The sequence below is a fragment of the Capricornis sumatraensis genome, chromosome 20, assembly GCF_032405125.1.
Source record: "Capricornis sumatraensis isolate serow.1 chromosome 20, serow.2, whole genome shotgun sequence".
In the NCBI taxonomy this organism is placed as follows: domain Eukaryota; kingdom Metazoa; phylum Chordata; class Mammalia; order Artiodactyla; family Bovidae; genus Capricornis; species Capricornis sumatraensis.
The window spans coordinates 54,733,817-54,804,881 of NC_091088.1; the positions used below are offsets into that span (position 1 = coordinate 54,733,817).

Below are 71,065 nucleotides of genomic sequence, written 5' to 3' on the forward strand. Positions count from 1 at the left end.
GAATTGTAAAGATTAAATGACAGTACACAAAAAGTGCTTAGTACGCTGCCTTACGTGCAAACTCAGGGGAGCAAGTCTCTCCTCCTTCCTACTTAGGGGAGGAACCACTATGCCCAAGAGACCCTCGACCCCATCCTGACAAAACAGAGACCCAGAAAGTGTGGGCATGGCATGGGGCACAGCATGCACAATACTCAGAACATCTCAGTCCATTTCAGGTCCTGGAGCTCTTAGAAAAATGGACTGTACCCACTCCTCAGAAAAACACACGTTCACATACTTAAAAAAAAAAAAAAAGTTTTGGTTTTTAAACAGACCCCCAGTTTAAAACTTCTCTTCTGCCACAGCCTTCCCCATCTCCAAAGTGGCACCCCACCCTTCCAGTTACACACACCAAAACCCTGAATTGTCCTTGACCCCTCTCATGCCCACATGCAAACTATCAGCTCTATCTCCAAAACATATCCTAAAGGGTGACAATTTGTCAACCAGGCCAACTGCCGCCACCCTGGTCCAAGCCACATCATCTCCAAGTAGATGACAGCAACAACTTCTTACTGCTCTGTCTGCTTCCACTCTTGTTCCTCTAAAATCTTTCACACGGAGCAAGAAGCTGCTGCTAACTCGCTTCGGTTGTGTCGGACAATGTGTGACCCCATAGACTGCAGCCCACCAGGCTCCTCTGTCCCTGGGATTCTCCAGGCAAGAACATTGGAGTGGGTTGCCATTTCCTTCTCCAATGCACGCATGCTAAGTCGCTTCAGTCATGTCCGGCTTTTTGCAACCCCATAGACGGCAGCTCACCAGGCTTCTTTGTCCACAGGGTCCTCCAGGCAAGAATACTGGAGTGGGTTGCCATTTCCTTCTCAAGAGCAAAAAGGATCCGTTTAAATGTCTCAGTCAAGTCTGACTGACGTCATATCCTTGCTTGAAATCTTCCAAAGACTTCCTCGCACAACCAGACTAAAATCCTTGCTGAAGGACTTCCCTGGTGGTCCAGTGGTTAAGAATCCACCGCCCAATGCAGAGGACATGAGTTCGAGTCTGGGAAGATCCCACATGCTGAGGGGCAACTAAACCAGCGTTTAGAGAAAGTCTGAACAACAGTGAAGACCCATGCTCTGACGCATCCAATTCTTTGCGATCTCATGGACTGTAGCCCGCCAGGCTTCTCTGTCCATGGAATTTTCTCACCAAGAATACTGGAGTGGGTTGCCATTTCCTACTCCAGGGAATCTTCCCGACCCAGGGATCAAACCCATCTCTTGAGTCTCCTGCATTGTAGGCATTCTTTACCACTGAGCCACCTGGGAAGTCCCAGTGGAGACCCAGCACAGCCTAAAATAAATAAATAAATAAAAAATCCTTGCTAAAGAGCTGATTCCTAACAACTTCTACAACTTCTTATCCTAAGACAGTGAGGGCAGGGTTGGGAAGAAGGTGTAGCCTCCATTCCTGGGACCATCAGACCACGGGATGCCTGTGGGCTTGCCAGGGTCTCAGGTGGGAGACACACCGCCTGACACTTCATCAGAAGATCCCCAAACACTGAAGAGAAAGGGAACCTGGGAGGGGGCGTGGAGCCACAAATTCCACTACCCCTGACCAGATGACCCCATTTCTCCACAGGCCGAAGGGGAAGGTGGAAGAAAAAAGAAAACCTGTACTAAGAAACAGACCCTTTCTGTCATGATGGAATATTTCCCCAACTCCAGGGGAGCAAGCTGTGGAGAGGAGGAGGGAATCAGCCTGATTTATAAGAGCTGAGACATCTGGGGAAAAGGACCCTAATTTTGTTCCCCTTGATGAGAATGGTAAAGATGACAATTAGAACCATTATACTATTATACGTCAAGCACTGTGCTATACGAGGTATAACAGACAAAATGTAACTATGTGAAAATTTAAGGTGTACAACCTGTCCAGCTAATACACATATATTGCAAAAGGATTATCACCATGTGCTATTTTTTAACAGGCTCTCACTAAATTTGAACTGGGCGCCATTTTATTGATGAAATAACTAAGGCTCAGAGGTAAAGCGACTTGCCCAAGGTCACACAGTGAATTAAGCATAGTTAGGACTGAAATTTTGAACTGAGGCCTTTCTGCTGTCAAAGCAGGGACTCTCCGCATTCCACTAGGAGGGAGGTGCGGAGGCTTCATCAGAATCTCCAGTAAAATCGGAATGAATTAAACCACTCACGCCCTGTGATTACCTCCCTCCCCCATCCGACAATCCTATACTCGGTGTGTGAAGTTTCACCTCGCTTCTCACCGCAGTTGAGGATCACTAGGCTCCGAATCTCCACTCCATGCTTAGGGATCCGCCCCCCTCGGGAGAGTGGAGAGCGGGAAAGTGGGCCACAGACTATCAAGCCAGAATCCTCATCTATGCGACTCTCTCCGAGAAGCGAGGTTTGAACTCAAGGGTACTGTAGCTACGGCAGCGACAGGGGAGGATACGGGGATCCAGCCCAAGATCAGGGACTCCCCGCCTCGCGATGAGGCCAAATCTCCAAATCCCACGCCCAGAGATCCAAGACCCTCGATGTCTGGATCTAGGTTCTGGGCAGCACCCTAGACTGCCGCCCGCGGCCCAATATCCAAGACCCCTATTGACAGCCTCAATGAAACGAATTCCAGTTCAGGACATCCCCAATTTTACGCCCAAGACCCTCGACTCACGACCGTCACCTCTGACGAGTCAGTCACAAACCTCTAGACCGGGAACCCGAACCCTAGGCTCAGGTTCGCTCCTAGGGCGGAACCAAGCCCTCTCATCCCCACGAGAGGCCGGAACAGGACCCTTCCTCACAAGAGACCCGATCCGGGGCTCAGAAATCCTGCCCGCCAGGCCAAGACCCCGCCCCTCTGTTCCCTCCTGGCACCCCGCTCCCCGCCGAGTCCCAGCCCTCACCCAGACCCCAACCCCGGGCTGCACCTGGTTTCATAGCTAGCGCAGAACTGCGCGGCTCAGGAATCGGTGGCTTCCCGGGCTCCACGCGACTGAGGCTGACGCACGTGGAAAGGAGCGCAGGCGCGCGGCGACGTACACTGGGTGACGCAACCACGCAGCCTCGCCCCTCGGAGCCGCAGCCCCGCCCCGACCCCAGCGCGCCCGCTATGGGCGGGAATTTTTGAGCTTGTCAGGGCACCGCCCCCTCGAGCGCCCTAGGCGCTACCGTGACCTGTGCAGAGATCGTTACACTAAACACGCTTCCAGCTTCTCTTTCACAGGTGCGAGCACCCCAGTGATTAGGAAGCGAAAATATAGTCCCTAAGTCGGGTCCGACTCTGCCATCCCATTGACTGCAGCCCGCCAGGCTCCTCTGTCTGTGGGATTCTCCAGGCAAGAATACTGGAATGGGTTGCTGTTCCCTTCTCCAGAGGATCTTTACGAACCAGGGATGGAACCCTGGTCTCCCGCATTGCAGACAGATTATTTACCGTCTGAGCCACCAGGAAACCTCAGTAATCAGGGCTCATCCTCAGATTTTCGCAGGCACTGTGCCCTCTGCTTTTCTTCTCTATTCCCAGTTAGCTCCCTAAAATCCCCTCTACACTCAAAAGCCTTCCCTGATCCATTCCCATCCCCAAGAACAAGGGCCAACTCTGGACTCCATTCATCCATTGGAAGAGCATTTGCTGTGTGCCTGAATGTACCAGGCACTCTGTTCTAGGCACGGGAATGCAGCAGGGAACAAGACATATGAATTCTGGAGCTCATCTTCCAATGAGGGGAACAGACACCAAACAAGTTAGTAGAAACATGCTGAATGGTAGAAGGCCACAGTGCTTTGGAGAATAAGTGCTTTGGAGACTGGTGTTGGGAAGAGAGGTGAAATTTCTTACAGGGTGGTCAAGGAATGTATCCAGTGACTTTTGAGCAAAAAGCTAAAGGAAGTGAGTGAGGCATGCTCCTGTCTGGGGGAAGAGAGTTCCAGGCAGGTAGGATTGCATGTGCAAAGGCCCTGAGGCAGGAAGGGGAAGGAGAGTTGCAGAAACACTGAAGAATGTGTTTCATGCAGAGTGAGTAGGGGAGAGTGGGAAGAGATGAGGGCAGGGAGGTTAACAGGTAAATTGTATGGGGCCTTGGGGTGAGAACTTAAACTTTTATCGAGTGAGATGGAGGCTTCTGAACAGAGAAGGGATGTGATCTGACCTGGGTCACTCTGGCTGACTGTGGGAAACGAGTGAGAGATAAAGGTGGGAGCAGGAAAACCAAGGCGGGGCCTGCTGCAGTGGGTCAGGGAGGAGACAGGAAGGACCAGATCAGGATGCAGGCGGAGGAAGGAACACGGATAAGATTCTGTATTAACACTGAGAATTTTGCACTTTGTAATTTTATAATTTGAATATCCATCCTCATATTGATTCCACAAAGCAAAACATGTGCTACTATGAGAAATTAGTAACAACCTCCAGGAGAATCCACTGGTCTGTTCTGTGCATTGTTGTATCACTTTGTATCCAGAACAGATACAGAGTGGGTACTCCCTAAATGTTTGTTGAAGGAATGAATGAACCTGTGCTGTCTTGAGTTCTCTGTGCAGGGTGTTCCAAAAACACTCCTGAAAATTTGTTTACATATTAAGATGGAAATTCTGTGGAGTCTATGCTGCATTTCCAGGAACTGTGTAATATTTCAAATGGTTCCAGTTCAGGGTAGTGTTACCTACTACATGGATCTTACTTTGCCTTCTTTGCCTTACTTTGCCTTTTAATTGGAATTTGCCTTCCAATTAAAAATAATTTTTTTTCTAAAGGGTGAAAATCCAGGACATCCCTGGTGGGTCCAGTGGTTAAGATTCCATGCTTCCAATGCACGGGGTGTGGGCTCCATCCCTGGTTGGGGAAATAAGATCCCACAGGCCTCGAAGCACAGCCACAAAGGGGAAAGAAGATGACAATCCTCAGAGCACAGTGCAGGCTGTATTCTGGAATCCTGGCACCATCTCCTGGCTCTGAGATACTGCACCTGCCAACTTGCTCTGCAGACCTGAAATGGGTACTACCAGTGAGTAACTGGGCTTCCCTGCTGGCTCAGATGGTTAAAGAATCTGTCTGCAATGGGTTGGGAAGCCATAGAGAAAGGAATAGCTATCCACTTCAGTATTCTTGCCTGGAGAATCCCATGGACAGAGGAGCTTGTTGACGTCCAAATTCAGGTGGATGATCCTGTGATTGTTCTGGCCTCTGGATCTCTTGACTTCCTCTCCTCTATCAATCTCATCCTCCGCCCAACCCTTCCTTCCCACACCCAGACTTAGTGCAGGGGACACAATGGTGACTGTGGCAGTGCCGAGGTCCCAGGCTGTTGGGAGAGAAAGGCCCACCCCCAGACAGTGACAACCCCAAAATTGCAGCCCCTGCAGAATCTCAGTTCCATGCATCTCACTGTCTGCCCATCACCTCCTGTCTCTCCAGTTCACTCCCTCTGAAACTGTTGCTTCAAGGACCCTTCAGCCCCATGGAGCTGACCTCCTTCTCCCTGCCCCTCACCTCACCTCCTCATGATCACACCACTCTTACCACCCAGCCCAATCCCCCATCCACTGTTATCTCCTCTCCGTTCCTCATGCCCTCAAACTTCTAACTTTACCTTTTGCACCCAATTGAGTCCACTCTCCACCTCCTTCACACTTGCACACTGGCAGCTGAATGTGGATGGAGAAAAACCCACACCCACTCTAACACATGACCCCAAGCAGTCCCTAATGTGGCCCAGCCATCCTACCACAGGCCCCTAATTAAATCATTCTCCCATTTCCTTTTCTTTTTTTCTTAGTAGTATCGGTAATGTGCTCATTTTTAAATGCTTAAGGCATAATTTACATATCATAAAATCCACCTCTTTGGGGACTTTCCTTGTGGTCCAGTGGTTAAGAATCCCTCTTCCAATGTAGGGGACTCAGGTTCGATCTCTGGTCAGGAAATTAAGATCCCACAGGTCGAGGGGCAACAAAGCCCGCCCACCACAACTAGAGAGAAGCCTGTGTACCACAACAATAAAAGACCCACGTGTGACAACTAAGACCAGACATAGAAACAAACAAATAAATAAATATATTTTTTAAAGATCAATTTGTTTAAAAAAAACCACCTATTTTATGTGTACAGGTCAACACATTATAGAACACATTTGAGTAGATTTATAGTTTATACCCTCATCACCACAATTCAGTTTTAGAACAGCTCAGTCATCCCATTTCATATAGATAAGATTATACAATAGGAAGAATTCTGTGTCCGGTTTTCGTCACTTAGCATCACGTCCCAAACGGTTGCATGTATCACTAGTTGGTTCCTTTTCATTGCTGAATTCACTGTACGGCTAGACCACACTTTGTTCGTCTGTCTACCTGTTGATGAGCTTTCCAGATGTTTCCAGTATGGAGGTTGTTATGAATAATGCTGCTATGAAATATTCACTTACAAGTACTTGTGTGGACAGATAATTTATTTTCTTTTTTTTTTTTGAGAAGAGTTCCAGGAGTCAAATGGCTGAGTCATGTGATCAGAGTATGTTTACCTACAAACACACTGTTTCCCAAAGCAGCTAGACCGATTTTCTCTTCTGTTTTTTCAGCTGGGGTGGGTCTGTTGTTGCTGTACATGGGCTCTCTCTAGTTGCGGTGATCAGGGGATACTCTTCATTAACTTGTGTGGGCTTCTCATTGTGGTGGCTTCTCTTGTTGCAGAGCAGGGGCTCTAGAGTGCAGGCTCAGTAGTTGTGATGCAGGGGCTTAGGCGTTCCGTGGCACGAGGAATCTTCCCGGACCAAGGATTGAACCTGTGTGGCCTGCATCAGCAGGCAGATTCTTAACCACTGGTCCACCAGGAAGTCTTGGACCCCTTTTCTTGAAGGATCATTTTACACTCTCTCATCAGACCTCAAAACTTTTTCTTCCTTGTTCTTAACTGATGACTTTGTTTCCCATTTGAATGAGAACATACAAGGAATCACAAGAGAATTTCAGTATCCTCTAACCCATATCTACCAGTCAGTGGCACCTGTTAACTTCCTTTGCTATAAAAGAAATCTGTTTTTGTGTTCATACACTTCACTGCTGACACCAGATATATTTCCACAACAAGCAATTCTCCAGTTCTCTGCAGACTCCAACTGCTGCCCTACAATTTAATTTCGTTCGGACACTAACTACACGGAGTTGCAGCAGACCCCACAGGTTAAGGACAGAGAGTAATGCAGGAAATCCACTTTAAGTGAGGTGGTTGTGGAAGGGCTCTGTAAGGTAGTAACAGGTAAGTGGACATCTGAAGGATGAGAAGCATCTAGTCAGTGATGAGTGGAGGGAATAGCTCTTTCACAAAGGAATGAAGTAAAAAATTTGGCATGTTCAATACCCTGAAAGAGAAGGTTCCCAAATCATAATGACAGTGATAGGAGATGAGTCAGAAGAGGTTGGCAGAGGACTTCCCTGGTGGTCCAGTGGCTAAGACTTCATGCCCCCAGTGCAGGGGGTTCAGGTTCCACTCCCTGGTGAGGGAACTAGATCCACGTGCCACAACTAAAGATCCTGCATGCCACAAGTAAGACCTGGTGCAGCCAAATAAACGTCGTTCAGTCACAAAGTTGTGCCCGACTCTTTGCGACCCCGTGGACTGCAGCACGCCAGGCTTCCCTGGCCTCCACTATCTCCTGGGGTTTGCTCAAACTCATGTCCATTGAGTCGATGATGCCATCCAACCGGCTCATCTTCTGTTGCCCTCTTCTCCTCTTGCCCTCAATCTTTCCCAGCATCAGGGTCTTGGCTTCAGAGTCAGCTCTTCGCATCAGGTGGCCAAAGTATTGGGGCTTCAATTTCAGCATCAATCCTTCCAATGAATATTCAGGGTTCACTTCCTTTAGAATTGACTGGTTTGATCTTGCTGTCCAAGGAACTCTCAAGAGTCTTCTCCACTACCACAGTTCAAAGGCATCAGTTCTTTGGTGCTCAGCCTTCTTTGTGGTCCAACTCTCTTTATTTATAAATAAATGAGTACTTTTTTAAAATAAGAGGTTGGCAGGGGCCTTTTAGGTGAAGGAATTTGATTTTATTACAAGATCAATTTATAGCCAGTGGTGCTCTTTATAGGTAAGGAAGCGTCCTCTAGTGGTTGTGAGTATGAATTACAGGCAGGGAGGAGCAGATGGCAGGCATGATGATGCCAGCTGAACCAGGTGGTGACAGTGGGCATGATAAGAAAGGCAGGCAGATTTCAGTTATGTTTCGATACAATCCAAAAAGCTGTTTTGTTGAACAGGGTGGAGGGCAAAGATGAGGGAAGAATCAAGAATAATTCCCCATGTTCTGACTGAGGTTTGGCATAGTCACTGAGGTCGGGGAGGCCAGTATAGGCAGGGCAGGAGAGAGTTAGGACAGAAGAGAGACTTCAGTTTTTGATGCGTAGATTGGACGAACACCTTAAGTCCTCACTCCAACTCTGTGAGGTAGGGACTATCCTTAGCTCTACTTTAAGTATGATGCTTTTGGCCGAACGCTTGTGTCCTTTCAAGATTCCTGTGTCGGAAGCTAACCTCCAGTGTGATGGTATTTGGAGATGGAGATTTTGTGGGGGGTGATACGTCATAAGGGTAGAGCCCTCATGCATGAGATTACTGCCTTTATAAAAGAAGCCCAGAGAACTCCCTTGCCCTTCCACCAAGTGAGGACACATGAGAAGATGGTCATCTATGAACCAGAAAGCAGGCTCTCACCAGATACCAAATCTGTTGACGCCTTGATCTTGGACTTCCCAGGCCCTAGTGAAAGTGGAAGTGTTAGTCGCTCAGCTGTGTCTGACTCTTCGCCACCCCGTGGACCTTAGCTCTTCAGGCTCCTCTGTCCATGGAATTCTCTGGGCACTACTGCAGTGGGTTGCCATTCCCTTCTCCAGGGGACCTTCCCCACCCAGGAATTGAACCCGGGTCTCCCACACTGCAGGTACATTCTTTATCATTTGAGCCACCAGGAATCCCAGGCTCTAGAACTGTGAGAAATTTAAATGTTTGTTGTTCATAAACCACCCACATTTTATGATATTTTGTTATAGCAACCCGAGTGGACTAAAACATATGAAGAAACTGAGTGGCAGAGAAACTACCGTGCCTGGATTATAAATGACAAAGTTAGAAGCTGTTGATATTTTCCTTTTCTACTTCTTCCCTCCGTCCAACTTCATTTTCTCATCCACCCATTCTTCTAATCGTCCAACTGCCCATTTCCCCATTTCCCCACCTACATCTTTCCCAATCTATCGATCTGTCTCCATCCATCCGTCCCCTCACCTGCCAGGAAATATTCATCATATGCCAGGTTCCCCAGGCATCTGACACCTGATGTGCAGAAGGAGGGGCTTCCCAGGTGGCTCCGTGGTGAAGAACTCACCTGCTAATGCAGGAGATGTAACAGACTCAGGTCTGATCCCTGAGTCGGGAAGATCCCCTGGAGGAGGGAATGGCAACCCACTCCAGTATTCTTGCCTGAAGAATCCCATGGACAGAGGAGCCTGGCAGGCTACAGTCCACAGGGTCCCAAAGAGTAGGACATGACTGAAGCTACTGAGCAAGCAAGCATGTACAGGAAGGAAGGTCATGGATAAGAAGACATGAGACAGACACACTGGTGTGCAACTTAATAGATATTTATTGAATGCTTTTCCGGTTGGCCTCAGTGGCTCAACAAAGGGGTAGAGCAGAGGGGCACAGACAATGACAGAGTGCGCCTCTCAGCCTCCAGAGGCTTCAGGTCCTGCAGCCTTCCTTCCTGGTGGATGGCTGATCAGTCCTGGCTGTGAGACACAGACTCTTAGCACACTTTGTAGATGGAGCACCCACCCTGACTTCCCCCTCCCCGTGAGGACGCAGGTGCCTCGGCTCCGAGAAGCCTGGCCTCCGAGCTGTATCCCTTACCATGGGGAGAAGTCCGGTGCTTTCCAATTCTCCAACGTTGTCTCCTGGGAGTTAGGCCAATCGTTGCTCCAGTCCGCATCAAAGTTGCCACAGGCCCCACACAGCTTCCCAGCATGGTCGTCGCTGACCACCACAGCCAGCTGCCCATTGGTGCCAAGCTGCACCTGAACCCCCTCCTTCTGCTGGACTAGCACAGAGCCGTCAGGGTTCTGACTCACGGACACAGATGTTAACACCTCAGCTGGGAGGTCCACTTGGAGACCATTCACCTGGTGGTTTTGGTGGGGGGAAAGGTGGATGAAACACAGAGGTGAGGCTGGAACTACAGAGAAGCTGGGGTGTTACTGCAAAGGCGACCCCAAGGAAGACAATGAGTCCAAGGAGCAAAAGCAGAGAGGCAGATGCTGAAAGAGATGAAGGCCCGGATGGATGCACCAAATGGAGAGATGGACACCTAAGGTAATCAGAGATGTGGATGAATGGATAGAAGCATGGAGAGTGGATGGATGAAGAGATGGATCGATGTGTAAGTAGGTGTGCACACAACATCCCAAAGGCACCTGAGGCTGGGGGGAGGCACTTGCACCAGAGAGATGAACGAGTCAAACCCCAGCATCATCCTGTCTAATTCTAGTTTTCAAAATAAAAAGAACCCTTGAGCATGTCCTGTTAAGTTACTGGCTCTCTAACAAGGCAACTTCATCCCTTATTTTTGCCACGCTGATGTCTGAAGACAAGTCATGACCTAGCCAGTGTAATAATCATGTGAGAAAATGACCGTTTGTCCATCACAGGCTGTGGGCTCAGTAACCTTGGTAACCTGACGAGTTTTTTCTTTTAAATACCTGTTGTCTGTCTTCTCTGGTGAGTTAACCCTTGTAAAGTTAGATTCCTTTTTTCAAAATGCTGTTGTATGTGACGCTTTCTCTGTCAGATGACTGCAGAGTCAGGTAGATAAGAAAGATAGGTAGACAGATCTGAAGAGGTGGATGGATGGACGGATGGGTGAATCAATGGAAGGAAGGAATGGAGGGGGAAGGAAGGGAGGCAAAAAGGAAGGACAGGTGGAAGGAGGAGAGGAGGCGGAGGGATGGGGGCAGTGAAGGACAGCTGGAGAGGCGGGCGGGGAGTCTCAGCAGGCTGCAAGCTTCGATGGCGTAAGAAGTGGGACTGAGTTATCTGTGTTCCCCAGCACATGACCTGGCGCAGAGGGAATGAGGATGAGTGTAGTCACAAAACCAGACTCTTCCTGGGGCCAGGCCCTGATCTGGGTACTGGTGACGAAGTGACAACCAAGGGGAACAGGATCCCTGCCCACCTGAGGATCATATGCCAGTGAGGGAGCATGTCAACAAACACGAAGAAATAATGGATGACTTCAGAGAGTGACTAGCACCGGAAGGGGATAAAACAGAGTAACCGCACAGAGGCTGGGCTGAAGAGGGAGAGCTTCTGTAGGGAGTTGGAAAAGGTCTCTCTGTAGAAGTGGAGAGACTGGAACTGAGATCTGAAGGATGAGAAGGAGCTGAGGCTTAGGAAATCTGGAAGGACAACACTGCGGCAGAAGGGACAGCAAATGCAGAGGCCTGGCGGTGGGAACAATTGTGGTCCACTGTGTGAACAGCATAAAGGCCAGCCTGGCCTATTAGCAGCACAGCCCCTGAGCTCAGGAGGGAACTGGAGGACATGAGGTTGGCGAGGCCAGTGGAGTCTGATTGCATAAAGTCTTGCAGGCCATGGAAGGGAGGTGGCTTGAGTTTGAAATGTTGCTCTGAGAAGTCGCTGCAGAGTTTTAAGCAGCAGAATGGCCCGATCTGATTCACATTTCTAGAGCATCTGTCTGCTGTGTAGAGAATTGTTTCTGGACAGATGAGCAAAGGAAGGTCGTGAGTAGGGGTCTGCAGTAATCTCACTCCTGGGCATATATCCAGAGAAAAAACACAGGTCAAAAAGACACCTGTACCCCAGTGTTCATTCACTGAAGCACCACTTACAATAGCCAGGACATGGAAGCAACCTAAATTCCATCAACAGACGAACGGATAAAGAAGATGTGGTGCATATGCACGATGGAATATTACTCAGCCATGAAAAGGAATGACATTGGGTCATTTGTAGAGACATGGATGGACCCAGAGTCTGTCGCACAGAGAGAAGTCAGTCAGAAAAAGAAATACATTAACGCATGGATTTGGAATGTAGAAAAATGGTACAAATGAACCTATTTGCAGGGCAGGAGTAGAGACACAGACACAGGGAATGGACATGAAGACATGCAGGAGGGCGGTGGGATGAACTGGAGGTCGGGATTAACCGTATATGCACTGCCACGTGTAAAACCAACAGCTACCGGGAGCTTGCTGTCTAGTGTGGGGAGCTCAGCTAGGTGCCCTGTGATGACCTAGATGGGTGGGAGGGAGGTGAGGGGACACATGTATTATATGCCTGATTCCCTTTGTTGTACAATAGAAACTAACACGACATTATAAAGCAACTACACCCCAATAAAAAGAACATATTCAGCATAATAAAAGAGTAGGGGCCTGTTCACCTGAACTATGGATCCAGCAGAGAGTCAAAGAGTGGCGGTCTAGACTATGCTAAAGAGAGAACACAAGCTCCCCTGCTGAAAGCAGGGCTGAGTCTTGGACCATCTCCCTGCACTGGGGGAGAGATGCAGACCATCCCCTGGGGGAAGGGTGTGTGGAGCATGGGCTGTGCCCCCCGCCCCACTGGACCTAGAAGACACCAGTGCCTGGCTCTGCAATCCAAGAACAGGCCGTGGAAACAGGACATGGGAGCTTTAGAGCAGCCTGACGTCTGTGTTTGGTCATGAGGCTCTATGACACAGGTCGTGGCGGAGCAGACTATGAGTCGACATCAGCCCTCAGTTCGGCCAAAGAGACTCTCTCTAGACATTTGGAATCAGGGTGGTGAGAACTGTGGAGTTTGGCAAATGCAAGGCAGTGATAAGTCAATGGAAATCAAGGGACAGGAGGAGGACCCATCTGGGCTGGAATGGAATCAGGAGACAAACAGTGACAGGCCTGAGGGGACCCTGAGACCAAGCTGAAAGACAGCTGAGGGCAGAGGCAAGTGGCCTGGAATTGACGGAGTTCAAAGAATGGTCCCGCTGAGCAAGCACTGTGCCTGGAGTCCATCTCGGGCCCCTGTGTCCACACCGTCACCACCAGCACTCCATTGCCAGCAAAGTGGTTCAGGGCATGGGTAGTGCTGGTGGGTTCAAGGCCTGGATCTCCCAGGTACTCTCTGAGTGACCTGAGTAAATGACTTCACCTTTTTGGGCCCTGGTTTCCCCTCTGAGTAAACGGAGATAATGATAATCCCTGTTTCATGAGTATGTTGGAGGGAATCACAGAGAATGAAGCTGACTGGTGATCAGCAAGTTTTAAACACAGAGGTACAAATCCAGGGCACCTAGATCCAGCCACTCCTGAGGCTGTGTCCCTGGATCTTCTAGTTACATGGGCCGATAAATTCAGTTTTGCTCAAGGCACTCTGAAATTGGTTTTCTCTCACTTGCAACCATAGAGTCTTGATTAACACTAACATCTAAACGGGTAAGTTACTTGACGGTGCTTTTGCTCCTCAAGAACTCAGCCAGAAGAAAGGGACTAAGTTTGAAGCACCGACACAAATACAAACCCAGAGAAACAAACTGCAGAGATCTGTGAAGAAAACAGACGTTAGGGCAGACAGGCCACAAGGAACGTAGGCACGCTGCAACAGGAAGAACAAAGCCCAGGGGAGACACAGCCCCCATGTCCTGGCTTACCCATACGCCCTTGTTTTGGGTCACAGTCACCAGCCCGTCCTGGAAGAAGATATGAACCAGGGCCACAGCTTCCACTTTGCCTTTGCAGGGCTGGACATCGGCAACCACACGGTACCAAGGGATACTCTCCTGTGATCCTGGGCAGCGGAAAGAGATCTCGTAGACACCAGGGGAGCTGACGGCGCTGTGGGCCCCATCGAAGGTGGTGAGGTTGGCACCCACAGAGAGGGAACAGAGGCCATGGGGGGCCCAGCAGTCCCGGACCCCAGCCTGGACGTCGCATACACGGCCCGGTGGGCAGCTGGCTGCCTGGCACGTTAGGCCGGTGCTTGAGGAACAGGAACAGCGCTGGCTGCAGTCCGAGGTGAGCAGGGAGGAGTTCACCTGTGCACAGAAAGGGGCAGGTGACAAGGTGCGGTGGACTGCAAATACGGCCACCACCTTCCACCCTCTGCATCCATCCGGGTGACTGCAGTAACTTCCTCTAAGAAATGCAGTTTAGGACTTCCCTGGTGGTGCAGTGGGTGAGGCTGCCAACCAATGCAGGGGACACAGGTTTGACCCCTGGTCCGGGAAGATCCCACATGCTGAGGGGCAACTAAGCCCGTGGGTCGCATCTACTGAGCCTGTACTCTAGAATGAGAAGCTGCCGCAGTGAGAAGCTCAGGTACTACGACGAAGAGTAACCCCTGCTCACTGCAACTGGAGAAAGCTCACGTGCAGCAATGAAGACTCAACCCCAGCACAGCCAAAAATAAATAAACAAAATTTTTAAAAAAGAAAAAGTGCTTTTTTTAAAAAAGAAAGAAATGGAGTTTATTTCCCCTTTCCCATTAATCTGAGCTGGACTTAAGACTACGCCTTGGTTATTGCAATGCAGCAGAAGCACTGCTGTGCCAGGTTCAAGCCTGGACCTCAAGCGACCTGACAGCTTTACCAGTTTCTCGGAACCCTGTCCAGACACCACAGGCTAGCCCACCCGAGGAGGGACCTCATGGAAGAGGGACGGCCAGCCCTCAGCTGACCCACTGGGGGACTACAGAAGTATGAGTGAGCCCAGAGGATGGCAGAAGAACTGCCCTGCTGAGCCCAGGCCAAACAGCAGAGCTGCAGAATTGTGAACAAACAGTTTTTTGTTTTTTTGTTTGGCATCTTATTTCCAAGAAGTCCTGCACTTCTAGACCCTCCAGCCTACCATTCTGCTATTAATAAAACTAGGATGAGGGACTTCCCTGGTTGTCCAGTGGTTAAGACTCTGCCTTGCAATGCATGGGACATGAGTTCAACCCCTGGTCCGGGAACAAAGATCCCACACATTGTGGGGCAACTAAGTCTGCATGCTGCAACTACAGAACCTGTGTGCCACAACTAGAGAGAAGCCTGCGTGCTGCACTAAAGACCCCATGCAGCAAAAAAGCAAAAAACAAAAAACTGGAATGGGTGGGGAAGGAATGTGGTAATCTAGCTTTCCTTTATTTGACAAACATGCTTCTGAAGAAGCAGGACAGCCTCATGGTTCAGAGGTGAGTGCAGGCTGCTGGGGTATGAACCCCAGACTCCTCCCTTGCTAATGGGTAGACTTGGGCTGACTTCTCTTTGTCATCTGTAAAATGGGGAACATAACAATAGTCCGTGTCTCGTAGAATTGCTGTGATTATCAAATGACTTAATATCTATAACCAACTTAGTGCATAGTGAGAGCTCCAAAAACATCAATCATGGGCTTCCCTAGGGGTTTAGTGGTAAAGAATCTGTCTGCCAATACAGGAGACACAAACCCGTGTCGAACCCCATCCCAAGTCCAGAAAGATTCCATGTGCCTTGGAGCAACTAAGCGCATGTGCCACAGCTACTGAGCCTGTGCTCTAAAGCCCGGGAGCCACAACTACTGAGCCACATGTTACAGCTACTGAAGCCCGTGTGCTCTAGAGCCTGTGCTCTGCGAGAAGAGAAGCCACCAAATGAGAAACCCATGCAGCACAACTAGAGAGCAGCCCCCACTTGCCACAACTAGAGAAAAGCCCAAGCAGCGACAGACCCAGCACTGCCAAAAAAATAATAATTTTTTTAAAAATCCATCACAAAAATAAATCAACTCTTAACTTTCAATTCCCATCATTAAATGGCCATAGCCGTGCTACCTACTGCTGCTGCTGCTGCTAAGTCACTTCAGCCGTGTCCGACTCTGTGCGACCCCATAGACGGCATCCTAGCAGGCTCCTCTGTCCCTGGGATTCTCCAGGCAAGAACACTGGAGTGGGTTGCCGTTTCCTTCTCCAGAGTGCTACCTACTACACTGCTGTAAATTACTGTTATTTTTTCTGGGTGTGATGAATGTGGAGGGTGAGGCCCAGTGCTCAGCGAGTGCCTTTAAATCACCCTTGACTCCTCAGACACCAAGGGTGCAAGGATGATGGTTAACCCCATTTCACAGACAGAGAAAATGAGGCTCACAGAGAGGACCAATAACATCCTCTCTACAAAGATATCAGGTCCTAACGCCTAGAGCTACTAAACGTCAGCTTATATGGAGAAAGGGTGTTTGCAGATGTGATTAAGGATTTTGAGATGGAGAGATTAATCCTGGCAGGCTTTAAACACAGTCAAGTGTATTCTTAGAAGCAGGAGGCAGAGGGAGATTTTAGGGCACACAGCAAAGACTTGGGGAACATGCGGCATGGAAACAGAAATTGGAGAGATGTGGCCATAAGCCAAGAGCTTCCCAGGTGGCTCAGTGGTAAAGAATCCACCTGCCAATGCAGAAGATGTGGGTTCGGTCCCTGGGTCAGGAAGACCCCCTGGAGGAGGAAGTGGCAACCCACTCCAGTATTCTTGCCTGCAGAATCCCTTGGACACAGGAGCCTGGCGGGCCACAGTCCATGGGGTCGCAAAGAGTCGGACCCAACTCAGCAACTAAAATAGTGAGTGTTAGTCCTTCTGTCCTGTCTGACTCTTTGAGACCCCATGGACTGTAGCCTGCCAGGCTCCTCTGTCCATGGGATTTCCCAGGCAAGAATACTGGAGTGGGTTGTCATTTCCTTCTCCAGGGGATCTTCCCGACCCAGGGACCGAACCTGCATCTCATTCATTGCAGGAAGATTCTTTACCATCTGAGCCACCAGGGTAACCAAAAACAACCAAAGACAAGGCCATAAGCCAAGGAATGCCTGCAGCCACCAAAAGCCAGGAGAGAGAAGGAACAGATTTCCCCCTAGAGCTGTCATCTTGGCCCACCTATTCTGGTTTCTGACTTCTAGCCTCTATAACTAAACAAGAGAATAAACTTCTCTTGTTTTAAGGCATCAAGCTATGGTCAACTGTCACAGTAGCCACAGGAAACTAATACAGGGACTTCACCAGCATTGAGTCACACAGCAGGGAAATGTGGCAGCCTCCCTGTCCCCATCCTCAAGGGGGTCAGCACAGAAATTCTGAGTCTCCACAGACTTAGAGGATGAACTTATGGTTCCCAAGGGGGAGGAGGGGGGAAAGAGATAGTTAGGGTGTTTGGGATGGACATGTACACACTGCTATGTTTAAAATGGATAACCAGCAAGGACTGATTGTATGGAACTCTGCTCAATGTGATGTGGCAGCCTGGATGGGAGGGGAGTTTGGGGGAGAACGGATACATGGATAGGTATGAATGAGTCCCTTTGCTGTCCACCTGAAACCATCACAACACTGTCAATTGGCTATACCCCAATACAAAATAAAAAGCTTTTTAAAAAAAAGAAAATAAAGAAAATCTGAGTCTCCCTCAAGCTCCTCCATCCTCCTTGTCCACCTCAAGCTCCTTGTTGCTGTTTAGTCACTTCAGTCATGTCTGACTCTTTGCAACACCATGGACTGCAGCCCACCAGGCTCCTCTGTCCATGGGATTCTCCAGGCAAGAATACTAGACTGGGTTCCCATTTCCTTTTCCAGGGGATCCTCCTGACCCAGGGATCGAACCCGCATTTCCTACATTGGCAGGTGGGTTCTTTACCTCTGAACCTCAAGCTCCTCCACCCTCCCTGCCCACTTCAAATTCCTCCTTACCGGCAAGTATCGGCCATCGTGGGTGCAGCCGCAGTCTTGCACAGGAATACAGACACCCTGGGACAGCAGGAAGCGGTCGTCACACTCACAGCCCTCAAAGCAGCGGGTGGTGCAGCCTGTGAGGCCGGAGAGAGCCGCACAGGAGCCCTGGCAGGAGCGCGTGCAGACGGAGTAGTGGCTGTTGGCTGGGCACTGGAGCGCTGCAGAGAAAGGAGCAGGGTGGGGTCACGGCTGCTCGCTGAGCAATGAACGGGACCCACTGCACACCTGGATCTGAGCTGCCGGTGCTGGGGACACAGCTCCAGGCCCTGCCCTGTGGGGCTCAAGTCAGTGGGACAGACTGTGATGGCCCAGTGTGATCAGGGGAAATACAGACAGAAAGTCAGGTCCAGGATGGGAGCTGTGAGGACCCAGGGGAAGCATGCATAGTGAGGGCCTCGGCTCTGGCTAAGCAACAGGTGGATGGTGCGGCTGCCTTGAGATGAGGACCAAGACTGAAAAATAAGAAGATTAAGTTTGGGGTGAAATGCTGATGTCACATGGGAACACAGGAGGTGTGTGAGGGCCCCCTAGGGACACCTAGTGGAAAATGTTCAGGAAGTCACTAGACCCATGAGGCTGGCAGTCAGGAGAGAGGTCAGAGAGGGAGATAGACAGTGTCCACTGCCTGCATGTAGGTCCTCCTCTGAGAAGAATGAAGGAGACACAGCTCTGCCCTGGGGTCATGAGTGGCCACTGCTGTGTCCAGGAGAGTCAAAGGAGACACAGCCCTGTCCTGGGGGTTTGAAAGAAACAGATAGGCCCTGACTGGAGGTTAGCTAAGAGGTACAGTCTTGGGCTAGGGGTCTGAGGGGGCTGAAGTCTTGTCCTGAAGGATCTAAGGGGTGATGGTCCCATCCTGGCAGGGGTGGGGCAGGGGCTGGTGGGGGGCAGGGGCCGGGGTGAGACTCGTTTTACTGTGTGACCTCCTGACCTGCCTGACCCACGCTCCCAGGTCACCACAGAAGATGTCCAGGAAGGGCCCTGAGAACTGTAAGAGAAGGTTTCAGGACAGCAGGCCTCTGAAAGGAGTCTGAGAAGGGCCAGTCAGCCAGGCAGGAGCGAAGCCAGGAGCAGGGTGTGCTAAGGGAGGAACTGGGGCCCTGCCCCTGAGATGCAGACAGGACAGGGGGCACCGAGCCTGAGCTGGAGTCCTCCCAGGGGTCCCCAGATACTCACGGCAGAAGCTGTCTGTCCTCCATGGCTTCACGGCCATGCCAGCCGCCTGGCAGGCCGCTGTATAAGCTGCCAGGCTGCGGCAGAGGTAAGTGACGTTGCCCTTCTGGGCACAGAGGTCATACACGCACTGGCGGAAGTACTCAGAGGGGCTCAGCGCCGCATGGCAGGCTGAGAAGGGGCCGTTGGTGTCCTTGAGCTGCCCACAGGCCTCGAGGCTCTCGTATGGTGCCGTCTGCTCTGCTGAGCACACAGGGCAGCCTTGGGGTCCACAGCCCTCGCTGCAGCCCTGGGAGGAGCCAGGCGCCTGCCACGCGGCTCCAAAGGCATCCACGCTGGGGGCCGTGGCGCCGCTGGGCAGGACAAAGTCGTCATTCCAGTTGCCATTGAAGTTGCCACAGAGGCCACAGAGCCGGTCGCGGAAGGAGGAAGGGATGGATATGAGGATGTGGGCGTCGCCATCAAAGAGAAGCCGCAGGTCCTTGGTCGTCTGCAGAACCATGTTCCGGCCCTCGGCCGTCACCCGCACGTGACCCACAGCCACGGGCAGGGATACGGCCTCACCATCCACAGTGACCTGGATGGAAGGGCCAGGTGGGTCAGGGACTCAGAGAAGCACAGGTTAGCCTGTCTCCTTGGACTCCCAGGCCACAGACTCTCTCTCTCTCTCAGTTCCACTGGGGTAAGGCCATGTCCCCCAGAGACTTCCCAGGGCAGAGTATGTTTCCTTCAGAGACCCCAGGCTGACAATGTCTCCTCAGTCCCCAAGGCTGGGGCCGTGTCTCCTTCAGGCCCCCAGGACAGATCTATGTCCTCCTTAGTCCCCTTGCACTGGGTTCATATATCTCTCAAAATCCCTAGGTTAAGCACTCTCCTCCTCAGACCCCCCCAGGGCAAGGCCGGGTCCACTTACCTGCGGCCCCCGAGCCAGGCTCACCACCTGGCCGGCCACAGTAACCACCACACGCTGGGGATCTCCAGCTGCATTCTTCTCAAGCACAATTGTAAAGTCCTCGTCCCCAGACTGTGGGTGGCAGACTTGGGCCAAGATATAGGAGCAGGAGCCGTGCAGGTCGTAGACGCGTCCATCCAGGGTAATGTAGTGGATGCCCCCATTGGCCAGGCAGCGGCCACAGCCGGTGGGGCGACAGGCCTGGACACCGTCTTGTACCCGGCACTCCTCGTAGGGCCTGCAGGTCTCGCCCTCCTGGCAGCTGACTTGGCCGCCGGGTCCACACTGGCAGTGCCGCCCACACTCGGGGCCCGGGTAGAAGGTGTCGCCCAGCGGGTAGTAGCGGCCCTCGTGGAGGCAGCCACACTGGCCCACAGGCACGCAGGTGTCTCCACTGAGCACGAAGCCGGCGTCGCAGACGCAGCCCTCACGGCAGGTGGACTCGCAGCCCTCGGGCGCTGAGAGGCTGGGGCAGCTCACAGGGCATGAGTCACCGCAGAGCTGGTAGTGGCTGTGGGCAGGGCACTGGAAGGCTGTGGGGACAAGAGAGGAAGGAGGCAGGGCGTGAGGGAGGGGGACGCCGGGGAGGCACAGGGCGAGAGAAGCTGCTGGGGTGACTCTGTGTGTTTTGCCTGGGATATCTCATGAGCGAATTTGTCCAGGGATCTGAGTGGGGCGTCTGACCCAGCACGGCCAACGGGGCATTCAGTGTGGGAATCTGGGAAGCAGGTCTCTCCAGCCAGGCTGCGTGTCAACCTGCTCAAGTATTTCTAAAGATCAAGTCAGTCTGACTGGGTGACTCCAACCTCATATATCTGACCAAGATATGCAGGATTAGAACCGACCGTGCGTATCTCAGGGTATGAATCTTGCTGGGGTGTGGGGCCAGATGCATCGTGGGGTATGAATCCATCTGAGTACGCCTGCCTGTGGATGTCTGATCTGGAAGCCTCTCTCAGTCTCTCTGACAGGGTCTGTCAATGTGTGACTCTAACCATATGTATATCATTGGGCAAAGCCGACAGCATAAATGTGACCAGGAGATCTGCCTGAGGGGAACTGCCTGGGATTCTCAGACCATGAACCTGTATGTATCTTCATGGGGCTATGTCAGGGTCCTGATTCCACCCTGATTCTACCAGGTAGGTATATCTGCCTATGTGTGTCTCTGTGTAAATGTGACCAAGTGTCTCTAACCAGAGGAAGCCCTGTCTGAGGTTATGAGACGAAATCTATCTGACCCTGTGCATTACCCTGTTTAAAAAAATAAAAACAACCAAAACAGTCTAGAGGCATCTGGAGCTTCCCTAGTGGCTCAGCATAAAGAATCTGCCTGCGAATGCAGGAGACCTGGGATCCATCCCTGGATTGGGAAGATCCCTTGGAGAAGGACATGCCAAACCACTCCAGTACTGCCTGGAGAATTCCATGGACAGAGGAGCCTGAAGAGCGATAATCCATGGGGTTGCAAAGAGTCAGACACAAGTGAGCAGCTAAAGAGCAACAACAGAGGCATCTGACCAGGTGTAGCTCTATAGGGCTCTCTGACCAGAGGTAACTGAGAGAATCTACTGGGGTGATCAGGCACCCCAGTCTATCTGAGTGCATGAATCCTGACAGTGTACTGGACTGGACATGGACATCTCTTTGCTGACAAAGGTCCATCTAGTCGAAGCTTAGGTTTTTCCCGTAGTCACGTACAGATGTGAGAGTTGGACCATAAAGAAGGCTGAGCACCAAAGAATTGATGCTTTCAAACTGTGGTGCAGGAGAAGACTCTTGAGAGTCCCTTGGACAGCAAAGAGATCAAGCCAGTCAACCCTAAAGGAAATCAACCCTGAATATCCATTTGAAGGACTGATGCTGAAGTGGAAGCTCCAAAACTTTGGCCACCTGATGTGAAGAGCCAACTCACTGGAAAAGACCCTGATGCTGGGAAAGATTGAAGGCAGGAGGAGGAGGGGATGACAGAAGACAAGATGGCTGGATGGCATCAGCGACTAAACAGACATGAGTTTGAGCAAACTCTGAGAGATAGTGAAGGACAGGGAAGCCTGGTGCGCTGTAGTCCATGGGGTCACAAAGAATCAGACACAGTTTAGGGACTGAACAGCAACTGGACCCAGGGTTTCTAACCACCTGTATGCATCTCTCCCATTGCAGTATGTCACTGGGTATATTCCAGTGTGTGAATGCCAAAGTATTTCTTTCACAGGTTAAGGGAAGGCGGGATGGTGCCTAAGCCCTAGGGAGAAGGCTCTTGGCTCAGAGCCCAGCGAAGAGGGTAGGAGGAGAGACCCCACTATGTGTCCCATGCATGGATCACTACTCACGACAGAAGTCCGGCCGCCTCCACTCGCCGAGCTGAGCCCCAGCGGCCTGGCAGGCTGCCACATAGGCGGCCACGGCCGGGCAGAGGCCTCCTGGATGGCCCTGAGCCTGGCAGGCGTCCAGCAAGCAGGCCTGGAAGTACTGCTCGGGCGGAATGAGGCTGTGGCAGGGAGCCAGCGGGCCTTCGGGGGACGAGATCACGCCGCAGGCGTCGGGGCCGCCGAAGGGCTCCTGCTGCTCCGGCGTGCAGGTTGTGGGGCACGGCCCGGGCACGCACTCTCCGCAGCCCGCGGAGCCGCCCACTTGCCAGCGGTCGGGCTTCCCGTCCACCGCGTTCAGGTCGTCGTCGGGGTTCTTGTTGTAGTTCCCGCACAGGCCACAGAGGGAGCCCGCGTAAGCCGCCGGCACGCGCAGGCGCACGTTGCTGTCTCCGTCGAAAGCCAGCGAGATCCCGGAGGCGGTGGTCACCACCACGTCGGCGCCACTCAAGTAGGCGTGCACGCGGGAGTCCAGCTGGAAGGGCAGGGCCACCAGCTTGCCGTCCACCTGCAGGGGCGGGGTGGGAGTGGGGGTTACTGAACGTCGGAGGCACAGGTTAAAATCTTGACTCCACTATCTACTGGGGGCGGGGGCGGAGACACCTTGTGCACGTCACCTTCCCCTCCTTGTAATAGTTAATAGTTGTAGTAGTAATAACGAGGGCTTCCCCGGTGGCTCAGTGGTAAAGAATCCACCTGCATGCAGGAGAGCCGGGTTCGATTCCTGGGTGGGGAAGATCCCCTGGAGAAGGGAATGGCAACCCACTCCAGTATTCTTGCCTGGAGAATCCCATGGACAGAGGAGCCTGGTGGGCTACCGTCTGTGGAGTCGCAAAGAGATGGACATGACTGAACTAAAAAAAAATTTTTTTTTATAGACAGGATATCATTGGCTCCTCACACTACCCTCTGAAGCAGATACGTTTCTTAGCCCGATTTCACAGAGGAGTAAACTAAGGCTTAGACGTGGGGAAGCCGCTGTTCCAAGCCCTCTACTGTGAACCCCTCCATCTGCCCCCTTAGCCTGTGAAAGGCAGTCAGGGAATTGGCAGACCCCTAACTATCCCAGGCAACCCCAGGGCTGGCACGTGCTGGTCCACAGACCGCTCACCTGCAGCTGCCGGGGCCAGCCGGCACTGAGGGTGAAGCTGTGGCCGTAGATGTGCAGGGTCACAGTGCGGGTGTAACTGACGGCCTGGCTGCCCCGGTGCTCATTGGCTACCGTGACAGTGAAGTTCTCAGCCCCCTCGGGTGGGTCATGGCAGGGCGCACTCAGCAGGTACTCGCAGGCGCCTTGGAAGTCAAATCGGTGCCCATCCAGGGTGATGTAATGGGGGTCACCCCAGGCCTGACACTCGGCTGTGCTGACAGGTTGGCAGCCGTGCTGGCCTGAGGGCAGCAGGGCACACTCTTCACCTAGCCCACAGCTGGCAGGCTTGCAGACCAGCGAGCCACCTCCGGGCCCGCACTGGCACCTCTGGGAACAGGTGGCATCAGCCCAGAACTCGCTGCCGGCCTCATGGTAGGTGCCGTTGGCCCAGCAGCCGCAGCCACCTTCCAGGGGGACGCAGTGGTCGGCACTCAACACAAAGCCTGAGTCGCACTGGCAGCCCTCCATGCAGGGGCCCTCGCATATGGCAGGGCTGGTGGGGGGCGTGGGAGATGGGCAGCTGGCTGGGCAGGGTGGGCCACAGAGCTCGTAGTGGCTGTTCTCCGGGCAGGGGAGCTCTGTGGGTGGATGAAGAGAAAGAAAGAACGGTTTCAGGAGGTGGGGTCTGAGGATAGGGTAGGACGAGCCAGAGAGAGACCAAAAGGGACAGAATAAGAGACAACAGAAGACCCAGGGACGGGAGAGAGAAGAGGAGAAACCGACAACCAAAGGCAGACACAGAGACAAGGGCCATGAGACCGAGAGACAAAAACAAACACAGCAAAACAAAGAAACAAACAGACCCCAAAGGACTGGAATGAAATCAAACCAGCTCCAAAGAGGCGGGACCCCGGGCAGCAGCTCCTGCTCTGTCCCCCCAGCGCTCACCACAGCCGGCCTCTGTCCTCCAGTCCTTAATGACGATCCCGGCGGCCTGGCAGGCAGCAGCGTAGGCAGCCAGAGCCTGGCAAAGTATGTCCTTGGCCCCACCGCCCAGGCAGACATCCAGAACGCAGCCCTTGAAGAAGCTATCGGGGGCCACGTGGTCATGGCAGGCGGCGAAGGGGCCTCCGGAGCCAGGGGCCAGGGGTCCGCAGAAGCCGGGGCCCCCGTACTCCTCCAGTCGGTCCTCAGCGCAGGTCGGGCAGGACCCCTGACATTCATCCCAGCACAGTGGGTCCCATCCTGGAACCCGCCAGCTGCCGCCCCAGATGGGTATGGAGGGAGCCAGGGTGCCGTTGGGGAAGGCTTGGTCGTTGCTTGGGTTGCGGTCCATGTTCCCACAGAGCCCACACACGGCGCCGTGGTAGCTGCTGGGCAGCGTCACCTCCACTCGCCAGTCCCAGTCATAGGTGACCTGCAGCCCGAAGTCAGTGGCCAGCACCGCTTTGGATGCACCGTGGGTCACCGAAAGCCGCCCGTCGGCCAGAGAGACAGGCAGTGCCCTCAGCACACCGTTCACCTGGGGGGAGAGGAGGGCGGGAGGCACCAGGTCACTGGAGATGTGGAGGCCCAGATCTGGCCCCCTGCCTCCCTCGCTCGTCCCGCCGTGGCTGGGAGCTGCCAAGGCCTTCCTTATGATTGCTGCTCACAGAGTCATTTGCCAAACACTGTGCAAACACGTTTGCTCTAGTCCAGGCCCTGGAGAATGAAAGCCCACCCTTGCTTTTTCTGGGTTTCTCTTTTGATCTCCATCTCCCTCCCTTCTTCCCTCTCTCTTTCTCTTTCTTCATCTGGACCTATTGCGCTCTCTGGTCTCTCTCTCTGAGTTTCTCTCACTCTGTCTCTCTTTCTCTTTCTCTGGGTCCTCTTCCCTTCTCTGTGTCTCTCTCACTTGTGCATTCTCTCTCTCTGCATCTCTGTGTGTGTGTGTGTGTGTGTGTGTGTGTGTTACTTTCTCTCTCTGGGTCCATCTCTCTGGTCTTTCTCTGGGTCTTTCTTACCTAGTCCCTCCCTCTCTCCTTATTTCCTGTGATCTCTGTGTGTCTGGCCATCTCTGCCACTCACTCACCATCGTTTATTGCCCACTCTGTTCCATAAATCATTTTCTTCCTGTGAGCTGCCATTAATCTGCATCTCCATTATTCTGGGCAGAAAGGGCAGCCCATCTCGCTCTCTCTGGATCTCCTTGAATTTCTCTCCATGTCTGAGGCTCGGGGCCTCTCATTTGTTTCCTCGCAAACAATCAAATGTGCTTACCTGGGTCAGACCCTCAGCTGAGCACTTTACGTGCATCACCTCACTGTGGGGCAGTGCCTGCTATGATCCCCATTTCACAGATGAGGAAACTGAGGCCCACCAAGTCAAGTCGTTTGTCCAATATCACACATCTCATAAGGAGAGGGTGGATTCAAACCCGGATGTCTAAAAAGGCAAATTCTGAAGTCCTGCATTAAAGCCCTTAATGAAGGGCTAGACTCATTTAATTCCCAATAGTGGGATGATGTAATTATCATTTCTCTTGCTATTTTGTTTCAGGACTAAGTGAAGAGAGAGAGCCCTGAGCTTCCCATCTATGACCAGCAGGACCCTTCCCACCCTACCTGGGGACTCGGGACCAGCCTTACCCGGACTTTGCCGATCTCGCCTTTGTGGATGGAGATGTTTGTGTTGAGGGTGGTCACGGTGACCAGCCTCACATAGGACACAGAGGGGTTGCCCCGGTTCTCGTTCTTGGTGGTGACAGTGAAGGGTGTCAGGCCCTGGGCATTGCTCCCTGGGCAGTCGGTTGATGCCAGCACATAGTTACAGGTGCCCTGGAAGTCAAAGTTCCAGCCGTCGAAGGAGTGGTAGTGTGGGTCGCCCCACAGCCAGCACGTGGCCTGGTAGTTGGGCACGCACACGCCCTGGCCGTTCTTATTCTGGCATGTCTCCTGTGGCCGACACGTCACACTGTGGCACGGGTCTGGGGGCAGAGGAGAGAGGACCTTGAGGGACTGCCAGGCGGAAAGCCAGTTTCTTCCCAGAATCAGCCGGGGCACCAGCTCTGAGGGCTTCTGGGGTGCGGGGTCGGGGGGAAGACCAGGTTCCAGGGCCCTTCCATTTGAGAGGCTGGCCCCCAGTCTGCCATTTCTGAGACCAGGCCCAGGGTGCCCCCGCTCCCATGTCTGAAACTGTGTCCAAGACCCTGTCAAAGGTCCCACTTCTGAGACTCGGGCCCCAAGGTCCTTGCAGCCAAGACACAGGTTCTAGTCCCTACCTCTGTGACCCAGGCTCTGCGGTCCCCTTGCTTAAGATCTCAGCCCCAGAGGACTGAGGTCTGAGACCACAGGGGTCCCTGGTCCCTGTGCCAGCCCTGCGGGCATCCCTAAGGACACCCACAGCCAAGGGTCCTCTGTGTCCCAGGTTCCTGGCACCCAGGTTCCCTCACACCTGGACTCCCAGCCTCCTGGAGGCCACATCTGAGACCCAGGTCCTGGTCTCTGTGCCCAAGACCAATGTACTGCATGAACTTTCTGGTGGGAAGCTAACCTCAGAGTTCCCACCATTTGAGAGCCTGACCCCAGGGCCCCCTTTTCTAAGTCTCATAGCCTGGCGAGCACTCTGTTCCAGACTCCGTCTCCCTAGGATTGCTGTGCCTAACACCCTGGTCTTGGGAGATCTCATTTCTCAGGCCCTGCCTCCGAGGGTCTCTTTGTCCAGAATTCCCTTCCTAGGGCCACTGAATCAGTGAGCCCAGTTTTTGGAATCCCTATACCCAAGTTGTTATTCTTGTTTAGTCGCTAAGTTGTATCCAACTCTTTTGCTACCCCATGGACTGTAGCCCACCAGGCTCGCCTGTCCATGAGATTTCCCAGGCAAAAATACTGGAGTGGGTTGCCATTTCCTTCCCCGGGGATCTTCTCAACCCAGGGATAGAACCCAGGTCTCCTGCATTGACTGATGGGTTCTTTACCACTGAGCCACTAGGGAAGCCTCTAGGCCCAAGACCCCAGCCTTAAAACCTCTCTCCCTGTGTGCTAGTTTGCAGTTGACTGCTTCTTAGTTCCAAATCCTCCAGTGGAGTTGGGCTTTGTCAGTAGAGGGAGCTAGAGGGTCACAGCAGGAGGAAGGGGTGGCTTCTGCTTCTAGTGGGCTTTGCTCTCTTGGGCTCCTAGTGGCAAGTGGCACCAGCAGCTTGTGGGACGCCTGCTCAGTGAGGCCCCTGCTGGTTTCCCTGTGCACCCCAGCAGGTGGCTTCCCAGTGAGTTTGCCAGCACCCCAGTGAGGGTTTTCCCGCCTGCCAGCTCCAGCCTGCATAACCTGTCTGCCACCCTCCAGTAAGATCTGCCTCCCAGCCTTGATGTGGGGGCCGTCCTCCCAATTCCTCCCTTCCTTCAGTGCTCTGCTGTAACCTTTGGGGCAGGGGCTGCTCCCTATTATCTACTCTTCTTGTGTTCATTAGCGTTCTTTTTAATCCCTTAGTAGTCAATCTCTATTACAAGCAAGGAATTCTGTTAAACTTTCCCTATTTAAGCTCCTGTGTGGCTTCCCAGGTGGTGCTAGTGGTAAAGAATGGCCCTGCCAATGCAGGAGACTTGCACTGGGGCACTGCAACCCACTCCAGTATTCTTGCTGGAAAATCCCATTGAGAGAGGAGCCTGGTCCATAGGGTCGCACAGAGTCGGACACGACTGAAGCAACATAGCATGTGTGGTTTCTGTCTCCTTTTGGACTCAGACCGAGATAACAGGGTCCCTGGGAGTCCCTGTTATCCTGCCCATGAGCCCCGATATCTTAATCAGTCCTAGAGGTACATCCCTTTATCCTCAGGAATAAGGGAATTTTCTCTGCCCTTCACCCAAGAAATCAGTCCTGGGGGGTGGCTTTGTATCTCAGACTTAATCCTGAGAGGTGTCACTGTCTGAGGGTGTATCTCTATAAATCCTGAACCTTCACTTGTGTATTCAAGACCCTGGCCTTCGGGAGGTCTTGGCCTGAGATCTCAGGACTCTGCTTTCTTTCTTTCTTTAAGATATTTTTGATGTGAACCATTTTTTTTTAAGTCTTTATTTGTCACTATTGCTTCTGTTTTCCTGTGTTTTTGGTCCAGAGGCATGTGGGATCTTAGTTCCCCGGCCAGGGATCGAGCACATACCCGCTGCCCTGGAAGGCAAAGACTTAACCACGGGACCACTAGGGAAGCACCAGGACTCTGCTTTCTGTCCCTGTGGGTCCCGGTCTCCCCTGCCCCTTGGGGATGGTGACTGAAACCCTGAGCCTAATCCCGCATACCAGTGACCAGCAAACTGTGCACTGCCAGCTGCCCATTTCTGCAAATAAAATTTTGCTGGAGTCACCCCCCTTCACTTACATGGTCTACAGCTGATTGCGTGCTGCAAAGGGACAGCTGAGTAGTAGGGACAGAGACCATATGGCCTGCAAGGTTAAATATTTACCTGGGGCCCTTTACAGAAGAAGTATTCTGTTCTCTGCCTTACGCAGAGAGTCTCTGCCATACGCAGAGAGTCTCTGCCATCTGCCTGGGGAAACCTGTTCCTGAGGGTTCCCACTGCCTGCTTTCTACCATAAGAGTCCCTGCCTCCCAGCCTGGAGGGCCGCTGCCCCGGCCCCGGAAACCCTAGCCTACGGGTCCCTAGGTCTGAGACTCCAGTTGTTAGTCTCCTGTGCCTGCCACCATGAAGATCTGCGTGACACCACCCTCAGCTCCCTATCCTCTGTCCCCCTCGCTGCACCCTCCCTGGCCCCAACCCAGCACCTTTGGTGACACAGCTCAGGACACCTCCCGAGGGCTGGCAAACCTGCCCGGCATCGCAGCTGTGGTTCTGGCACACCAGGCCTTTTCCAGGCTGGCACACGCACTGCTGCTGGCAGTTGTCAGTGAGTACCACCTTCTCGGGCTGTGGGGACAGAAGATATGGCTGTCAGGGCTGGGCTGACTCTGGAAACTGCAGTGCTCCAGGCATAGGCGGTCCGGAGGATGTAAAAGGGACATCTTCCGGCTGGGTGGCCCCTTATCTGTGAAACTAAAGCACAGCTTGGCCTTGGGGTCCAATTCATTCATTCGTTCTCTTTCATTCATTTACTCATTCATTTATTCTGAAATATCCACTGTCTGCTGTATGAGAGAAACGGTGTAACGTGGAAATTAAGAACATAGGATCTGGAGCTGATTGCCTGGGTCTGAAGCTGGTTTCTGTTATTTCCAAGTTACATCACTCTGCACAAATTGAGCTTTGTCATGCCTGAGTTTTCTCACCTGAAGTTGCAGATAATAGCACCAACTTATTAAAGTATGTTGTTGTCGTTTAGTCGCTAAGTCATAGCTGACTCTTTTGCAACCCGATGGACTGCAGCCTGCCAGGCTCCTCTGTCTATTGAATTTTCCCCAGGCGAGAATCCTGGAGTTGGTTGGCATTTCCTCCTCCAGGGGATCTTCCCAACCCAGGAATCGAACCCACATCTCCTGCATTGGCAGGCGGGTTCTTTACCTTTGCACCACCAGGGAAGCCCTATTAAAGCATAACTGAGTTAATAATACATATAAAGTACAGATGAAATGAAAAGGGATTTTCTTTAAATATCCAGACTGGAGAGGAAACGGGTAGAAATGAAACAAGACTGGGAAAATATTATTTTTAAAACCACGTGATGGATACAGGGAGATTCATTGTACTGATCCCTTGACTTTTGCCTTTATGAAAATTTTCATAGTAAAAGGTTTATATATAACACTGTAATATATATATTATATATGAATAAATAAAATGCACATAAACTGTGGGCTTCCCAGGTGGCGCTAGTGGTAAAGAACCTGCACGCCAACGCAGGCAATGTGAAAGATGCGAGGTCTGTCCCTGGGTCGGGAAGATCCCCTGGACAAGGAAATGGCAACCCACTCGAACGTTCTTGCCTACAGAATCCCATGGACAGAGAAGCCTGGTCAGCTACAGTCCATAGGGTCGCAAAGAGTTGGACACGAATGGAGTGACTTAGCACACACGTGTATTGTTTACACAGCACTGAAAGCAGTGACTGACACACAGCAAGCGCCATCTACCTGTTTGCTGTAGTACTATTACTATTCGTATGAGGAGGAAAACAGAGAGGGTTCTTGCCCCGACAGAGCTCTCAGACCTTTAAGGGAGACAGACTTTACATAACATACGTTCAAAGGAAAAGCAGTAACTCTGAGCATGGGAGAGGGACACAGACGGAGTCAGCCTCTGGTATAACAAAGTTGAAATCTACACCTGGGAACAAAGCCAAAACTTGACCTGAGGAGCCAGGGGAGGGTTTCAAGTTGTGGGTGTATGCATGTCTGCCAAGTCGCTTCAGTCGTGTCCAACTCTTTGTGACCCCATGGACTGTAGCCTGCCAGGCTCCTCTGTCCGTGGGGATTCTCCAGGCAAGAATACTGGAGTGGGTTGCCATGCCCTCCTCCAGGGGATCTTCCCGATCCAGAGATCAAACCTTTGTCTCTTATGTCTCCTGCATTGGCAGGTGGGTTCTTTACCACTGGCGCCAGATGGGAAGACCTCAAGTTGTGGGACCTGTGGTCGTATTTAGAAAGGTCTTACTTGCTACTGTGGGGATGGTAGACCAGAGAGAGCAAAAGTGGACAAACTGGACCACAGTGGGGCCATGGCGAGAGGAAGAGGAACGGATGGGAGAGACGTTCAGGAGGCCAAATGGACAGGCTGTGGGCGGGGGGGTCCAGCATGCAGCCCCCGTTCTGCCTGGGACGGCGGGGTCCCTACCTCGTAGTAGATGCCGTTGTGGTAGCAGCCGCACTCCTGGATGGGCACGCAGCCTTGGCCGTCACTGAGGAAGCCGGAGTCACACTGGCAACCCTCGGCGCAGCTCTCTGGGCACTGCGGGGGGGCGCTGAGTGCCGAGCAGCCCAGGGAGCAGGTGTCTGCACAGAGCTCGTAGTGGCTGTTGGCGGGGCACGGCATGGCTGCAAAGAGGGGGTGCGGGTCAGGGCCATGGGAATGAGAGGTGGTGGGGCCCAGTGTCTGCCCTTTCTGTGTCTCTGCCTCCCCCTCCCTGCCCCTCACTCACGACAGAAAGACTCGGTCCTCCAGGGTTCCACGTGGCCTCCAGCTGCCTGGCAGGCACTCACATAGGCCTGGATATTGCTGCAGAGAATGCTCTCATTGCCGCCGCCCACGCAGAGGTCAAAGACGCAGTCTTGCAAGGGGCCCTGAGGGTCCAGGAGCTTGTGGCAAGCAGCCAGGGGCCCTGTGGTGCTGGTGAGGAGCCCGCAGAACTCTTGCTGCTCGTATTTGTTCTGCAGCTCAGGTTTACACTCCGTGTCACAGCCCTCGTCGCCCGGCTGGCAGGTGGGGGGCGGCAGGCAGGGTGAGTCGGGCACCGCCTCCTCCCAGGAGTTGCCAAACTCATTGGCGCTGCCCGCCTGCGAGCCGTCCGGCTTCTGGAAGTCGTCCTTGGGGTCGCCGTTGTAGTTCCCACACAGGCCACACAGCTGCTGGTAGTAGTTGCCCGGGACAGTGACCCGCACGTTGTACATGAGGTCATAGGCCACACGCAGGCCGAAGTCAGTCTCGATCACGACGTCTGAGCCATGTTGGAAGACGTGGATCCGGCCCTCGTCCAGCACCACGGGCAGCCTCCTGTCCACGCCGTTCACCTGGGAGGCAGGACAGGCCGGGCTTCAGAGGGTACACTTCGAGATCCTAGATCAGGCCCCTGCCTGACACTGAAGACCCATGGGATCTCACCTCTCTGGGTCTTAGTTTCCATATGTGCAAAATGGGCATAATAATAGGGTTCATAGTGGGTTGATCAGTGGCTCCCCAAAGATAAGTCCTCCAAGAACCTCAGAATACGACTGTATTTGGAGAGGTAATTAGGGTAGAGATCTTGAGATGGGATCGTCCTGGATTAGGGTGGACCCTACATCCAATGACAAATGTCCCTAAAAGAGCAGGAAGAGGAGAAGGTACAGGGAAACCCAGAGGAGAAGGCTGTGTGAAAAATGAAACAGGCTGGAGTGACGGGGGCATAAGCCAGGAACACCTGGAAGCCCCAGAAGTGGTGGGAGGAGGGGGAGCAATCTCCCCCAGAACCCCTGGAGCAGGTAGGTCTCTTGCCCACACTTTGATTTTGAACTTCTGGCCTCCACAGCTGTGAGAGAATAAATCTCTGTTGTTTTAAGCCACCAAGGGGGTGGTGAGTTCTTATGGCAGTCTCAGGAAATGAATATAGGTCTCAATGGAGTAATGCTCTTAGGACAGCAGGGACCAGGAGGGAGGGGCAGGTGGAGGGGCAGGTGGAGGGGGTTAGGGGGGATGTCCGGAGGGGATAATCAAGGGCCAGGGAGGGCTTCCACAGTGGTTCAGTGGTAAAGAATCCGTCTCCCAATGCATGGGACATGGGTTCAATCCCTGGTCCGAGAAGATCCCAAGCCTGTGTGCTACAGCTACTGAGCCTGTGCTCTAGAGCCTGGGAATCACAACGACTGAAGCCCTGCTCTAGAGCCTGTGCTCTAAAACAAGAGAAGCCACTGCCATGAGAAGCCTGAGCACCACGAGGAAGAGCGGCTCCCACTCGCCGCCACGAGAGAAAGACCATGGACAGCGACGAAGACTCAGCACAGTTATAAATAAGTTAAAAAGAGAAAAGGGCAAGGAGAGGGGACACTGAGCCACATGGGGGAAGGCCCAGGTCCCCAAGGTCTCCGCCCTCCTTGGTTCCCCACTGTAGGCTCTGACTGGCACCCCTCTCCCGGGGGACCCCAGGCCCCCCACATCTACTCAGAGCTCTGTGCCCCTCGCCCCTCAGCTGAGAGCTGTGCACGCCCGACCCACAGACCACCCTCTACCGAAGACCCCTCCCCTTCACATCCTGGGCTGTTCTCACCGTGACTTTCCACTGACTCTGCTCCAGCCGCAGGGTGAAGTTGGCCACCTGGACGGTGATCGCCTTGGTCACACTGACTTTCCCGTTGCCCCAGGCCACGTTCTCCTGCAGGACAGCAAACTGGGGCAGGCCAGGCCGAGTCCCACAGGTCTGAGCCAGCACGTACACACAGGTACCCATGAAGTCGAAGCGTTGGCCGTCGAAGGTGGTGTAATGGGGGTCTCCCGATGCCTGGCAGGTGGTAGAGCCCACAGCCACGCAGCCCAGGACGCCATTGGATGGCTGGCAGGCCTCGTGAGGGCCACAGCTGGATGGCACGCAGGACACCAGCCCGCCCTCCTCGCAGTAGCAAAGGGAATCGCACTCGGGGCCCGGGTAGAAGGTCTGTTCGGGCGGGTAGTAGGCGCCCTGGTACACGCAGCCGCAGGAGGCCAGCGGCACGCAGGACTCACCGCTGAGCACGAAGCCCTCGTCACACACGCAGCCCTCTTTGCATTCGAAGCCACAGCCCCCGGACACTGGGAGGTCTCCGCAGGACAGCGGGCAGCCATAGGAACACTCCTCGTAGTGACTGTGGGGTGGGCAGCTCAGCGCTGCAGGGAAAGGGGCCATCAGGACGAAGCAGCCTTGCTCCCCGGCGACACCGAAGACCCCCTGACACACACACGTGCACACACATATGCACACATACACTTACATGTATAAGCAGTCCAGCGGCAAGGAGCCCCTCGGTTCAGTGGGACCCAGGAAACATTACATCACAGGTAATCTAATCCTGATAATTAAGACTCTATTCCAATTTAACTGTGGTCTGGGGTCATCTGTACTGTCTTGAATGACCTTATTCAAGTTGGTAACAAGTTGTGGATCTGTGATATATATTTTAAACATGCATGGGCATGTGTCCATAATCTATGCAGTGTGTTTGTGAATGCAGTATTTTTAGTAGTAGTAATTTTATAGAAAATTAAAATATTTGCCCAGGGTGGTAAAGAAAACAATGAAAAACTCGCTCCAAATTCACCACCCCAAATTATAAAACAGGGGGTTTCCACAAAAACAAAAAACCCTGAAACGGAACCCAATCAAGTCTCTCTCTGCACCGTCCAATTTGAGAGCCGCACATGGCCCATTTAAATGTAAGTTAGTGACAATGAAGTAAAAACCTGTTTCCTCGTCTGTTAAATGGGTATAACCACACCCCTACCTCATGGAGCTGTTATAAGAATTAAGTGACTTAATGCTATCTATATATTAATGAATGTACATAAGGCCGAGCCCCCCAGCTGTCACTCTCGGTACTCACGGCAAAGTTCCTCACTCCTCCAGGGGTGCACGGTGACCCCGGCAGCCTGGCACGCATCAGCATAGGCCGCCAGTGCGTCACACAGAGGCCCGGACTGGCCTGGCAGGAGGCAGCGGTCATAGACACAGTCGCGCACAGCACCCTGTGGGTCCAGCGTCTGGTGGCACTCCCGGAAGGGACCACTGGGGTCAGCGAGGATCCCACACTCCTTCTTGCTCTGTAGCTGCTCAGCCACCAGGGAGTCCAGCTTGGGACAGTCGCCTGGCTCGGCTGCTCCGCAGCCTGGCCTCGTTTCCTCCTGCCAGCTATTGCCGAAGGCCAGTGCGTTGGCAGCTTGGCCTCCACCCTTCAGAGCCAAGTCGTCAGCTGGGTCCTCGTTGAAGTTCCCGCAGAGCCCGCACAGGGCCCCAGCGTAGCTGGTGGGCACCTTGACGGTCACATGGGCATCCCAGTTGTAGGTGACTGTCAGGCCAAAGTCCGTGCGGATGACAGCATTTTGGCCCTGGCGGAACACCTGCACCTGCCCATCTGCCGCCTGGAAGGGCAGGTACTGAAGGATATCATCCACCTGGGGAGGGATGGGAGGGGACCAAGAGATCAGGGTAGTCGAGGCTCTGTGGCCCTCCCTTCACTCACTCAGCTCTGGCTCTTCTGGGCTCCTTGCTATTCTCCTGATGCCCCTCAGGGCCTCTGCACTTGCTGTTCCCTCTACCTGGCACACCACCCACCTCCCTGTCCATGGGGTTCTCCAGGCAAGAATACTGGAGTGGGTTTTTATGCCCTCCTCCAGGGGATCTTCCCAACCCAGGGATCGAACCCAGGTCTCTTACATCTCCTGTACTGACAGGCTGGTTCTTTACTGCTAGCGCCACCTGGGAAGCCCTTCATCCTTCAGGTATTTGCTTAAATTTAAATCCCTAAGCCATGGCCTTCAAAGCCTACAGGATCTGTCTCCCTGGTTACCTCCCTGACCTAACCTTTCTCCCACTCTCCTCCTCGCTCTTTCTGCTCCTAACTCACACTGGCTTTCCTTCTTCTTCTTTTTTCTTTTTCCTACTATGTGCATGTGTGCTGAGTCACTTCAGTCATGTCCGAGTCTTTGTGATATTATGAACTGTAGCCCTCCAGGCTCTTCTATGCATGGGGTTCTCCAGGCAAGAATACCGGAGTGTGTTGCCATTCCCTTCTCCAGGGGATCTTCCGATCCTAGGGACAGAATTCGCATCTCCTGCATTGACAGGCAGATTCTTTACCATGGTGTCACCTGGGAAGCCACCATTTTCCCACTACATTTATGATTATTGTTTTATTATAAACAGTACAAATGATGAGCCAGATTAACAGGAATATTGGGTCCCAAGCATAAGAGCTTCTATCCCATGGGTCAGGGTGCACCTCCTTCCCATGTATCTACATTGATTGTTCACCAACCAGGAAGTGCTCATTGTTCAGAGTTTTTACGGAGGTTACATGACGTAGGCAGGGTTGATGAAGTCATCTGCCGCTTGCTTAAGCTCAGTCTCCAACTTCTCTCTCCCCACTGGAGGCCCAGGGTGGGGACTGAAAGTTCCAACCCTCAGTCACCTTGGTTTTCCTGACAGGCAACTGAGCCTTCATTCTGAAGCTACCTAGGGACCTGCCCTGATTCACCTAATTAGCATAAACTCTGGTATGGTTGAAAGAGGCACTTACTGACGAAGGTACTGGCTTTTTTGATAGTCGCCCAGCTCTCCTAGTTTAGTCTAACTTTAGGGGTTTTTCACTTTGCCAAGAACACCGCCTACCACTTTTCTCCTGGCTGCTTCCCTTCCATCCTTTAGGATTTGACTTAAATCTAAGCCCCTTCCCTAGAACATCCTGCTTAACTTTGGCTCCAGTCCATCTTTGTACGGGCACCACCTCCCACCTCCCTCACTCAGGCTCCCTGCTGTCTCCCAGAGTGGACCAAGTGCACCCCCACCCCTGGGCCTTTGCGCTTGCTGTGACCTCTCCCTGGGATACCTGGGATACCACTCATCACTCTTTATTTAGCCACCTCTACTTCACTTTCTAGGTGTCAGCCTTGATCCAAACTCCTCACAATGAGTGGCCTAAAAGGCCATAGTGTGGTGGCATGCAGGTTCTTAGTTGCAGCATGTGAGATCCAGTTCCCTGCCCAGGGACTGAACCCAGGCGCCCTGCACTGGAAGCATGGAGCCTTAACTACTGGATCACAAGGGAAGTCCCCATGCAAGCATTTTGACAGTCTCCTGAATTCACCAAGCTCAGCCCAGCCTCAGGGCCTTTGCACTTACTGTACACTCTGCTTGCATCATGCCTACTCTCTCCCGCATCCTCACTCTTGGTCTGGCTCCCTCCCTGTTATCCTTCACATCTCAGTTTAAAATCAAGTCCTCTACCCACCAGGCCCGGGTTGTCCCCTCTCTTCTGACCTCGTCTTCCACCATCCTCTCTACCCTACCTCTCCAGCCTCACTCTCTCGGTGCAGCCTCTTTGGCTCCATGCTGTTCTTCAGCTCAGTCCAGCCTCAGCCTTGGCACCTGTTGTTCCCTCTGCCTGGCAACCACCACTCTTCACCTGGCAGCTTCTTTCTCATCCTTCAGGTTTCAGATTAAATCACAAACCTCCATCATAACCATCCCCAACATCATCCCCTACCTCGCCGTCCCCTCCCTCTCTCCATTCCAGCCCCGCTGGCCTCCATGCTGTCCCTCTACCCTTCATGTTTGTTCCTGCCTCAGAGCCTTTGCAACTGCTGTTCCTTCTCGCTGGAACACTCTTCCATCCGCTTCCCTCCCTGCCTGTTCCATCTCTTTATTCAGGAAAAGCAACAGAATGTAGAGGTTAAGAGTATGGACTCTGGTGCCGGACAGCCGGGCTTCATATCCTGGCTCTGCCACTCATTAGCTATGTGACCTTGAATAGGTGACTTCTCTGAGCCTCAGTTTTCTCCTCTAACAACACTAGCTATTTCACAGTGTTGTTACAGAGGTTAACAAATGAGTTACTATACATCAAGCATTCAACACAGAAAAGTAAATTATTCCCAAGTGGCTCCAGTGGTAAAGAATCTGCCTGCCAATGCAAGAGGCTTAAGAGATGCAGGTTAGATCCCTGGGTCGGGAAGATCCCCTGGAGAAGTAGCAACCCATTCCAGTATTCTTGCTTGGGAAATCCTATGGACAGAGGAGCCTGGTGGGCTATAGTCTACGGGGTCGCAAAGAGTCGGACACGACTGAGTGACTGTAACGCATGTGTATCTCTATCTATCTATTTATATGTATATATATTGGCTATTATTGCTCAAGACTCAGCTTAAATGTCATCTCAGATAAATGAGAATATAAATATTAATATTATGCCTTCTGTTGAGCTACAGTTTCTGTATTCCAAACACTAGGCTTTGTGGGCAGAATCTCCTTTACTCTAAGGCTGTTCTGAGGGTTACAGAGGGTTGAGGCCTATAAAGGGTTTGGTGCAGTGTCTGGCACATGGAACACTCTCTCAGTTTTCCATTTCCAGTTCATTCTCCTCCCTAAGGCAGGGGCTACTGCCTCAAACTGCTCAATAATAATTATCAGCTATCACTGTAAATCTTAAGAAATCCTACTTATCAATTTTTATCTTTTTTAAAGAGAAAAATCAATGGTTCTTGACTTCTGCTGGGTGGTTGTCTCTTTAAGAACCCTCTGTCCAGAAACCTATGACCTGTGGGCCCATTTGTAAGCACCCCCCACACCTTGCAACCCCTCCCTGCCAACACACTTTTTGTTCCGGACCTTTCAGGTCACCTCACTATCTGAATATCAATTGTCCTCCAGAGAATGCCCAAATCTTTACCTTTGGAGGGTTCATAGCAATAAAACATTAAGTCAACATTTACTGAATACTTGTTGGGTGCCAACGCCTCTTTTAAACATTCTGCAAATAACAACTGGCCAAATCTCCACAACCACCTTATAAAGCGACAGCCATTGGGGAGGCACCATCTTATTATCCCATTTGTCAGAGGACAAAATTGAGGCTCCAAGAGACAAAGACACCCAGCTAGGAAGAGGCAGCACTGCCCAGCTTGGGGCGGGGGGGACAGGCCTAGCTACTGAGCACCAGGTCTTCTAACAGACCCCCACCCTCCACCAGACCCATCCTCTTTAAGGGGGATTCCGGCCCCTCTAGCCCGCCTCCGGTGCCCCTCCCCTCGCTCACCAGCACGCGGCCAGGGTACTCCCGGCGCACCGCCACCTTCACGCCGCGGGCCTCGACCCGCACAGCGCGCGTGTAGCTCACGGTCTGGCTGCCCCGATGCTCGTTTTCCACCAGCACCCGGAAGCTTTGCAGCCCTGAGGCCTGGCCGCATGAGCCGGCCAGCAGGTACGTGCAGGTGCCCATGAAGTCGAAGCGTCGGCCATCGAAGCTCACGTAGTGCGGGTCCCCGGACCCCTCGCAGGTTCCGAAGCGGTCGGGGTAACAACCCCGGAGGCCGTTCTGGACGAGGCAGCGCTCGCCCGTTGGGCAGCCCTGCGTGTCGCTGCAGCGCACCTGGCCGGTGGTGGCGTCGCAGGTGCAGCGCCGCTGGCAAGTGTCGTCGGCCCACACCTCCTGGCCGGGCGCGAGTGGGCGGCCCTCGTAGATGCAGCCGCAGGACGAGGCCGCCACACAGGCGCCGCCGCTCTCCACGAAGCCCTCGAGGCACACGCAGCCCTCCACGCACTGGCGCGCTGAGCAGTTGGACGGCGCCGCATCGGGGTTGCAGGAGGCTTGGCAGGCCGGGGCGCAGAGCTCGTAGCGGCTGTTGGCTGGGCAGGACAGGGCTGCGAGGACAACGGAGAGAGAGTCAGGCCTGTGGGAACGTGCTAGGTCCTCCCTCCCCAAGCCACTGCGTACCCGCGGCTCCCCATCTTAGTTAATGGCACGTCCATCCTTCTGGGTGCGCAGGCCCCAAACCTGAGATGTAGTTGATTCCCTCCCCTTTAACCGCCGAACAACCAAGTTGTCTGTAAACCCTGTGATCTCCATCTTCAGGAGCTATCCGGAATCTGACCTTTCTCCGTGTACCACAGTCCCCACCCTGGTGCTGTCAGCTCCAGCAGCCTCCTGCCTGGTCTCCCGGCTGCTCCCATCCTACATCTCATCCTGTTCCTCACCTGCAGCCAGAGGGATCTGTGAACACGTGAGTCCCCTGTCCTGCTCAGAGCCCTCTGGTGGCTCCCTCTTGCTCAGGTTAAAAGCCAGAGTCCTCCCCAGGTTAAACGGTCTGCCCTCCTCACCTCCTTGTCCTCATCTCCTCCTTTCAGTCTGCCTCTGGCTCTCTCCACCCCGCACGGTGGCCTCCTCTCGGGTCCCCACACTCCCCCCTCTCCTTTTCCCCTCTGCCTGTACTGTATTAGCCTTTCCTCATTGAAGGCATGCAGTTAAGAGAAGGCTCCTGGAACACAGATGGCCTAGGTTCAAATCCCAGCTCTCCCCTTCTTAGCTGTGTGATTATAAGCAGACACCTCCAACCTCTGTGCCTCAGTTTCCCCATCAGTAGAATGGGATAATAATAGTCTCCTCTATGTAGAGACACCCCGTGCAGAGCATCATTGCTAACTCACTCTGTTGCCTAATCCTGGTCTCTGATTGAAAGGCACCCCCTCACAAAGGTCTTCCCTGAGAACTCTCTTCCTGAGCCTCCCACTTACTCTTATCCCATGAACTCTGTTTCTTTTGCTCTCTGAAGATATTCCACAGTTTATGGCTTACTGTCTGTCTCCCCCGCTAGGACTATAAATTCTGTGAGAGTGGGGACCTGATCTGTCTCAAACATGGTGGAATCTCCAGCACCAAGGACAGGGCCTGGCCCACAAGAGATGCCCAGGAAGTGCTGTGAAAACTAACAGGGAGATAAATGCATGCACTGGTTCCTCTTTTGCACCAGGCGTTGGGAAACTCAGTGGTGGTGGTTGTGCTGGTGGTGATGGTGGTGTTTACTGGGCAGTGAGGACACAGCAGTGACCAAGACAATCCCCAGTGGCCCCAGTGTCTCCCTCAGACTTACTTCTCCAGAGTCCCTGTCTCAAGTCCTGAACCTGGAAGCCTTCTCCTCCTTCCTGCCCTGGGCTTTCTGTCTCCCAGACATTTCTCTGGGAGCCTCACGATGACAGAGACAAGTGTGTGTTGGTCCCTACTATGCCCATCACCAACACAGGGGTGGAGCCAGATAGGGGTTTAGGGGATGCATGAATGAATGAATGGATATATAAATGAATGAATGATTCAGTGAATGGATACCTGGCTATGGAGCTTGGACTTTATCCAGAAGATGTTGGGGAGTCATGGAAGAGTTATAAGTGAAATGATAGTCACATGTCTGCTTTGGGACACCTCATGCCAAGCCTTTGTACATGTCCTTCTCTCAGCTTGGAGCCCATTTCTTGCCCCTTGCTTTCCCATCTAGTTCTAATCCTTTCTACAGGCTTCAGCTTGGGCATCCCTTTCTCTAGGACAGCCTCCTTCACCCCACAGACTGAGTCAGGAAGCTTCTCTGGTCTCGCATAGCCCCTCTGAACTTCCCTCATCCCAGCCCTGACCACTCTGGACCATCACTGTCTAGTGATATATCTGTTTCAACTTTAGGCTCACTGTGGGCAGAGCCTGACCATCTGGCCATTGCTGTGTCCCCAGCATCGTCCAGTTCCAGGCTGGACCACAGTCAATGCTCAGATGCAGGGGGCACCCCTGCCTCCTGCCACATGCTCCCAGCCCCGACTAGGGTATCACTCACGGCAGTTGGCTGACGACCTCCAGTTCCCGACAGAGATGCCAAGCTCCAGACAGGCCTGTGTGTAGGCACTGAGGCCACGGCACAGGCTGGCTCGGTCCCCGTTGACCACACACAGGTCATACACACATTCCTGCAGGAAGGGCTGGGGGTCCAGGGCCTCATGACAGACAGCGAAGGGGCCATTGAGCTGGGTCAGCATGCCACAGAAACGACTGCCCTCATAGAGCTGGGCCTGGTCTGTGGTGCAGGCAGGACAGTTTTCTTGGCAGCCATCCTCACAGAGGTAGTCCCCATCATCCAGCTTCCAGCTGCTGGCAAACTCCACAGCATCGGGAGCCTGCTCTGAGTCAGGTGTAAGGAAGTCATCAGTGGGGTCACCATTATAGTTGCCACACAGTCCGCGCACCTGGCCCTGAAAGCGTGCAGGCAGGCTGAGTGCCAGCTGGGCATCCCAGTCGTAGCTGACCACCAGCCCAAAATCCAGCTCCACCACGGCCCGTGTCCCGCTCTGGTACACTCGCAGGCGTCCCTCATACAGGGAGGCAGGCAGGCGTGAGCGCTGGTTGTCGATCTGCAGAGGGAATGAGGAGGGGAGGGTCAGATCCCCATGTGGTCTGGCCTTCAGCCCCTCATCTCCCGCCACGCGTGTCCCTCCTCTAGCCACATGGGGATTCCTCCCTCCTGTTAGTGCCACCCATCAAGCTTCAGGATCTTTGCTCCTGCCCTTTCCTTGGCCAAAATAAATAAATTTTATAAAAGAGATCTCCATTAAAAACTATAACTTTAAAAAAAAATATTCAGGGTAGTACTGCTCGCCATCATGAACACAGCATCCAATCACAGGGGCCTGACCTAAAGGAACCATGATGAATTCAGCCAATGGCAGGCTGTGCAGCTATAGAAAGGAAAGAGGAGGCTCCCTCCCCACTGATAAGGAAACAGCTCCAGAATGCACTGTTCAGGGGAAAAAGTCAAGTGCAGAACAGAGCCCACGTACAGTACTGTTTGCTAACAAAGGGGGGAGGTAAGAATGTATGTCTATATTTACTTGTATTGGCATAAAGAAACCCTAGATGAACACTCAAGAAATCAGTAAAAGTCATTACCTGTGGGGAGCAGGGGAAAGCAGGTGGAGATGGGGGTAAAGTAGTCTTGTTTTGAGCTGTGAATGCTTTATCTATTAAAAAATTAATTGCAGCAACAGGGAAGAACTTTGAAACTATTATGCTGAGCTTAAAGAAGCCTTCCACAAAAGGCTTCTTGCACTGCCTGATTCCGTTACTATCAAGGTCTTGAACCAGCCAAAGTAACCTCTGGTGGAGAAAAGTTAGAACTATGATTGCCTGCAAGCGTGGGTTGGCCATTGTTTGAGAAGGGACATGAGGGAATTTTTCAGAAGGCTGAGAACATTCTATACCTTGACAGAACTTAGATGTGCACATTTATCAAAACTCAGTGTACCGTCCACTTAAGATGCATGGATTTCATTATGTTTAAATTTTATCTCAAAGGTAAACAAAAATGTAAAAATATTATATTCTAGTTAATGGTATACATGTTGAAATCTCTAGGGATGAAGTGTGTTGATGTCCAGAGCTTACTTTCAAGTGCAAAAGAACAAACTTGAGTCAGTTGTAGTGAGAAGGATGAACCTGGAGCCTGTTATACAGAGTGAAGCAAGTCAAGAAAAACAAATATAATCTATTAAAGCATATATATGGAATCTGGAAAAACAGTACGGATGAACCTAATTGCAGTGAAGGAATGGAGATAACAGACATAGAGAACAGACTTGTAGGCACAGTAGGGGAAGGGAGGGTGGGATCAACTGAGAAAGTATCATTGACCTATATATACTCAGTTCAGTTCAGCCGCTCAGTCGTGCCCGAGTCTTTGCGACCCCATGAATCACAGCACGCCAGGCCTCCCTGTCCATCACCAACTCCCGGAGTTCACTCAGACTCACGTCCATCGAGTCAGTGATGCCATCCAGGCATCTCATCCTCTGTCGTCCCCTTCTCCTCCTGCCCCCAATCCCTCCCAGCATCAGAGTCTTTTCCAATGAGGCAACTCTTCGCATGCGAAACAGGCAGCTGGTGAGAAGCTGCTGTGTAGCATAGGGAGCCCAGCCTGGTGCTCTGTGATGGCCTAGAGGGGTGGCATTGTGGGGGCAGCGGTCAAAGGGGAGGGGGAGGGATTATGTATACAAATGTCTATGTATATATACATAGACATAATTTTGACTGATTTGTCATGTTATACAGCAGAAACCAACACAACATTGTAAAGCAATTATCCTTCAATTAAAAATAATTTAAAAATTAAGTGAATAAAAAGAGGGATTGTTGAGTGGACAGAGGGGTAGGTAGATGACAGATGTGTGATGAACTAAGAGGAGTAAAATGTTTAGAATCTAGGCAACTGGCAAATGAGTGTTCACTGTACAACGATTTCAATCTTTCTGGATGATTAAGCATGTTCATAGCAATACAGTAGGAAAAAATCACTACTCATTTATTTTCCTATTATTAGATTGCTGTTATTTATATTGGCTGAGGAGCGATCCATTTACCAGAGGCAGAATAGCCTAGAGGTTAAGGTGAAGGCTTGGGAGCCACCCTGCTGGTGTTCCCAGCTCCATCTCTTACTAGCCTGAAGCCCTTGAGTAGTCATTCATTGCCCTGGACCTCAGTTTCCTCATCAAAAAGTGTTAATAGTGCCTACCTCCATAGATTGCTGTTAGCATTAAATCCCTTAATACAATAGAAAGTGCGAAGAAACAAACCCAGCACATAGTAGGTACTCACTAAAATTTTAGGGTTTGGTCACGTCAGAAATTCCCATTGTTGGATATTTGTCTTCTTTCTCTCCCCCCACCCTCATTGCCTTTTTGATATAATAATATAAACACATTGGTATAAACCTGTTTTTCTAACCATATCTCTGAGCATTCTTAAAACTTTTAGAAATCGAATTGCTGAACAAAAGGAGTTAAGCTTCTGCCACTGATTTTCAAATCCCCCTTCCCCAGCCCCCACACCCTTGGCCCACTTCTCTGCACCCTCCACCCCATGGCAAAGAGCTTGGGTCTGGGGGTCTGACAACCAGACATTGCCTTCTCCATCTGACTGGCAGGCGGCTCCTGGGTATTAAACTCTGATGCCTCCTCTGGATCCTTACCCGGGCGAAGCCAACTTCCCCACGGGCCAGCGACACTGCATGGCCGTAGGCGCGCACGGTCACCAAGCCCACGTAAGAGACACGGCGGCTGCCTCGGTGCTCGTTCTTGGCGTCGACGCTGAAGGCAGGCAGGCTGTTATCATCACTCTGCAGCTCCACCAGTGAGTACAAGCATGTGCCCATCATGTCGTAGTAGCGGCCGTCGAAGGTGGTGTAATGGGGGTCACCCTGGGCACGGCAGGTAGCCACGGAGGCCATGCACCTGGCCTGCCCATTTACCACCTTGCAGAGCTGCCTGGCAGCGCACTGCTTGCCTTCACAGGGGGTCTTCTCCAGCGTCCGCTGGGCTGGGGAGGGAAGGGGGATGGCCACAGAGAAAGAATCAGGAGTGTCCACCCCAGTGGGAATCCTGGAGTTCTCCCGCCCTGGGGAGTTTGGGTGGTTGACTCCCAGCCGCCCATTCAAGAAGTGGGGAGACTGAAGTCTGGAATCTCACAGGGAGAGAGCAGCTCAGGCTTGATTGTTCCTAGGTTTGGTGGTTCCCCAGTTTAATATGGCTCAGCCCCAAGGAACTGGAAGGTGGTGAAGAGCAAGGGGCAGGGACAATCACAGAAAGGCCTTCATTTTTGCTTTTTCTCTCTTTTTCCCCCCCTCCTCTACCTTCCCACTCAGGGTAAAAGACTAAGGGATCCTTTTTTAAAGATAGAAAGTGGGGACTTCCCTGGTGGTCCAGTGGTTAAGACTCTTTTCTTCCAAAGCAGGGGATTCAGGTTTGATCCCTGGTCGGGGAACTAAAGTCCCACATGCTGTGAAGTGTGGCCAAAAAATAAAAATAAAATAAAGATAGAAAATGGAAAACAGAAACTGTTCAACAGAATGGAAATGGCAGAGTTAGTTTGCCTATGTTCGAATCTCGGCACAACTAATTACCTGTGTGACACTAGAAAGTAATTTAAAATTCTCTGTGCCTCAGTTTCCTCACTTGTGACATGGGGGTGATAGTAATACCTTCTTCACGGGGACAGTTGGGGAGGGGAGAGTGGCCAGGTTTAAATAAGCTAAAACATAAGTTAGGATTTGGAACTGATCCCAGGTGTTAATGAGGTTATTATCTGTTATAAACATTCACCTATCTTTTCCCTGTTACTAGTCAAGCCCAAGGTGGCCCTTTGCAGCTGAGTGGCTTCCAGGCCCTGGAGGGTGGACAGGAGTGCTAGGAACCCGTGTCTAGGATCCTTGCTTCAGGTTGGGGGCCTACACAGGAAGAAGCAGCTCTTCCAACCCTGCCCCCTGGTCTTCAAAAGCTCTTGCCTTCTGACTGCTCAAAATAATGGCTCACCCTTACATGGCCCTGCTCACTAGCCCAATACCCCCTAAAGTCTCCACCAGTGTTAACTTATTGCACTGTCACTTCACAATCCCGTGAGGGGTGCAAGCATTCTTCCCACTTTGCAGATGTGGAAACAGGTCCACAGAGGTGAAGTCACAAGCCCCAGGTCACACAGGCAGAGGTGGGATCTGAACCAGGGAAGTCTGGCTTCAGCATCGATGCCCTCAAATGCTGCACTACCTGGTGGCCACTCCTCGACAGGCTGGGCCCCCAAGCACACACAGGGCCGGGTCCTAGAAATGAACTATGTTAACACATACAAGGCCCCTAGAGTGGTCCCCAGTATTTTGAGAAATACTCCCCCCATGGTATCCATCATTATTATATTAATACTTTTAGACCTCCTGAGTTTGGCATTCATATATGAGGTGTGTGTGTGAGGGAGGGAGTTAGTAACTGGCAGAGGTGTAGCTTCCCAGAGGGGCTCAGAGGTGAAGAATCCACCTGCCAATGCAAGAGATGCCGGAGATGAGGGTTCAGTCCCTGGGTCAGGAAGATCCCCTGGAGAAAGAGGAAATGGCAACCCACTCCAGTATTCCTGTCAGGAAAATCCATGGGGTTGCAAAGAGTCAGGCATGACTGAGTGACTGAACACACACATAGTTGTCTATCAGTTGCTAGAATAACAAAATATTTTCAAGCTGATTGGTAAGAAACTGCTGACCTGATCCCAGCCCCTAAAGATCCCTTCCTCTTGGCACCCTGGCTCTCCCCAGACCCCCTCTCTCCACAAAAGCAATAGACAAAGGGCTGATGCCAGACACCCTGTGGGCTTCTAGAACCCTGCTGCAGAGCTGTGTCTGGTATCTCTGCAGACTGGTTGGGACCCTGGCTTGTGCCAGTTGCTAAACATTTAGAGAATTGCTTCTGTGGTAGGGTGGTGGGAAGAGGACAGGGAGGGCCCGGGAAGGCTTAAGGAAAGGAAGGATGGCAGGGAGGATTCAGGTAAGTAGGAGGCAGCCCAGCTGACCCAGAAACCACAGATGAGCACAGAGAGGATGGGAAAGGGGGAAAGGCAGGAGAGTTGGCAAAGGGGTTACCATATGGACAGGGTCAGAGGTCGTTTTTTGTCACTCACTCCGGCCACAGGCAGCTGCTGTCCCGAAGCTCACGTCTTGGTCTAGCCCGAAGATGAGCAGCCCAAAGCTGGTAGAGGCCTCGACCACATGGACATTGTCAGTTGTGCCAAAGTCCAATTCGGCATATGAGAACTCACTGCCTGGCACAGCGGCCCAGGAGAGTTTGGCCCCTAGCCTCTGCCCATCCATGGTCAGCTCGTCAGCAGCCTTGGTTGGTGCCACCACCAGGGCCACACCCTTAGAGCCTGGCACGCTCCTCACCACGTAGGCAGGGCAGTAGGCCGCCACATCTGGGATCAGGACCAGGTGGGGGTCATAGGTCTCTCCGTCTTTGGTGGTACCCGCACCAAACATCAGGACTTGGATGCCCACGTCTGCAGACAGGTAGAGTGGCCGGGACTGCTGGATCTCAAACTTTGCCACCTTGCCTGCCTGGAGCCGCTGGGAGCGAGTGGTGCCCCCCAGGTGGTAGGTCAGCTTTGTGGCCTGGCTGGCCATGACGTAGACCACATCGTGCTGGCTGTGGAAGGACAGAGGGGGCACCACGTAGCGGGTGCCCCAGGCAGATGTGGGTAGCAGCTGCTCTACCACATGGTTGCAGTTCGAGTTTTTCTGGGCACAGCTGTGGCCGGAGAGGACAGCCACGGGGCTGCTGGCAGTGACCTTTGACCCCGAGAGGTTAGCTGTGCTCTGTACCTGGGCCACCTGGTAGGGGTCCAGGGTCACACTCAGGACATGACCCGCTGCATAGGACTTGCCCTTGAATGTCACCGACCCCTTCAGCTGTATACTGACAGAGGCACCAGCCGCACCCGCCACCACAGCAAACTCCTTGAGGTTCCTGGATGAAGGGCTGGAGGGCGTGAGCACAAAGTACTCAGTGCCCAGAGAGTGGACAGGCCTCAGCAGTGTCACATCCGCCGTGTAGGGCTTAGCGTTTACCGCCTGCACTGAGATGGCACGGTCAGCGCGGACCACCACCGCATGCTGGAAGGTATTGCTGCCGACCATCTCAGCCTTGGCGCTGATGTTGACCAAGACTGACTGCCCTGGCCTGACAGTGACCTTCTGTGTGGTGCCATCTGCCCGGCTGAGGATGGAGACTGAGGTGAGGCTGTCCGACAGACTGGAGAGGAGCAGGCAGAGATAGGCCTTGCTGTACTTCTGATTATAGTTCTGCAGGAAGGCCGTGAGGAATTCCTCACCCCCGCTGCTCTGGGGGTCCACTGAGGCCTCCTGGGTCAACCCTGAGGTGAGAAAATGCAGTCGTGGATCTTGCTTTATCCAATCCCCCCTACCCCTGTCAGAGAAGCAGCCTCCTGCCCTGTGCCTGGCTCGCAGGTTGAAATACTAACATGAGTTTCTGTTTTCTCTTCTTCTCTCTCCTTTCCCCTTAGTCATGCAGTGGTCACCTACCACATTTTTGGCTTTTGCCTTCCAGAAGCCTGAACACTTCAGACAGGGCTCTCAGGCTCAAATGCTGATGGGCCCAACAAGAGACATAAATGTGTGAAACAGAAGGGGCAGACTGTGTGCCTAGAGCATTCATATGCCATACGCATTGCTACTGGCTTGAATCTGTTGTGATTATGATGTCTTATAGGTTCTCCCTTAAAAATGTCAGCTCTTACCATTTTTCAAGAGAAATTGGAGAGTTGAATTTCCGTGTGAAATTTCCAATCCCAAATTGTTTTAAGCAAGCAGCCTGGGGATGTCCCTGGTGGCTAAGACTCCGAGCTTTCAGTTCACGGAGCCTGGGTTCAGTCCCTAGTCAGGGAACTAGATTCCATATGCTGGAACTAAAAGTTCAAGTGCTGCAACTAGAGATCCCACTTGCTGCAACGAAGACCCGGTGTAGCCAAATAAATAAAACAAATATTGTACTGTGGGGCCCAACCTCAGGTGCCAGTTTGTGATTTCTGTCTTCACAGGATGAAGCATGTGTGTGAAGGGTAAAAGGGGATTATGAGAGTACGGACAAAATGTCTCCTAGCAATAGAGAGGAGTGGGCACTTTTCAACACCTCCATCAAGGAAGAGATCCTCCAGGGCTGAGAGGAGAGGGGGAGAGGAAGAGAGAGATCACTCTATGGGGTCTTAGAGAGTATTGTGGGGGGTTACAGAGGGACAGTCTGCTGAATAAGGGGAGCCTTGAAGAACATCCCAGTGTCCTGCAGGGCCAGGGGATCAGGGGGATGAATGTAACTAGAGTAACCTAAATAGATATTGACTGGTAACTAGAGGCCCCAGATGTCCCATCCATCCCCCAAACTTTGGCTTTATGTAAGACTCTAGTCCTGGCAAAGCCCTAGAGAATTAGGCACCAAGACCCCCAAAAATGATGTTAGTGAAATTTTTCATCACCTCAGTGGAATGAGGCTCTAAGTCAAAACTTGAGTTGAGCTGCAGAAAACCAAGAAAGTAGCAGTTCTTACCTACTTGAATTCAGGGACTAAAGTTTTTACCTGCTTCCCTCCAGAACTGAGGATGGGTGAATTTCACCACATTTCTCTGCCCGACTTAACGGGCCTCTCTCCCAATCTCAGCTAGCCTGAGGTCACACTGGGAGATGGGTTTGCAGAGGTGGCTCCAGTGGAGGGTGCTGACCCAGGCAGGCAGAGTTCTTCAGTCTGGAACCAGGACATAGATGGGATTTCGGTCTAACTTACCCCACAGGAGGGTTGCTCCGGCCCAAAGCATCCACCAGCTCCTCAGGGAACCCATGTCTGCAGTGGGAGAAGAGAGGAGGTCATGGGAGGCAGATCTGTCCCCCTGTCAGAGGACAAAAGTGCCTTGTCTCTGGACAAGGGCTACCTGGGCACCAGGAAGGCTGAGGTGGGCTGGGTCAAGGGCCAACATATTTATAAGGGGAGTTGGACATCTGGTGGGTCTGGGGGTTGGGCAGGGAGGGCAAGACAGAAGTTGGATGTCCTGTGGGTCTGGTAGCAAGTGGGATGGGGAGGCCTGGAGCCAGAAGCAAGGGTAGGGGACCTGATGTCCCACTTCTAAAGGTGGCGCAGCCTCTCTCACCTGCAGGTTCCTGGAGCTGTGGTAATGGCTCCTGGGCTGGCCTATATAGTGGAGTCTCTTAATTCCTCAGACCACACCCTGGGCCACCTGCCACGCAGATGGTGCCAACTTCATGGAGGAGGCTGCTGACCCCAGGGTCAGCTGGAATGGGTACCCTGGAGGCCTGTGAAGGATGAGGGCAAGCCTGCATGCCTGATTCCTGAGAGGGGTGTGAGAACAGGGTGTGTCTAGGGAGTGAGAACAGTGGCTGTGTCTAGGGAGTCTGCTAGAGACTTCAGTCCTGGAAGGGTGGTGTCCTCAAGAGAAACAGCTGGGGAGCAGGGTGCTGAGGGCCTGGACCTGGGATCCCAGAGGTCGGGGAGCAGGAGCTGAAAGTGGCATTTGGTCCTGTTTGCTGGTTCGATGGCTAGATTTCTTTTTCTTTTTTTTTCCTTTTGGCTCCTGCCACGAACAATAGTGAAGGATTCACATCCAGGTCCCCAGCACCGCCACCCCCCGCCCCCCCCGAAGCTCTTCTCTGGCCCCCAGCTACCCATATCCTCTTTCCAGTAACTCGAGGCGGGGGCAGGGGAGGTCAGGCATCGGGTGGGCAGGAATCTGAGCACTTGACCCAGGGCTGTGGAGTGGGACACAATACCTCCACCCCCAAACCCACAGGGTCTCCTGGGTACCTAATCTGCAAAATGGGAACATCAGAAGTAGCCTCACTGGGCTTATTTGTCTCCCAGAGGACACTCTGTAAACTCTCAAGGACTGTGGGGGGGAGGCAGGCTCGTCTGGTGTGGCCCCAGGTGGGGAGCAGGTGGGATGCAGGGGCTCGAGCTGTGTGCAAAGAAGAATGCAGGCCACTGTTTCCTGGTTCCATGTAGACACTGGGCTCTGCTTTCTGGAGAATTTGTTTTCTGGGAGGTGTTTTGTTTTATTTTCCTGAGAAGGGTCTAGCTGAACAAGTTTTGGGTGATGTGGTGCCCCCATCAACCCAAAATCTGCCTGGGATGGGAGATAGGCTTCTAGGTCACATCTAGGGGAGCAGAAGCAGAGACAGATGAGAGGAGGTGTGGGTGTTCAGAGATGGAGTCTCTTCCTCCTGAGGGGCTGGCCTGACCCACACCCTGCTCTCCTCCTCCCAGCCTCAGCACTCATAGTTTGCTGGCGAGTCTCCCCTGGGAACAGCAGCTGCAAAGTCTGGATGTCCTCTCAGACAACACCCCAGCAGCTGCTGTTGCCAGGACTTCTCCTCCCTTATCACAAGGCCTGGGCCTCCAGGTGGCCAGGGTGGGTGGGAGCTGTCAGAGCCCCCACCCAGGGCAGGTTCCCAGATGGAGAGATAAAGACTCAGAGTTGACTGGAACCCAAAGTCAACCGGGAAAATGAGGTGAGCAAACAAGAGACTGCATGAGAGCCAAAGGTATCAGGAAACAGGCAGGGGTGAGGGAATGCACAGGGAATGAGAGCTTTGTGTGGTGGCCTTCCTGGGTCCTGAGGGAAAGGATTGGGAGGAGGGGCTGCTGCGAGTCCTGAGGAGGAAACAGCTATTTGCAAACAAAGATGTCAAATCTTCTATATCAGATAGATACCCCTCATTTAGCCTGAGACATCCAGAGAAATAAGGGCTGAGGGGCAGAGAATTAGGCTAAGACCCAAGGTGATTCTTCACATCAATCTCTAAGCCTGGAGGTCTCCCCTGGTTAACCCAGAGAGGAGCCGTCCCCCATCCAAATCCATGGCTGCGTTCTGCAAGTGGCGCCCGAACAGCACATGCTTTGTTAATTTCAAAAACTAAAAGAAGGGGAGTTTAAGTATAGCTCTCCCCATCAAATCGTGCAACATGCTCTTTTCATAATAAATATTTTAAATGCTGATTCAGCCAGAACTACTGCAATGCTTCGCCATTGGTGCCCGGAGCAATTAAATGCAAAGCCATTAGTAAAACGGAACGACCTCCTCTCCGGACAATGGAAAGGTCCCGACCCATTATTAACTAGTGGTCGAGGCTGTGCTGGTATTTTTCCACAGGACGCAGATTCGCCAATTTGGATCCCGGACAGACTGATCCCCCATTGCATCGAAGGGCACTCCTCTGCCCCTGCCATCGCTGCCGCAGGGAACAGCCGCGTGCAGGGAACAGCCACGCCCCGGGAGCCGTGGGCGGGGCCAGCCTGGCTGCTGGGGCCCAGTGTGCCGTGCTCACAGCCGGTAAGCCCCGCCAGAGTCTGCGCTCGCTTGGCCGCTGCTGGTTCAGCGAGGGGCGCAGTGAGGGCCGCCGCTTCCGCCAGCAGAAGAGGCAAGATAAACATAGAGATCCCAGCAGGACTGACAGCTGCTGCAGTGCCAACTCTGACCAGAAAATGATTCTATTTACTCTATTTTAGCTTGTCTACCCTCTCTTTATGGTTTTTTTCTTTGCTAATGATTCCGGAAAACTCAATATAGAAATGAATTATACAGGTGGACTTAATGAAAAATGTATGCTTTCATCTTGCTTAACTCTTCAGTACAATGTTTGTTCTTTTGTGGCGTTCACAGCCACCCTCCGAAGGTGACAACGGTTTGTGGGGTTACTAATTTTAGGGAATTCAGCTTTAATAACAACAACTATTACTGTTACTGTTACTTTGGCAGCAATATCATTGACTCAACAAGTGCAAATGCCCAATATGTTGAAAAATCATATTTTAGGTGTTTGGAATAGCTCAGATATTAGTTTAGACTTAGGGAAACTTCACAATCAGATACAGACCTTGGAACACCAATTGGATTTTACTGCCGCTGGAGCCGCTAATGACTTTTTCCACACCTTCTCTAACCTTATTTCTGGAAAAAACATAATGTCTAATATCTTCAGTTATGCTGCTGTTGGTGCTCTAATTTTACTTCTTATAATCATTCTTCCTTGTATTGTCAGGATTCTTCAGCAGAGAATTTCTGGCTGTTTTAAGAATTAAAAAAGGGGGAGATGCTGGGAGCCAGCGTGAGGAACTTCGCCCATGGCAAAGGTCAGGAGGAAGGAGGCTTTGGCATACACAAAGGCGAGATTGAGCCTCAGGAAATCCCCTATTCCCAAGCATCTACCCCCAAAACCAGAGTCTACCTACTTTACTGTCTCATGCTCTCACCTACACCTCTGACTTCATGGGGGGCTGTTCCCCACCGGTTCTCTTGTAGAAGAAGTAAACTTGCAGCTCCAGTCAATAAAAATTCCTGGGCATGACAAGGGTCTCTCAGGTCAAACCTCTCTGCTGGCAGACTAGCTTGTGTGACAGGATTATCCACACTCCTGCCACTACGCACATGATTGTTTACTACCTCTCAGCCATAAACAGCACAGAGAGTTTGGAGTATTTTGAAAATCTTAATTGGCATAGGGCTTTTCTCATTGTTGAGTCAATGATTGCCGCCAGGCCTCCATATCCTTAGGCACCTGGGGATATGTTAATGTATTTGAAATATAGAAAAGGAAATATAGTAGTTTTTGATGTTAGCAATACTAGACTTTTTGAGTTAATGAATTTTCTCTTTTGTTATAGATCACTATACTTTGTTATAAATCACTGTGTCCTTGCTATGTAAAAATGTAACTTTATCATATCTTAAGACTAAATAGATCTTAAGGGGAACATTGGTGAAGGGTTTTCATTTGTTGGGCTGATGTTTGCTGCTAAATCTCCATATTCCCTGCCCTTATAATGAATATAACTAGCATATAGGAGAAATAAGTATTTAAGATTAATCATGTTAACCTTAGGTTAAATAAATTCCTTTCTTAGTTGTAACGCACTACACCCTCACCCTATAGGAATGCAACTTTATCTGGTACCTTCAGAGGGTGGCGCCTGGTTTAAGAAAAAACACCCTTGGAAAAAATAAGTTTTCTGGTTAACTGACCGTTATCAGAAAGAAAGGGTCGTAAAATGTCAGCAGACCTCATGGCCAGAAGATGATGTAAAACCCCTAAGACCTTTTTCTTATACATTTATGTGAAGCACCTGATTTTGATAAAGGTTAGGACTGCTGACCCCCGCATGACTTTAAAATTTCCATTTGTCTCTATGTGTAACAAAAGGTATATAAGCAAACCTGAAAATAAAGAAAACGGATCAGTTTCTGGAAAGACTGATTCCCCCGTGTCGTTCTTTCTTTCCCCTCTGGCTGAATTCTCATCTGGAACGTGGGTACTCGCCAAGCCTGCTAATTTTGCCTGGGCTTCTAAGATCGTACTGGGGAGGCCTCAGTGCCTCCTCTCCTTCAGGAGAACAGAAAGACACCTGTGGCCTACGTAGGTGGTGCAAATTCCTTGTCTTGGAGTTTTATTGGTATTCCACGTAAACCAAGTTATTCAGCCTCTTTTTCTCCACTAATTTTCCTACTACACTATTCCTTTCTAATCTCTCTTTCCTAGGACGCCGCTTCCATCTCCCCTTCGAATTACCCTGGATCCACCGGGGCGGGGCCCTGGCACTGGAGGAGGCTGCTGACCTTAGGGTCAGCTGGAATGGGCACCCTGGAGGCCTGTGAAGGGTGAGGGCAAGCCTACATGCCTGATTTCTGAGAGGGGTGTGAGAACAGCTGGCGGCTGTGACTAGGGAGTCTGCTAGAGACCGCAGTCCTGGAAGGGTGGTGTCCTCAAGAGAAACAGCTGGGGAGCAGGGTGCTGAGGGCCTGGACCTGGGATCCCAGAGGTCAGGGAGCAGGAGCTGAAAGTGATATTTGGTCCTGTTTGCTGGTTCGATGGCTAGATTTCTTTTTCTTTTTTTTTCCTTTTGGCTCCTGCCACGAACAATAGTGAAGGATTCACATCCGGGTCCCTAGCGCCACCCCCCCCCCCCCAAGCTCTTCTCTGGCCCCCAGCTACCCATATCCTCTTTCCAGTGACTCGAGGCAGGGGCAGGGGAGGTCAGGCATCGGGTGGGCAGGAATCTGAGCACTTGACCCAGGGCTGTGGAGTGGGACACAATACCTCCACCCCCAAACCCACAGGGTCTCCTGGGTACCTAATCTGCAAAATGGGAACATCAGAAGTAGCCTCACTGGGCTTATTTGTCTCCCGGAGGACACTGTAAACTCTCAAGGACTGTGGGGGGGAGGCAGGCTCGTCTGGTGTGGCCCCAGGTGGGGAGCAGGTGGGATGCAGGGGCTCGAGCTGTGTGCAAAGAAGAATGCAGGCCACTGTTTCCTGGTTCCATGTAGACACTGGGCTCTGCTTTCTGGAGAATTTGTTTTCTGGGAGGTGTTTTGTTTTATTTTCCTGAGAAGGGTCTAGCTGAACAAGTTTTGGGTGATGTGGTGCCCCCATCAACCCAAAATCTGCCTGGGATGGGAGATAGGCTTCTAGGTCACATCTAGGGGAGCAGAAGCAGAGACAGATGAGAGGAGGTGTGGGTGTTCAGAGATGGAGTCTCTTCCTCCTGAGGGGCTGGCCTGACCCACACCCTGCTCTCCTCCTCCCAGCCTCAGCACTGTTTGCTGGCGAGTCTCCCCTGGGAACAGCAGCTGCAAAGCCTGGCTGTCCTATCAGACAACACCCCAGCAGCTGCTGCCCCCAGGACTTCTCCTCCCTTATCACAAGGCCTGGGCCTCCAGGCGGCCAGGGTGGGTGGGAGCTGTCAGAGCCCCCACCCAGGGCAGGTTCCCAGATGGAGAGATAAAGACTCAGAGTTGACTGGAACCCAAAGTCAACCGAGAAAATGAGGTGAGCAAACAAGAGACTGCATGAGAGCCAAAGGTATCAGGAAACAGGCAGGGGTGAGGGAATGCTCAGGGAATGAGAGCTTTGTGTGGTGGCCTTCCTGGGTCCTGAGGGAAAGGATTGGGAGGAGGGGCTGCTGCGAGTCCTGAGGAGGAAACAGCTATTTGCAAACAAAGATGTCAAATCTTCTATATCAGATAGATACCCCTCATTTAGCCTGAGACATCCAGAGAAATAAGGGCTGAGGGGCAGAGAATTAGGCTAAGACCCAAGGTGATTCTTCACATCAACCTCTAAGCCTGGAGGTCTCCCCTGGTTAACCCAGAGAGGAGCCTTCCCCCATCCGAATCCATGGCTGCGTTCTGCAGAGTCCCCAGAAGTGAGGTGGTGGTGGAAAGTCCCCACAATTTAGGACCTTCTCCCTCCTCTCAGAGCCCAAGGGGTATGAGGGTGGTAGGTGTGTATGGAGGGGGGTATGCTATGACGCACCTTATGCCCTACTCCATGCCATATCAAATTCTCAGAAACCCCACCGGTGATCCCCGAGATAACCTGTGGGGGCAGTTCCTTGCGGTCAGTGAAATCACATCCATCCTGCACCAGCAGTCCTGGGCTGAGCCCAGACAAGGGGGTGTTTGTGTGTCTGAGCCTCTGGCCTCTCGCTGCTGACAGGCTCTGTTGGGGGCAGATCTGTGTCGGTCATACCATTGGAGATCCCTGGGTCCCTCTGGCTTGTCCGGGTTTTGGAGATCTGGAGCACAGGTGGAGAGAATTTATTCTGCAGCTCAATTCAGAGTACATTCAGATCAAGGAGGTCAAAATTGCTGGAAATGTTGAACTTCGTTCTTCCATGCTCTGGATCCCACAAGGGGCCTTTACACCTCCTTGGGGATTCCTCCATCTTGCCACTAAGCTCCCTGAGGTTCAAACTTGACCTTCTTCTTCCTTTGCTCAAGAACATTCCATGCCTCTCTGTCCCTGTGAATGCAAGTCCACACTCTTGGCAGGGCTGTCTGAAGCCCTAATGCCCCACTTCCGGCAACTTTCATCTTGCCGGTGCAGTTCCTTCCACTCCTCATCATATCCTACCTGCTAACTCCAGGCCTGGAATCTAGACATCCTTTTCTGCATGTGTCATTTCCCGAGAACCCAAGGTAAGGCTAACCTCTTTTATTCCTCCTACGTGGCACCGGCCATCCGCTTCCTTGCTTTACAGGAACTCCCTTTATTTGGTTTACCGTCTCGAAACTTCAGACCTGCTACATCTATGGTCCTGTTCTGCACCTCCCCACCCATGTCTCTCCCACCCACCACAATCTGACTTCTATGTGCGTTGAAATCTTTCTGCTAAACCCTCCAATGTAGCTCCTCTGTAACACAAACACTTTCTCCTTAAAAATTTCGAATGCCTTGGTTTCCATATCACTTTCTTCTGGATCTTATGTTACTTTGGTCTGTTTCCTACAATAACTCTTTTAACATTGGTGTTCCTCAGATTCTCTCTCTGCTTATTTCTCTAACTGCCTCTTTTTTTCCAGGAGATCTTTCTGTTGTTGTTCAGTCACTAAGTCGTGTCCAACTCTTTGCAACCCCATGGACTACAGCACGCCAGGCTTCTCTGTCCTTCACTATCTCTCGGAGTTTGCTCAAACTCATGTCCATTGAGTCAGTGATACTATCCAATGATCTCATCCTCTGTCACTCCCTTCTCCTCCTGCCTTCAATCTTTCTCAGCATCAAGATCTTTCCCAGTGAGTCAGCTCTTCCTATCAGGTGAACAAAGTATTAGAACTTCAGTTTCAATGTCAATCCTTCCAATGAATATTCAGGGTTGATTCCCTTTAGGATGACTGGCTTAATCTCCTGCTGTCTAAGGGACTCCCAGGAGTCTTCTCCAGCACCTCAATTCAAAAGCATCAATTTGTCGGCTCTCAGCCCTCTTTATGGTCCAATTCCTACATCCGTACATGACTACTGGAAAAACCATAGCTTTTTGACTATATGGACATTTGTTGGGAAAGTGATGTCTTTGCTTTTAAATATATATATATATTTACGGCTATATTTGGGTCTTCACTGCTATGTGGATTTTTTTTTTTTTTCTAGTTTCAGGAAGTCATGGCTGCTCTCTAGTTGCCATGCACAGGCTTCTCATTGCAGTTGCTTTTCTTGTTGCAAAGCACAGGCTCTGTAGTTGTGGCTCAGAGGCTTAGTTCCTCCGTAGCATATGGGATTTTCCAAGACCTGGGATGGAACTCGCCTCTGCTGCATTGGCAGGTAGATTCTTTACCACTGAGCTACCAGGGAAGACCTCTCCAGGAGATCTTATCTGTGTCCACTTATACTATTTTTGTGATGATGAAACTTCTGTGTTTTGGGCTGTCCAGTGTGGTAGGCAATAGCTCCATGTATATATTGAGCTCTTTTCAACATTTTTCCTTTCGTTTATTTGTTTGGCTGTGTTGGGTCTTAGCTGCTGCACGCATGATCTTCTATCCTTGCTGTGGCATGAGGGATCTTTAGTTGTAGCAATGCAAACTCTCAGTAGTGGCAGGCGTGTCTAGTTCTCTGACCAGGGATTGAACCTGGGCCCCCTGCATTGGGAGCTCGAAGTCTTAGCCACTGGGTCCCCAGGGAAGTTCCTCTATTGAGCTCTTGAAATGTGACTAATGTAATGGAGGAAATGAATTTTTAATTTAAGTAATCCATTTAAAATTAAATTTAAATAACCACCTGTAACTATGTCTATGTTAGACAGGATAAAACTCTAGAAAACTCTATCTGCCACCCATACCTACCTACCTATCTATTCTCTTTTATACCCATTTTCTTTTCCTGGTCCCCTTGTAGAAACCATTCTAATTTGATTCATGGGAATATTTTTAATGTCCTCTTGAAATAGAATACACATATTGGTAAATGCATAAATCATAAATGTATGCAGCTCACTGAATTATTTAAAAATGAATACATCCCTGTAATCCACAACCAGGTCAAGAAAGAATATTTTCAGTAGTCCAGAGCCTTCTGAATTTTCCTTTCTAATCACTACCCACTCGCTACTTGCCATGCTTGCATGCAGTCGCTTGGTCGTGTCTGACTCTGTACGACCCTATGGACTGTAGCCTGCCAGGCTCCTCTGCTCCTGGGACTCTCCAGGCAAGAATACTGGAGTGGGTAGTCATCCCCTTCTCCAGGGGATCTTCCTGACCCAGGGATCATAAGGAGTCACTGTTATGACTTCAAACACCACAGATTGTTTAGCTTGCTGGTTTTTTTTTTCCTTTTCTTTTTTGGCCAAGCCATAAGGCATGCGGTATCTTAGTTCCCCAACCAGGGATGGAACCCGAAACCCCTGCATTGGGAGCTCGGAGTCTTCACCAGTGGACTCTGTTTTGGAACTTTACACAAATGAAATGTCCATATTGTTTTGTGTCTGGCTTCCTGCATTCAGTATTATCCTATGTACATAACTGTAGTTCATTTTCATTGCTATATGATACTTGCTTGTTTAAAAATCACTACATGTTTCCCCATTCTACTGTTTCCACTTTGGGCTAATGAATTCTATCTTTTGACACCCGTGCAGTTTCTGTTGGGATGTGCTGTGGAGTTCCCAATGGTCATTGTTGGGTCACTGGGCTTGGCTTTAGTAGATGATACCAAACGTGTTTCAGTTTCAACTCCCATAAATGACTGGTCTGGTTGCTCCTTAGCTTCACCAATATTTGGCCTTGTTAGACTTTATAATTTTAGCCATTCTAGAGGTGTAGAGATGTTGGGTTGTGGTTTTAATGTGCATTTCTTTGTTCTTTTAATGAGGTTGAGAACTTTTCACATAGTTATTGGCAATTAGAATCTCTTTGCAATTGGTGATTTTAGTGATGTGCTTGTTCAAGTCTGCCCATTTTTTAAAATTAGGTGTCTTTTTTCTTATTGATCTGTATGAATTATTTATATGTTCTGGGTACAAGTCAATTATTGGTTATATAATTTGCTTTTTTTCTCCCACTCTGTGATTTACCTTTTCAAAATTTATCTTTTTCTTTTTTTTGGCTCAAACCACATGGCTTGGGGGATCTTAGTTCCCTGACCAGGGATTGAAGCCACAGCAGTGAAACCACCAGGTCCCAACCACTGGACTGTCAAGGAATTCTCTCTTATCACTTTCACTTTTTTAATAATGAAAAATTCTTAATTTTAATGCGGTTCATTTCATCAATCTATAACATTTTGTGACTGGGCTTTTTTTTTTTTTTTCCTATGTTGAATTCATCTAATCCAAAAACATTTTTGGGCTTCCCAGGTGGTGCTAGTGGTAAAGAACCTGCCTGCCAATGCAGTGAGACATAAGAGATGTGGGTTTGCTCCCTGGGTTGAGAAGGTCCCCTGGAGGAGGGCATGGCACTCCACTCCAGAAGAGCCTGGCGGGCTAATAAGACAAAGATTTAAAAAGCAGCAACATAAACATTCTTTTTCCCATTTATATAGATTTTCTTGGATTTATTTCACCAGTATTTAATTTTTTTTCAGAAATATTCTGGGGATGGGAAATAAGAATTCTGAGGGGACTTAGGGAAAACAGAAGAGTGATGTGAGCCCTGTCACTTTGGCATGTGCTGTGTCTGAAGAAACTAATAAACATGTGCTCTGAAAAAATCCCACAGACAGAGGAGCCTGGTGGGCTACAGTCCATGGCGTTGCAAAGAGTCAGACATGACTTAACGACTCAACCACCAACAGCACTGAAGACTTTCAAAGGGACACTGTGTTCGACAGTGAGAGTCAGAGCTATGGCAGCTATTGACTGTGATGAGGAATGAATGAATATTCCTTGCTATTCTCAGGAACTGTGATCAAATGTTAAAACTCTTTAACACCTGGACTCTGTAGAGCGGGTTCTCCTACCTAAGGTGGAAACATGACACACTCCAGGAAGTTGAAAGAATGCCTCCCAGCCAAAGATAATACCCTTTTTCTCTTCTTGGAATAGGTGAACTACAGGCACATGGCAACTTCCTGCCCGAGCCTTGCCCTTCTCCCTCAGCCATAGATGGTTCTGAAAGGCAAAGGAAAGGCAGCCGCTACTGGGCAAAAATATCTAACTTAATATTTCAAAGCTGAACTGATGTAATCCCTGTGAAGAGAAGCTTTTGGAAAACCTTTAAGACTGAGAACTCAGAGAGCTGAGTTCCCTCCCAGAACACTGTAATTCCTTTACCAAAACACATTCACATCATCTTGTAATTTTTTTGACCTCCTGGATCTGAATAGGGATGTGTTTATTTTGCTGATTAGTGAATCCCCAGGGCCTGGTATAGTCCTGGCTCACGGTGAGTACTTAACAATTATTTCCTGATTGAATGGAATGGAGAAATAAGCGAAGATCTGGAGGAGTGAAAGAGATTTGTGGAGTTCAGTTCTGTCTGTTATATTGGCCTGTGATGGAAGTTGTCCTTTCCATAGCGTTAATGGAGAGTGGTATATATATACACTTTAATATTTATTTATTTTATTTTTATCGGTTATTCGGCTGCACTGGGTCTTACTTGCGGCATGTGGGATCTTTGATTTTTGTAGCTGCAGGTGGAATCTAGTTCTCTGACAAGGGATTGAACCCAGGACCCCTGGATTGGGAGTGTGGACTCTTAACCACTGGACCACCAGAGAAGTCCCTGGAGGTTAGTATAGACACTTTGCAGAGGCAGAGTGGGAGACTCAGGCTGCCTGGTCATTTAAAATGGATATGCTTGTTATACTTCAAGTATACAGCTCAGATCAATGGTCTCTGTGCTCATCAGACCTTTTCTAGAAGAAGTAACAGTTGAATATTTTTAGGTTCAGTCAAATTTTGTTATGATACACAACATACATGTATTAGCCAGATATGAATAAATATAGACCATGGGAACTACATATCTGAAATTTACATAAATATTTAAAGATTTTTAAAAATGCAAATACCCTGGTGGTTAAGAACCTAAGGTCATGTGGCCCCTCTGTTTCCCATTTGTCTTTTTTCTTATATTCTTATGGGTTAACATGAGCATTTCTTATAATTCCATCTTGATCTGTAGTTTTTCTCTGTTTTTTTGGCTGTGTTGGGTCTTCCTTGCAGCATGCAGGCTTCTCTAGCTGCAGTGCACTGGCTTCTCTGGTTGTGGCTCGTGGGCTTAGTTGCCCCTTGGCATGTAGAATCTTACGTGACTGATGTAGGATCGAATCTGTGTCCCCCTGCATTAGAAGGTGGATTCCTAACCACTGGACCCCTAGGGAATCCCCTATATTCTTTTTGGGTACACTTTTTGTTGTTCCATCACTCAGTCGTGTCCGACTCTTTGGGACACCATGAACTGCAGCACCCCAGGCTTCCCTGTCCTTCACTATCTCCTGGAGCTTGCTCAAACTCATGTCCTTTGAGTTGGTGATGCCATCCAACCATCTTGTCCTCTGTCGTCCCCTCCTCCTGTCTTCAGTCTTTCCCAACATCAGGATCTTTTCTAATGAGTCAGCTCTTCGCATCAGTATTGGAGCTTCAGCTTCAGCATCAGTCCTTCTAATAACTATTCAGGATTGATTTCCTTTAGGATTGACCTCCTTGCCATTCAAGAGACTTTCAAGGGTCTTGTCCATTACTTTGGATAAAATTTCTTACCACTTGCTTCAGGTATTACAAATGAATATGTAACTTATTGCTCAATATTTTACCACTTTGATTGAAGTGCTGAAACTTTACTTCCACGTAGGTTCTTTCACCTTCTTCACTTTAAAAAATATAATTGTTTCAAGTATCACCTCCATCTACAGTAAGCACCACATCAAATGATATAATTTTTTCTTCAGCCATAATTGATTTTAAAAACTCATGAGCAAGGTAATATATTTAGTCCTGAGAAAGATAATATATCTACCCATTCTGTTATTCTTTCTTTCTGAAGTTCTGAGACTTCTGGTATCATTTGGAGCTTGGAGAACTTCCTTTACCCATTCTTTAACAGCTGTTCTACTGAAAAGACACTAGCTTTTCACCTAAAACTTATTTCCCTTTCATTTCTGAAGGGTAGTTTTGCTGGCACAGTTGACAATTCTTTTCTCTTGGCACTTGAAAAATATGATGTCATGCTTTCTTCTCAATGGTATTAGATGAAAAACCCAATGTAATTTGATCAGTGTTTCCCTGTAGATAATGTATCATTTGTCTCTAGTGCTTTCAAGATCTTTCTTGCCTTAGTTTTCATAAAGTAAGTAGGTAAGTGTTAGTTGCTCAGTCGTGCCCAACTCTTTGTGACCCCATGGACTGCAGCCCACCAGGCTCCTCTCTCTATGAGATTTTCCAGGCAAGAATACTGGAGTGGATTGCCATTTCCTTCTCCAGGGGACCTTCCAACCCAGGGATCGAACCCAGGTCTCCTGCACTGCAGGCAGATTCTTTACTGACTGAGCTACAAGGGAATCCCTTTCATAGGTAATTGGTGTGTATTTCTTTGGATTTACTCTGTTTAGCTTCTTGAATCTGTAGCTTTATATCTTCTGCCAAATTTGGTAAGGGTTAGTCATTATTTCTTCAAATACCTTTTCAGCCCTGCTCTTTCTTTTTCTCCTTCTGTGATACAAATGTTAGATTTTGCGTTATTGTCCTGCAGGTTCTCTAAGGGATTTGGTAGTTCTTTTTTCCCGTCGATTTTTTTTTCTGATTTTGTCTTTTGTTTTTAATAAATAAATCACATTTTAATCACTTGGCTTTGTTTAATCCATAAGATCAAGTTCATAGCTTTTTATAGTCTCTTTTCCCAAACAACGTGACCTAATGTGTTCTCTGAAACCTTTCATATTTTAAGAAAAACTTGTTCCACCTTTCATTTTGCAACCCCAGAGCTGACTTTCCTTACACGCCCCATCAATGGCCAATGCAGTCACCTCAAAGAAACAGTGCTGGAATGGTGGTAAACTATAGTCTCAAAGACCCTCAGAATAGTTAAAGAAAAAGAAAAAAGTTATCAAGGAAGACAGCCTCCAATGTTCCCTGGAATGGCTCTCCCTGAATATCCCACTCACTGAAACCTTTCATCCTGTGGCCACTCTGGCCAGGACCCTGGAGCATTCTGTTCCTTCTGCCATCTGTAGCAGGTTCTGCAGTGCTGAAAAGGTATTGCACAGACAGGTCTGAAATTTGTTTCTGCTGGTGACCTACGTGGTTCACAGCCACACCAGGCCAGCAGCAGTTCTCAGCCCGTGTGCTCTGAGCTAGCTGAGAGCCATGGCAGATGGAAGGTTCATGACATGCATTACGTAGTCCCTATACAAACAGAAATAAGGGTTTCATTTGCTCTATTTCCCACTCTTCTGGAAACTTTCCCCCTTGGAGATCAGTTTCCCTGGAGCCGAACTCCTCAGCCCTGGAAGTAACACAGGTACTGAGGGATTCGTTGCCTAGCGTTTCGCGTGCCTTCCCACCAAGTCCCACTTAAGTGTTACTATTTTGGCAGTGATCTCTGGCAATCAGAGAGAGAAGAGGAAACCCCCCTTGTTCTGAGGGTATCAACTGTGACAACACATCCCTGCCATCTCAAGTAGCAAACTCTAAGAAAGAAAAGTTTCTACATGGTAATACTAATGCAAAAATCTCAGGCTAGGATCATACTAATTCAATGGCCTATACAGGGAATTCCTTATATTTCTCTTACCCATGCCCCACCCCTACTCCTGCCCACAACTTGGTAGAGAAGGGTTTATTTTTATCCCCACCAGAGTAGAAAACCTTTGCATCATTTATTATAGTCTAAAAATTCACACTGGTTTCTCAATACTTTCTACCAAGAGGTCAGATACTGTATTTCAGATGAAATGCCTAGATGCTTTGTTTTTTTAAGCTAGAGACTAACCCAAGGGCCAGTGGCTGACCCATAATCTGTACAGCTCCTTTAGTAAGCATTCTCTTTACGACAAAACTGCTTAGTCACGCCCCCCTTTTTGAGATATGGATTGTCTCCTGACCTTGTGACCATTATCATCCCTTGTTCCCTTGGTAACGGTTACTGTACATTTGGTTTTCTGATCTTTATCATTGTTGAAAGAAATTTCTTGTACTACAGCCTACATATATACTCACAGAAAAATCATTAAAGCACCTTTGCTCCATCAAAGCTTGGGCTCCCGTGTCTTTCTTTCTTTCTTTCTCTCCCCCTCCCTCCAGCTCTCTCTTTCACTTTCTTATGGTCGACTCTAGATCGCCAGGTCCCAGTCCATTAAAGGACTCCAACAAGTGGCGCCCAGAACACGGACAATGGTATACGTGGCATTTCGGACAGAGTGACTCCAGGAGGTCAGGGCCTATTGAGGTTGGTAAGTACTAAGACACGGGTCAAACGGCTAGAAACCCCCATTATTTCTCTACTTTACTTCACCATTTGTTTAAAGCTCAGGGACTTTTGGTTTCATGCCAATGAATAGAGGCTTACTTTCGAACAGTGATTAAATATAATCCTTGGTTCCCTGATAAATGCAGTTTTGATTTAGAAATTTGGCACCAGGTCAAAGAAAATGTTGAAAGAGCCGCCAAGCAAGGAAAAAATATTCCAATTGATTTCTGGCCGTTTCAAGGTAAAATCTAGCCCTCCTAATATTCAATGACAGAACACTTATTGCATGAATATGAATTAGATGATGAAACTTTACAAAAGGCCCAATTAGAACAACATAAAATATTTCAAAATTTTCTTACTAGCCCTGCCCCAGCTGCTCCAAATGCTCTTCCTCTTCCAACAGGCACAACTCCAAAAGCCTTTAGTGAAGAGGAGCTAAAAGGCCTCTTGATGAAAGTGAAAGAGGACAGCGAAAAAGTTGGCCTAAAGCTCAACATTCAGAAAATGAAGATCATGGCATCTGGTCCCATCACCTCATGGGAAATAGGTGGGGAAACAGTGGAAACAGTGTCAGACTTTATTTTGGAGGGCTCCAGAATCACTGCAGATGGTGACTGCAGCCATGAAATTAAAAGACACTTACTCCTTGGAAGGAAAGTCATGACCAACCTAGATAGCATATTCAAAAGCAGAGACATTACTTCGCCGACTAAGGTCCGTCTAGTCAAGGCTATGGTTTTTCCAGTGGTCATGTGTGGATGTGAGAGTTGGACTGTGAAGAAGGCTGAGCGCTGAAGAGTTGATGCCTTTGAACTGTGGTAGATTCAGTTCAGTTCAGTCGCTCAGTCGTGTCTGACACTCTGCGACCCCATGAATCGCAGCACGCCAGGCCTCCCTGTCCATCACCAACTCCCGGAGTTCACTCAGACTCACGCCCATCAAGTCCGTGATGCCATCCATCATCTCATCCTTTGTGGTCCCCTTCTCCTCCTGCCCCCAAACCCTCCCAGCATCAGAGTCTTTTCCAATGAGTCAACTCTTCACATGAGGTGGCCAAAGTACTGGAGTTTCAGCTTTAGCATCATTCCTTCCAAAGAAACCCTAGGGCTGATCTCCTTCAGAATGGACTGGTTGGACCTCCTTGAAGTCCAAGGGACTCTCAAGAGTCTTCTCCAACACCACAGTTCAAAAGCATCAATTCCTCAGCACTCAGCTTTCTTTATAGTCCAACTCTCACATCCACACATGACTACTGGAAAAAACGTAGCCTTGACTAGATGGACCTTAGTCGGCGAAGTAATGTCTCTGCTTTTGAATATGCTATCTAGGTTGGTCATGACTTTTCTTCCAAGGAGTAAGTGTCTTTTAATTTCATGGCTGCAGTCACCATCTGCAGTGATTTTGGAGCCCTCCAAAATAAAGTCTGACACTGTTTCCACTGTTTCCTCATCTATTTCCCATGAAGTGACGGGACCGGATTAGCTAGATTAAAAACTGCTATTTCCTGTACTGTAATCGGAGAAGAAACCAAGAAACAGCTAGAGAAAATTACTTGCTTATGAGAATGCAAATCAGGAATGTCAAAGAGCTATCACTCCAATTTGTGAGACTGGGACTATTATTGATTATTTGAAGGCTTATCGCAATCTAGGATAAGAAACTCAAAAGATGCAAATGCTGACTAAGACAATGGCTGCTACCTTTAGAAAGGGAAATAAAGGATGCTTTACATATAGAGATAAAAACCATTTAAAAAGGGTATGCCGTAAGAAAGCTAATAAAAAACCTCCAAGAATTTGCCCTTGCTGCTGTAGAGGAATACATTGGGCCAAAGATTGTAAACCTAAACTTGATATTGAAGGAAAATCTATTCCAGGAAACTCCAAACAGGGGACCCCCCAGGTCCCCTACAACAAAAACCAGGGGCAAATTCTATCTTTTCCCTCAAACCCTCAACATTCAGCAATACTGCCATCAATATACCAGCCCTAAATGATTTTTTTCCTTTACCCTCAAGCAGTCCCTTCTAGAGTACCTACCAGACTTTTTGGACCCCTGCCCCCACAAACCTTCAGTGTTTTATTTGGCCGATCTAGTTTGGCTTCTAAAGGAATTGCTGTTCACCCTGGAATAATTGATTCAAATTATAAAGGAGAGATGACATCAAATTATGATATCATCTCAGATTCTATGGCAATTCAAAAAGGGGGACAAAATTGCTCAATTACTTCTTTTGGCTTACGTTTCTATTAACTCCTCTAATAATGTACGAACAGGCGGATTCAGCAGTACAGATCAAAAACAATCCTTATGGACATCATTGGTGTCTGAATATGCCCAGCCAAATATAAATATCAAAATTAATGATAAAAGATTTTCTAGTCTCTTTGGCACTGGATCTAATATTACTATTATTTCCAAACACTTATGGCCCAAATCCTGGTCTATACAAAAGGTCTCTTACCAAATTGCAGGAATTTCTCAAACCAAAGTACAAGAAATTTATCAAAATGTTCACATCTACCCATATGAAGGACCAAAAGGCCAGCCTGCAACATTAAGACCTTATATGATAAATGCACCCCTTAATTTAATAGAGAAAGACTTACTTATGCAATGGCAAACTCATATATACATTCCACATTTTTCCTAGGGGCCACTACTCATTTAACAAACAAAGCAATTATTAAAATAACTGAGAAGAATGACGAGCCTATTTGGACAGAGCAATGGCCCCTTACAAAAGAATAATAGAAAATCCCATGGATGGAGGAGCCTGGTAGGCTGCATTCCATGGGGTCGCTGAGAGTTGGACACGACTGAGCAACTTCACTTTCACTTTTCACTTTCATGCATTGGAGAAGGAAATGGCAACCCACTCCAGTGTTCTTGCCTGGAGAATCTCAGGGACAGGGGAGCCTGATGGGCTGCCGTCTATGGGATCGCACAGTCGGACACAACTGAAGCGACTTAGCAGCAGCAGCAGCAGCGGCGGCAAAGAACTTATAGACACACATAGAATTAGAATTAAAACATATTGAGGAATCTTACTCTCTTAGAACTTTCCTATTTTTATTATAAAAAAGAAATCTAACAAATGGCATCTCTTAACAGACCTTAGAAAAGTTAATGCATTTATGAAACTTATGGATACATTACAACCAGGGATCCCATCACCTACTACCATTCCTCAAAATTGGCACATTATTATTACTGATTTACAAGATTGCTTTTTTAATATACTGTTAGGTAGGTAGAATAGGGAAAAGGAGTCCAAAATGGCAGTGGCTAAAACACAAGGAAGGTCAAAGGAAGATCCGAGGACCAGAGTGAAGACTTCAGGGAGAACAAACAGCACTCCTGGCTAAGCCCAATTTGCATAGCGCAGGCCCAGGTGGAGGAAAAGCATATAAAAGGAGCCAAAGTGCTTTCTCTCTCTTTTTCTCTCCCACGTGCGTGCACTCTTTCTCTCTCTCTCCCTCTCTCTCCCCCTCCCCCATGCGCTCCTCCACTCTCTTCCCTTCAAGTCTTTGGGTTGGCATGCCCTCACACTTCGAGGATGGATTCTCCTGCTACTTTCTAAATAAAATAGAGCTGTAACACTGATTTGCCTAAGAGCTATAACACGGTTTGTCCAAGGCCCGAGAGCTGTGACGCACCGAGGGCTTTAATGTCCATCACTCCAAATCTTTGTTGTGACGAGACAAAGAACCGAGGAACATACACTCACGTGACAATACCTTTACACCTTTAGACCAGGAGAGATTCACTTTCTCTCTCCCTTATCCTAATCATATCGGGCCTCATAAAAGATTTCAATAGACTATGTTACCTCAAAGTATGCTCAACAGTCCTACTATTTGTCAAAAATTTTGTAGCCAAGGCTTTACATCCAATGTGAGAGCAATTCCTTCATGCATATATCATTAATAACATACTATAACTACAAAAAGGAGAAATTGTATTTTTGACACTGAATAGCCATGATATTCTTTAGACTCCAGAGAAAACTGATTAAAATAAAATCTTTTTTGAAATTACAAAACTGGTTCTTCTTACATGTGCAGTTAAGAAAAGGTTAACTTTCTTAAAATACTTTTGTGGAGTGCCAGTTCTACCTGAGAAACAAAAACAGGCCTAAGAAAAAACCCAAAGTTAACTCTTATCATGTCCTTGGGATACACAACCCACTCTATCTGGGACTCCAGCCATAAACAAATTGGTGGTGGTGGTGGGGGAATATATATATATATATATATATATCTCAAAAAAATATTTTAAAGCGGAAAAGATATTTCAAACAGAAAACTATCTCTGTCTATCTAAAATTATCTATGTCTCAATATATGTCTTTGTTTTTGGATAATATGAAGTCAGTGAGCTCTATTTAAATTCACTTGTTTGCTAATCTAATTAAGACATGTCTTAAGTCATCAACATTATATAATACTTTTATCATGCCTAGGTTTAAGGTAAATTAAATTTGTCAACAAAAAGGTAACCCTTTATATATATATATATGAGATGAAAACTTTGAGATAAACTCTATTTAAAATAATTATATTTTTAATAGAATAATCTATTATTATAATCTAAAATAACCTCTTAGGATTGGGGTAACTTAAGTTTCTGGATTTATACTAAACTAAATAATAAAAGTTTATTAAATAGCTAGATCATTTCCAAATGAAGTAAGATTTTAAAACATTAATTACTGAACATAAACTTCCTCTTATAAAAAGTTTTTTCTTACAGAAAAACTAAAAAGATTTTAAACTATAAATAAGTATAAATATAAATATATATATTTATATAATAAATATTATAATATATAATGTGATATAATAAATATATTCACCAACCTATAAAATGCTAATATGCAAGACACTTCATAGTTGCTAAAGAAAAATAAGATGTATACTTTTAATAAAAAGATATAAGAAATGGCAAGTAAAATGATGAATACATAAATATAAAAAACGTTTACAACAAATGAAAGAAAATTTTATGACAAATGGATGTAACTCATTGCCCTGAACTTTCTTCCTCTTCCTTCTTACATGTCTCGATCGGTACAAATTCTTCTTTTATAGGGGCCACACCTCTCCGAGGTGAAACTACATAACATGTTATAACCCACCCATTAGCTTACTTTACAATAATGAGAACACTTAATTCTATAAAAACAGACAATGGCCCTGCCTATATTTCTAAACAATTCAAACAATTTTTACATTCATTCTCTATTAAACAGATTACAAACATTCCTTATAGTCTACAAACACAAGACACATTAAACAAACACATTACACACTGAAGCTACAAATAAAAAATTAAATAAAGAAAAATACACAGGAACACTTTTATCTTCCTTATCCAGAGCAGACTTTACTAGATTCTAATGCAATATATTCTTTAAGCCTATCAGTTCAGTTCAGCTCAGTTCAGTCACTCAGTCGTGTCTGACTCTTTGCGACCCCATCAATTGCAGCACGTCAGGCCTCCCTGCCCATCACCAACTCCCGGAGTTCACTCAAACTCACGTCCATCGAGTCAGTGATGCCATTCAGCCATCTCCTCCTCTATCGTCCCCTTCTCCTCCTGCCCCTAATCCCTCCCAGCATCAGAGTCTTTTCCAATGAGTCAACTTTTCGCATGAGGTGGCCAAAGTACTGGAGTTTCAGCTTTAGTATCATTCCTTCCAAAGAACACCCAGGACTGATCTCCTTTAGAACGGACTGACTGGATCTCCTTGCAGTCGAAGGGACTCTCAAGAGTCTTCTCCAACACCACAGTTCAAAAGCATCAATTCTTCGGTGCTCAGCCTTCTTCACAGTCCAACTCTCACATCCATACATGACCACTGGAAAAAATCACTGGCTATGGTTTTGGACCTTTGTTGGCAAAGTAATGTCTCTGCTTTTGAATATGCTATCTAGGTTGGTCATAACTTTCCTTCCAAGGAGTAAGCGTCTTTTAATTTCATGCTGCAGTCACCATCTA

At 49.8% G+C, this 71,065-nt stretch overlaps 2 protein-coding genes across 2 annotated transcripts in view; both read right to left on the bottom strand.

Moving 5' to 3' along the window:
* FBL (fibrillarin) overlaps positions 1 to 3,030 on the bottom strand; it is a 12,634-nt gene extending 9,604 nt beyond the window's left edge. The window contains exon 1 of the mRNA XM_068992638.1: positions 2,945 to 3,030. Within this exon, the coding sequence (XP_068848739.1) occupies positions 2,945 to 2,954 (10 nt within the window). The 5' untranslated portion in view covers positions 2,955 to 3,030. The remainder of the gene's footprint in view (positions 1 to 2,944) is intronic.
* Positions 3,031 to 9,915: 6,885 nt separating this feature from the next.
* Positions 9,916 to 49,708, bottom strand: FCGBP (Fc gamma binding protein). Its single transcript, XM_068993069.1, has 20 exons — positions 49,654 to 49,708; positions 46,985 to 48,232; positions 44,517 to 44,863; positions 41,337 to 41,907; positions 38,780 to 39,384; positions 34,574 to 35,141; positions 33,268 to 33,860; positions 31,447 to 32,035; positions 31,143 to 31,342; positions 29,141 to 29,282; positions 28,736 to 28,800; positions 26,010 to 26,438; positions 24,331 to 24,904; positions 23,404 to 24,020; positions 22,257 to 22,800; positions 19,885 to 20,456; positions 18,975 to 19,548; positions 17,757 to 17,956; positions 13,716 to 14,099; positions 9,916 to 10,188 (listed from the first exon to the last, which is right to left on the bottom strand). The coding sequence occupies exons 1-20, from the start codon at positions 49,706 to 49,708 to the stop codon at positions 9,916 to 9,918; spliced, it is 9,150 nt and encodes a 3,049-aa protein (XP_068849170.1).
* Positions 49,709 to 71,065: the final 21,357 nt, after the last annotated feature.

Coding starts and splice junctions, on each gene's coding strand:
- FCGBP (XM_068993069.1), bottom strand. CDS start 49,708: ATGGGTTCCCTGAGGAGCTGGTGGATGCTTTGGGCCGGAGCAACCCTC. Junction 39,385..41,336: donor GAGGTCGTCAGCCAACTGCC/GTGAGTGATACC, acceptor TTGTCCTCGCAG/CCCTGTCCTGCCCAGCCAAC. Junction 20,457..22,256: donor GAGGCGGCCGGACTTCTGTC/GTGAGTAGTGAT, acceptor TTGTCCCCACAG/CCTTCCAGTGCCCTGCCCAC.